Raw genomic sequence first — 72,089 nt, 5'->3', positions numbered from 1 at the left:
GCAGAGTATAACCTCAGAGGAGGTTCCACTTTGGTATTAACAATATAATAACTAATGATACAAAGCACGTTTTTTCAAAATGCCATGTCTAATTTGCTTACAGCGGTATTAAAACTAACATTATTGCAACTTTTGGTTCTCTTAAATGTGTATAACTGGATAGACGTAAACAAGCTTTTATTAATTAGAAAAAATATTTCTGTTTTGTCAATTAGTGTGCTGTTTTTATTAAATATCTTGCTTATTTTCAACTTTTGACTAAAAACAGTTACAATCTAAATTATTGTTAAAAGCGGGAAAACATTAATTTTTTTTCTTAAGTGGATAAAAGGCAATTAAAACACGAATGCAATACGTTTCATCCATCACATCACAATCATATTTGTGGAGTTAGAATTATTGGAATTTAATAAAAAAATATTTGCACTTGATATTTCTTACTAGCACTAGCTTAGCTTAGCCCTATAAGGTCATATGCGGGGCTTGAATTGAGATTCAAATGAAATGACCTTGGCTTGATTTCCAGGTAACCTTATAGGGCTAAGCTATCCGCGAATTCAGGTTCAGCGACCTCAGAACCATACATACTTACAGGTTAACATTCGTGAAAGGCCTTTTCCTTACTTCGACCTTGAAATGACCTTGACTTGACATAAATGTGACCTTGTAGGGCTAAGCTATCCCCAAATTCAGTTCCCCCCAAAAAAACTTATATACGCACTGGTTGAAATTCAATACAAGCCTTTTCTTTAGTTTCATCTTGAAATGACCTTGAATTGACTTGAAGGTGACCTTTAGGGTTACGCTATCTCCAGATTCAGATTCTGCCAGCCCAAAAACCTACACTGGCCAAAATTCAATACGTCTTTTCTTCAGTTTGACCTTGAAACGACCTTTACCTGACCTCCAGGTGACCTTAGATAACCAAGCTATCCAAGAATTCAGGTTCAGCGATCCCAAAAGCATTGTACAAGTTACTTTATTCCACTAGTGGATAAAGTGTGTGTCTTGTGATATGTGGATAAAAGTCCGAATATAAGGTGACTGTGGATAAATATTATTTACCTGGCTTATTTCAACTGTTTTTGCAAATTGAAACAAATAACAATTATTTTCATTGATTTTGAATCGTTATTTGTTAATTTGTAATGTGAAATCTGCCGTTAACTTACTATATATACCTAAGTGTTAAATAAAAAACAATGCACACGACGTATTGAATAACATTCTGGGAAATCTGTAACGGCATTGGTGAGAAAGTGGCAAGGTAAGAACTGCTTCATTTAAAGATACTGCCGAACGGAAGCATTTTCAATGCTCGTGTACGGTGAGAACCTTTTTAAGCTCGGCTTCTACACACCGCCCGTAAAATATCTACAGGAAAAGTAACACCTGCTTTGTAATTCTCCACAGCTAGACATTTACTCAGACTCAACTTTGCAATCCGCGTTACCGTAATCTTTGGAAAAAATTAGCAGCGAACCGAGAGGATTGCGTTTAATTATTGCAGATGATTTGGAATTCCGTGATCACACCGGGAGCATACAGATCGGGCTGGGTTTTCTAGCCAGTAGCGTGCGGGGTCAAGTGTCAAACCGGTCGGTTTCTCGGAAAAAAGGCTTTGAAAATAAACGGTTGTTTGAAATCTTACTTTAGTAGTTAACTTGGGGCCAACTTCCGTATATAAATTTGACCTGTACAGGGCGACTCTGTATTCAAAAGTACGTTTTCTAGTACCCAGAAGAAAATCAGTATTGTATTCCATAAGTGCAACTGTAATCTGTAAAGTATTATATAAAAGTAAAATACTTATAAAATAGTCAATAAATAACATAATTACTTCTTCATGTTTCACTAGAATTCTTGGAAAAGTGACTAATTTATTTTTATCGTTTTCAAAGCATTTTTCCAGAACGAAATAATTATTCATATACAGGGTAATTCAGAACTTATCAAAAAAACTTAATGACAGGGGACTCTTAAAAATACAATTTTGTAAAAAAAGTTAAAAATAGCAGATCGAAAATGATTTAATAATACACTTCTATACGGCTCTAGAAACTGGTTCATTGTAAAACCTGATGAAGGGATAATATCGAACTTTCGAAACCGAAAGAGATGCACTAACCAAATTTAAACAGAGTTTAGCTAATACGAAACATCGCCTTACTGTTAAAAATATTGTCACCTGAAAATTCGAAATATTTGGACTAAACAAATTTGGATAGGACATAGCTAATACAATGCGAAACATCGCCTTACTGTTAAAAATGTTGACACCTCCGTTCTTGGTGATGAAAATTCGAAATGTTTGTAATTATTCGAATTCAACTGCTTTTGCCACTATTATTAATTAATAAAATTAATTTGTGGGTTTAATTTATAAAATAACATACCTGGTGTTAGGACAACTGTTCAAAATTTTGTCCACCGACGAGTAAACACATTTCGGCCCGTCTTACCAGTTTCTACGAACAAACAAAAACGTCTTGCTTCATAAATTGAAAGGGTATCTATCAACTCGAGTTGCTATACACGTATGCCATTTTGTAAACTTGAAAAACTAATGTAAACACTATCGTGTATTGGATTTCAGTATTCGGAATCGTCTGGGGCCACGTGGAGAGAGAGAGCGCATTGCGAAAATTCCCAAATTTTTTTGGATAAGTTGTTAATCACCCTGTATAAAAGATTATTTGAAGAATATCAGGTACGGTTAAAATTGATTTAAAAAAATAATTATTAGCGCCCTACATCCGAAAAGCAGATCCACGAAAAAATCCTTTTATTTTTAGATTTTTTTTTTCATTTTCTAGATCGTCACGATCATTTAAGGCCATTGTTATTTAAAATAACTTAATCTATGTTGCTATAAAATTATGGTGTACTTACAAAATACCGATCGTAAATTAAAAATTTCTCCTATGATTTATTTTCGTTGAAAAATAAACAGTTCCAAAATGAGAATTGAAATTTTTTGTCCACATTATGAGTTTGAACTCTCTTACTTAGTTTCAATTGTTCTTTCTGTTTACATAATGTACAGGAAATATAAAAAAATGCATAATTTTAAAACTAAATAGCTTAACAAGTGAGAAATTACAATAAAAAGAGTTATGGATCACCAGCTACAGTTATATTAATAAATTTGCAAATTGCAATGTCCAATATTTCATGACTTATCATCGCCAATTTTTTTAAGTTTATTTATTATGTAATCTATATTTACCAAAATGTTTAATTTTTTTTTCACAACAAAGGACAGTATTCGTAACTGAAATCGTAATTTGTAATATCCGTTACTTAGATTAAAAACAATTGATGCAAATATAACCGATAATCAACGGTGTTAATAATGTGGTGTGAAATTGTAAACTTCCTTATGGGTTAATTTTTAGTTTCTGCTTCGGTTGTTTACCTTTATTTGTATACTTAATTAATGTGACTAAAGTACGTTGACTGAGATAAAGTTTAAATAAGAGTAACTGTTTTAAGCAGTGTTTTGCTTATGAGTGAGATATAACAGTGACATTTAAGATATGAGTAACAAATTGAAGAACGTTTTAGAAAATTCATTCAAAGAAAAATGTTTCAAATTATCCCTACTTTTAGTTTGAAAAAAAGTGCTACGGCACTGTCTTCATCTAGCAATTCCTCCTATGGCGAAAGAACAGTTATCAAAGGCACTAACTAATGGGCTGGATGCAACCAGTGAGTCTGCGGAACCGGTTACAATCAAAACATTTATAGAATAGTCGTCATCTTAAACATATTGTTACGTATATTACTTTGCATAATGTTACCACAAAGCCTACCATTATTACCATCACTTACCCTCCCGTTAATTTTTAATAATGACCGGGAAACAACTCCAGACGATTTACAATAGTCGTTTGCTGTGTTTCTAGGAAACATCCGTATGTCGCTTAGGTTTAAGACGACGGGGTCGAATTATTGTTATCGTTAAACGCACGCTAGGGGCTTGAGATATTGCGAATGTTGATGACTGCTTCTACGTAAACATTAGCTCGCAGAAGATATTCGGACACTTATTGCGAGAGTTGACGTAATTAAAAAATCGTTGAGGCGTTAGATTTTATTTTAGGCAGGATAGTACCGTTTGTAGAGACAGCTACGTTTCATGCACAAACATGAGATTTGTTTCTTGAACTCTAGGAATGAGAATCAAAAGAATTCAATGGGGATAACTGTGGTGGTGGTTTAGGGTACGTCATCAGTTCAACCAACAACTCTGTTCATTCTAGAAACTCTTTTGTCTTGTTCTCTTGTAAAGATGGAGGAATACCAAAATTGGAAGACTTTAATATAGTAAGTTATATAGAAAACATTTTCTTTTTTTTTAAGTTTTGTATAAAACTACGCCCTTATCCAAACAAAGTTTAATAATGTTGAAACATCCCTTTTTTATTACATTTAACAGACGATGAATAAAACTATAAACCTTTCCTTTACTGTTCGGAACTTATGTTTATTTACGTTTAGCCTTATATGGCGAATGCTATGAGATTCAGACGAAACTCTGTGTATTGGGTCCACTGTGTTGACTGCGTAACATTTCTCCAAACGATGACTCATTGTCTAAAGAACGCAGTCTCGAGGAAGGAATCCGAACACCACCTATTTAAAATATTGAGGTAAAAATGTATGTACCAGGTAGATTTCGCAACAGTATAACAGAATATCGACGCAAAACAATGTTTTTGTTACCATCCAATTTATAATAGTATAGACATACCGATATTAAATATGGGTTTGCGGAATATTCCTATAATAGAAGCAGATTGTTAATAAAAATTTTCAATACACTTTTTATCAATGTGATTCTTTTTATACCTTACAAATTGTGAAGTAACTTTAGTGATCTAATTTTATTGTAAATTTAATTTTATTTAAAATTTTTAGTGATTAAGAAATAACGTTAGGGAAGTTGCAACGTCGTACAGGGTTGGCTGTAGGCCTGGTTCTCTTTTATGTAATTTTATTCAAATAAAAATTAACACAAGCGCTGCCTTCTTGTATATATACAGGGCTGGAAAATCCACATGGTCCATCTGCCTTTACATGAGAGCGACAAAGTAAAGTAAAGAAATCCGTGCGATAGACAAGGATGGCTATAGTGAAGACGTTTCATAATCTGAATAGTCACGGCGCGTTTCGGGTTAGAAGTGGGAGTGACTATTCAGATTATAAATCGTCTTCAATGTAACCATCCTTGTTTATCGTACGGATTTCTATGACTTACTTTATCGCTCTCACGTAACGGCCGATGTACCATGGGGACTTTCCGAACCTGTATATGTAAGTACTTCCATAATAGTATGAAACAAAAGTGGTCAGTGTCTATTTTTCTACATTAAACGATACTTCACATTTTGGTAGTCCCACTATCCGGGACATTGTACAATAACATATACATGTCTGCCTCTGATTCGAAGCTTCGCATCGATCAATTTATTCGATACGTATCTAGCGGCACCCTAATGCCTGCCCTGTCGGCCTAGCGTGCCGATAAACAATCTCGATTTTTTTGCTGAGGGTCGTTGAACGTGCATTTCATTATCGTTTGTGAGTATGTGAGTGAGTTTGACGCTTTGCTAGGACGAGGTGTTTTTTTGTGGCAGTCAATAGCATTGCTATTGTGAGCATAGAGCGGCACGCGGTTGACAACAGATGTAGCCTATGTATTTCTGCTACTACAACGCGTACCTATTGCCGCTTACTAGCATACTATAGATTACTACTATTTATTTATTTGATTGTCGCCACAAAGTTTCCGATGTCTAGTAATAATAAACGCGAAAAATTTTAAAAATAGTCTATAAGATTTTTATCATAAAAATTAAGCTTACAAACTCTTATTTATTTTGTAGAAGCTACAGGTTAATATTTTTACCAATATTTATATAACCGGTAAATTGGTAGATGTGGTTGTTACGGACGTGAACAGTTCGTAAATAAAACTGAATAAATTTAGAAATTCAAATTAATGGAGATTGGGTAAGTGGTTCTGAATCACTCCGAACACAATAAAGTTTCCTAAAACAAAACCAGTCCGAACTATTTCTCTGGTTTATCAAATAAAAAAGTGAAAATCTTTAAAATATTCAAATCGTATTCTAGTGTACGACACACGCCTATTAAATTATGTAAGTCGAAAAATATAATGGAAACTTCTAAAATGCATAATGGGCAAGATTATACCACGAGATATTTTATTGGACTACCTATAAATGTGTATAATGTGAGAATTACGCCTAATAAAAATTTCGTAAAAGTAGATACTTTTATTAAACGCATAAAAATGCCCATGAAATGTGACGCTGGTTAATAAAATTATTGATATTACCACGCACTTTTGTACTATCGTATTTTTTATTATAACTTTCTTCAAAAGTTATAAGTATAAAATTATGCATAATGAATTAAGGATGGGATGATATGAACGCAAACTGGTTTCAAGAATGTCGTTACAGCTTCGAACATACATAGTTGGATGCATCGATTCTGTCTGAATCTTAATTTATTCGTAGGTAAATGTATGGTTCAGAAAATAATTTCCTTCTGGATGCTATGTTACTTTAGACATTATTGTTAATATAAAATAAAACTCTCCCTATAGAGATCAATATTTTCATTTTATGTCGTACACTAATAAAAATTGTGGAAGTTTTCTTTTTGCGATGTATTCTTACCATTTACGTTGTTTTTAAAATTTTAAAATGTATTATCCTTAACCCTTGATGGTTTTTTCTGTACTGATGTAAATATACGTATAAAAGTGTGAATTTGGTGAACATGCCCTTATGGCTCAACCAATCAAATTAATCATGTTAATCACCCGGTGTGGTACTAGTTGTTCAGTATGTAGCATGTTTAGATTCATTTGCTATTGCATGAATAAATCTTCTTAAATTTAATTAATATTGTTTTCTCTTCACTTAAGCTCGTTGTAACCAGTCTTGGAAAATATAAAAAGTACGTGAAAACAGATATTCTTTGTAAGAATATTGCCTAATATTTTTTCTTACAAAATGTGTAAATTTACAAAAAAAAATATGAATGTATCAATGAGAATTTATGATCATTTTTAATTAGCCTGATACTTTTTATGTAATGCAAAAGTACAAGAACTAATATTCAGAAAGATGTTGTGCGGTGATGTTATATGGATTGTATAGAACGTGAAACACCTGTACCCTTTTAACCTCTACATCTAAACCATTTATTCTTGATCTCAGAACAGAAAAACTACATGTATCACACAACAATCTACAACTTGCTACTCTACAATGACCTGAGATCTTTTTATGTAACGCGTCTTAAAACACTGTCGTTTCTTAAATCAGCCGTTCCTAGTGTGGGTATTCGCTGCAAAATTTTAGTCTAGATGACCTTGACAACTACCAAATGCTTCTGTAAAGAAGCGAGTAAACGAATGTCTCCCGTAAGCTGTTTGCAAGTAACCAGAAGCGTTTCGATTTTATACGCACGAAGCTTTAAGTCGTGCTGTTGTTTTTTCATCGGACAGATCAAGAGTTATATTCTAATTCTAGTTCCAGTCAAAGCATGTCACTATCTTAAATTGCGACTAGTTGTGATCATAATCATGACGTACATTAATCTTGATATTAGAACTTTTAGGTTTCAAAGGAACTAAGTACAAAAAAATTAGGAAAATGAGACTTTTCCATATCTACCATATCCATTTTGAACTATTAAACAGTATTTCTGTTGCAAATTTAATCCAGCATTTATCCAAAGAAGTGCAAATTACTGAATTCATCTTAGATTTGAAGAGAGTCAAATTACGATCATGTCACAATCATGTTATTAAGTTAATACCTTTTTGCGAATCATTTTTTATTTCGTTACTTCTAAGGCCAAGCAAATTCTTGAACTAATCTAAGGATATTCATTCATGTTGACAACGAGCCCTAACATTGTTTTTTTTCTTGGAAATAACATCTTTTATGTGAGGACCTGTTTGAAGGTATTAACATTCAAAGGTAATGGTTACTTAATAGTTTCAGGAATTAGGGTCGACAAAGGACTGATAAAGGAGGCGGCTGAAGGTAATCTTAAAGACTATTAATATTAATTTGCGTTACAAGGTGTTAAAGGGACGACAGTCGTGAATATGCGCAAAGATGAAGTAAATAATTACTAACGTCAAGAAAGTTGAGATAATGAGGCATTTAATTTTTTTCATCGAAATATTTTTTTTTTTATGTTCAACTGACTTCGGAAACACTATACCTTGATAACTTTGAGCCCAAAATATACCTTAGTCTATAATTGTATTGAATTTTACAAATATGTATGCAAATATTTCGAAAGATTTTTTTGAACACAGATTGATGAAATTTGAGCAAAACAAAAGTAAAAAATTAACTGATTTTGTATACAATTATATCAACCAGTGACGGAGATTCCAGAAGACACCCTCATTAAGAACGTCTAAATTTTGACGCCACAAAATGTTTCGTAAATTCAATAAGTTCATTTGATACCGAATTGTATTTCAAAGAAAATTTATCTCTGTTCATAAAACGAGCAATTTTCGAGTTACTACTTTTTAGCCTGAAGTAATCTTACTGTACAATTAAATAACAAAAAAATAATTTTAAGACTGTTCGTTTCAAAAAAAAAACGTTTATAGGATTATTTTTCCGGACTTTCTTAATGATTACTTTGCATTTTAAATTGCATTCGTAATAAAAAAAGTGCTGTACATTTTTTTTAAGATTCTAACTAGGAAAAATATAGACTACTTGAAAGTAGGACCTAAAAATAATCTTCATGTGATACAAAAAAAGTATGACTGACATTTAGATAGGCGAGACTACGGCCTATAAGGATATCAAGTTCTTCAGAGTGTAAAAGATACACGCTATTTCAAGAATTTTAAATTATTAAAAGGCAAATTATGATTCTTACACTGAAAGAAATGGGCTTATTAAACTGTTTATCAAGAATAATGTATATAATAAGTAGGGAAGATTTGTTGTATAAAGACCAGTATCCGAATTTGTATATAACAATTGTATTAACAGAATTATTCGTTCTTATACTGAATATGTTTCCGTATTTAACGTGTAAAACGCATCTTATAATGGTTAAGTGATCGTCACCTCTCGGTGCATAATCGGTTATGATCGTTGTTAAGTCATATTCATAGTCTTGTAATAATAATCATAAGTCAGACCCGAGAGCGAAGTGCGCCGACTCAATAAGAAACCTGGCTATTCCAGCCGCTGATTTAGGGTTCGCCGCACGAGCTCATCCCTTCTAAGATTTCAGTAGCATGCTATGCATGAAGCAGAACGGCACTCAACTATTTTATACAGTCCACTTTTATTGTCCATACATGTTCAATCATTGTCAAAATAAACACACAAAACCACAACGTCTTTATTATCTTAAGAAGAGAAAATACAACAATCGTAAAATTTCCGACAGTCCGCTGTGCATCGACTTACATACGTCTAGTTTGATGAAAATGGACAGTATATGCACATGTTTTGTGGTATACATGATCATATCGCGTTGTGTGAAATGGAAAATTATTATGGAAGTATCTAACTGTTTTATGGCTTGTAATTGTTTTGTTTTTGCAAATGTAAATCTTGTCTAAATCTTAAAAATTATTATTTTGTAGGTCCTATTAGAAATCGCTGATGTTAAGTTTTACATAAGATGGAGGAACAGAAGGTTAACCGTGACAAAGAAGAGCATGGGTGTAAAGTCTATCAACCAGAGGAAATAAAATTATATGGAAAGAAGCTCAACCTTTCTGGGGATGCTTCATTCTTAAGGTGGAAGAGTTATAGTGTAAATTCTCATGTAATACAAGAAAATACGGGTGCATCGTTGCTAAGAAAATAAACTGGACAGTTTTGGGAGCGATTTGTCATCATTTTTAATGCTTAAAAATATGTTTTATATATGTTTATATTAGAACAGCTTGTAATTATAGTTATCCATAAAATTTCTGAAAACTTAATGACATATGTTTTTAACTTATACAGCAGTTTAATACATTTATTATTATAAAACTTATAACCAGTACTAGATGTTCTAATAACGATATGGAACACTTTAATAACAGTTATTGCTATTATTTCTATAAAAAACGTTGTATACTAGTTATGCAATAATTTAATAAAGAATAAGGTTTATAGTCACTATACAACTGTGCTAGCAATACGCGTTTTATATCCAATATTCACCTGTTTAACTGTCACATATACTCGTAGTATACAATGGTCTTATAATGGTATATAGAATTCTAATAAATAATAAAACGCATTTCTTTCAGTGTACAACAGCTTTTTCCTCCGTTCAAGTTAAACGTTTCCGATGCCGCTTTTTAATCGCGAGAAAGCAGAAACGCAGAAGATTAAAATTGTTACTTGTAACAGCCCCGTACTTTGTTGCAAATCTGGTGTTTGTCCTTGCAATAGCTAAAACGTTTGGTTCATTTAACTTTGCAACTACGGATGTCTGCTGATCCAATGACGCTGCGAATTCCTCAAGGTCATTAACTAGTTAATAAATACTTGAAACGAACATTCTTCCACTAGAAAATATATTTAACAGTTGTCGTTTTTTTTTTAAATTCCGTACAAAAATAGTACCTAAGGTGCAGCTCGCCTCTAACATTAATCACGATCCAAAACTAATTCTTTGGTTATGGTTTTTACGTAAAATAAACGAATTTTAATTTTTACTGGCTAGCTAAATCCGTGCCAAATGAAGTGCAGTGATACAAATACAACTTTCGTGACGATTGTCAAATCTCTGTCCGGCGACATGCTCTGAAAGGCTGCTGGACGTTTTCAGGATTCTTTTAGATTGCTTCGTTCGTAGTAAAAAGCGACGTTGTCGTTCACACACCTCAGTTTTGTAACAATTTTACTCGACGGTACAATCTTCGAGCATGAATGAAATGTATGGGGACTCTCAAATACGAATATGCAGCTTTGATATATTAAAATAAGTTTCTTAAAAAAAGTTGATTAAAGCATGGAAGACAAACCATGTGAAACAATTTTTATTATTTTCATGTAATATTTTTCCTGTGTATTCTGCAACTAAAAATAAATAAAATATAATTTATGTGAATGTAGTAGAATAAATGCCCTGCGAAGATCAGCATGCGAAATATAACACTGGCATTTGAAATGTACTGTTATGTTAGGGGTCAACAAATAATTAAAAAATTTTTGTTATTGATCTTTCAAATTGGGGGTTGTGGATAAATATTGCTCCAACTTTCTACAATTGTTTGAGTAAAAATTAGATGGATGGTTATTCTTTTAGCTTATTCGATTTTACAAAAAAAATTAAAACTTTTCCAGAAATTTTTAGATTTCAAATTCTAGGACCAAATTCAAAGTTTTGAATAATTGAAATTTTGAATTTTCAAAATATTTCGATAGAAATAGAACGAAGCAATTGATGTTCAATTTATTTGACACGAATATATCAAAACTTTCAAAACTGATTGTGCAAAATAATAATTTATAAGCTGTTGCATTTTTATTTGCAATTATAAATTACGTTGTCCTTTTTTGTTTGTTACAATTTTTGCAATACTGTTGTATCTTCATAATTTTTTACGGTTCACTGATATACAAAATGATTTTTAAGAACGTACACATCTTTTCACTGTAAAATTTCAAAAAATTTCTATTTTTGGATAAAACAGTAGAAAAAAACAGCTAGAGCCTCAGATTGACAGGTTTATTACTGAAATTATTTTTGATCGGTCGCGTCAAATCCAATTTCGTTAGTATCTTGAATAGTTTAGGCAGTAAACTGGAAAAAAATAATAATAGGGGCTTACAATAATAATAGGGGTGCACAATAATAATAGGGGCTCACAATAATAATAATAGGGGCTCACATTGAAGGGGCTGCGACCCTCTCGGGGGAATTTTTGTGCGCCTACGGCTGTATTTTTTCTTCGTATCAATGCGCTGATAATGTACGCTAATTTCGGGACACCCTGTACATTTAAATCCAAAACTGCGAGTTAACTATAAAATAAATTACATGTGCCAGTAGTACTGATAGAAAACTAGTTCTTAGAGGTGGCCAGGTTAAAAATATAATGTCGACCTCGTATAAAATGCTATATCATTCGGCGATACGTTTCTTAATAAGAAACCTAAGTATATAAACTATATAGAACCGTTCACTGTGAATTCAGGTATCGACTAACTAACTACACAATAGGTCTATAAATTATTAGCCATTTCCAAAGTACATAAATAATTGCAACACAACGTGTACAAAATTCCAGATTGCATGCAGAATTGTTATAATTGCACTAAAATAATTTCCATTTGCCTAATACGGAGCATAATGTTCGGTTTTCGATACGGTTTTATTTCAAATCGGATCAGAACGGATTGGTTGCATCACGACACCAATTTTCACCACCAGCTATCTGTCTATGGACAAATGGGAATTGTTTATTTTTGTGTTCAGTTGCACGCAAGGACGAATTTTTTTCAACAGCCTCCGAGTCAAGCCAACTCATTCATTTAAATTAGAAAATTTGCAAACCAGGCGTCAGCGGCTGAAGAAACAAAATAGAAATTCAATAGATGAAAGAATTTTTTTTTAGAAAACTAAATTTAAATTTCTGCACTATTTGTAATCTTATTTGTTTACAATAATATGTTAATGCAATACTAACATTGCTTCCGTCGATGATCCAGTTCTTGAAGAAAATTTAAGTTTTACGACGTTAAGAACTTGCGAATTTTATTGTTTATTAATTTATTTTTTTTGTAAACTGAAGACCTCTTAACACAGCTTATATTTTGAATATTTTTCATAAGGATTATATTTGTTTTTGACTAGGAGGTTACGTAATAAAATTAGGGATTTCTAATGTCCGAAACTGAAAGAATGACAAGGCAAAATGGGAAATTAATAGACGATGCAAAAAAATTTGCTCTTTTAGATAGTATAAGTACGCTGCTACCATGAAACATGATGAGATAAACAATTAGGATCATATTTCAAGTAGATGTTATCTTTTTCTTATTGTTAATTTTTTTTTTTTAGGTATTGCGTTCGACAGTACGTTAATATTTTCTGATTCTTAGATAAGTTTCGGGCACTACAAAATAAATTAATATGTTTTGTTTTAGAGCTTTTCTCGATACATTATTTTGCTATAGCAAATGGGTATTTACTTTATAATACAAAGTTATACAAAATAAAGAGATAAGCGTTTTTCTACTGAGTAAATAGTGTCACTTTCATTCTACGTTTTCATTATGTTCATGATTGGATTCTAAAAATTATACTGAAAGACAACTGAAGAAAAATGATTGGATGTTTTGAGAAAGGCAGTATACAGTTTTTTAATGCCAATAACTTGCCATACTGATACGACGAAAACATTTTTGGAACCACTGACTTCGCTATTAACTCTATTTACGTTGGTTACCACCATGGGCATATCAAGTATACTGTCTTTTCAAGAAAACACAGCTAAAGGTTCTAGAAAAATAAATTACTTTACCTAAAGTTTTGTCCATAGTAATTTTCACAATAAAAGCTTGGCGCTATTTACGGCCAGAACCGTTTATCTCTTTTCGTGTAGGATGTAGGTCGGGGACGATTCCAGAAGTTCTCAATAAGTTTTGACTGGTTCGCCATTTTTTCACATGCCAAATTTTTGTATTTGTACACATACATTTTTATAAGTTTGTCACACACCATATTCAAGTATTGAAAGTAGTAAAAATTCTCTATCGTAATACCGACCGGAGGAAATAATTTCCCATTGAAATGTGTCAAGGATCACGTCGTGCCGGTTCGGGTTATCCGAGGAAAGTAAAAGAAAAGAGTGAATGTGCTTTAAATTAGTTGTCATAAACATCGACTTCTGATATGCAGGCAGTTCGGTGCCTGGAGGTGTAAAACCTCCGCATTTGAAATTGAGCAGCATTCCAGTGCTGGCAAACAAAGTGCTGAATTATTCCGAAAGAATGCATGTTCAATTTTATAATCGTATGTGATAAATTGAGTTGACCTTTTTATGCTAATGTTGTAGATACAGATTTTATACAAATAAGGTCTATTTTTAGAAATCAGTGAAAATGTATCATTGTAATGTCTAAAGCCAGTTCTAATATTTATAATTAGTAATACGATATTTTGTTTTGCCCTTCTCCAAATATTTTGTCATTTTTTTGCTTAATAGCTTCATAAATCATCGACGTTTAGAAGTACCTTCGATTTTTTTACGTTACCATAAGTTACCATTACTTTCTTGTTATGGTACAATTGTTTAAATAATGACGTCTACAGCATTGGACGATGAATGTTTTTCTATTACATTTTTTGCTACTTTTGAGATAGTTCAAGGTCGATTTAATTCCAGTAAAAAATAAACTAACTGACATTTCTGTAGCAAATAGTTATTCATGTACCTTGGCCAAAATTTTTGTGGACGAGCCCAAAAGTCGGCATTCTCGAAGGCCATAGAAATAGGTACTAATTTTGGACGAGATGTATGTGTATTTTATTTTTACATCGACTTTAATAATTTGACTTGATTGTCATTTTTTAGATGTTGTTTTTATAAAGTGAAAATATTTCAGAATTGCAATTTCTTCACATCCGCTTTTACTTCACAGACGCTGTAGTAGACAATAGTCGCTCGTGTTTTCAAGACACATTTGAAATCAATTTTTGAGCACTTGCTGGAAAACGCCTCTAGAAAAGGAAATAATGGTACCCAAAAAACACTCCGACACGGTCGAATCCAGATACCAACTGAATTGCGTATTGATAGTTGCTGGACACCTTAGTACCTCGTGTTAATAAACCGCCGCGCCGTTGTCACATTGTCCGGTATGAATTTTATGGAATTTTAATTTTATTACAACGCTAATTATTTTTTAGAATTAAGCATAAAGAAGTTAAAAAAAGTCATAAACATTGTAGTTTATTGTATTCTAGGCAGCAGTTATGTCAATATTCCTTAATTAATCGAAGTTTTGTATATCAAGTTGGAGATTTTGATAATTTTTTCTTGGAAATGGTCGAGTTAGGACCCATGTCATATAAGGTTTTTTTGTTTATTTTAATATATTCTATCGTCTGTTAAAATTAAGGCAGTGAAACTTCTAATACCCTGTATAGTGGTTTTAAATTAAGTTTATTTACTATAACAAACAAATAATTCTCCTCATTCAGCATATCTATTAAATAATGATTTTTATCTGTGTATTTCCTGGATCATTTTCAAATAATCCGTAATCTAAATTCCTATAAACGATCCAGTTGTCATTGTGAATTTTCCAAAAGACTCCAAGACGATTATTTCACTATTACTTACATTCACGTTTTCAAAAGCATACAGGAAACACAACACGGTCGTTAAACCATTGTTAAGGGTAAGCCCCCCATAAATATCGTCTTTTATTACAAACAACGACGACGTGCTGTTCCTCGGTCTTTTCATAAGTTATTAGTCGTATATTATATAAAAATAATTCCTATGTCCCGACCTACATGTTAGAAGAGTAATATTTTAAAGTTAGTTGTTATACACTTAGGTGGGGGCTTTTTTAGTACTTTCTATCTTTCATAGACCTACAAAGGCACCAAATTACATTTTTTGTAGACAAAGTAAACGTAATACCTGAGCAATATCTTAAAAAGACAGCGTATTTGATTGATAATAAATTCTTACAATTTTTTTTGCACATGCAAAACCTGCAATTAAAATAAACCATTAGGTCTCACAGACTTGATGTAATGCGAGATGGCACCGAATCCTTCAACTTATACCGGACAGGCATTCCGAGAGAATTCTGCCACTACTCTGGCAAACCAATGAGTACATTATTTTAGGCCTTAACAGGCACGGTGGGTGGCGTCCGTCCTCTGTAGCTAAGGGATATATCGACTCGTGGAAAATTAAAATCAATTTTCAAACAGTTTTGCATGGAAATTCTCGAGGAAATTCTATGGTGACGGAAAGTGATATCGTAGCCCAGAACGTTATTACAAGATGTGCAGATGTTGTAAAATTGTAATTTTAATTTTGTCTTTAACAAAAATTGATTTTTAAAATTCTAAATTTATTCGTTTGCCAATCGCTAATTTGTAAACGTCACTTACAAATGTCTCAACAAATTCAGTAAAGGGGTCAAATTACCTGAGCGTGCAAAAATGTATATTATACACTGGAAAAAAGTACGATAAACGACTCGTGTTAGAATCCATTTCTATTAAGTAACTAATTCTGCAACGTAGTGATAAATTAAAGAATTTTTAGTTGATATGTAAAATTTCATGTGCATAGCGGAACATTAATTCAACGTTCTTAATCTCCGCGCTTGTCTCACCTGCAGTGGTTCCGTTTAACAGCATCTAACTACATGGCGATTTCTATTTTTGCGAGACCGAACGAAGCAAAAACGACATAATGCAATTTTACACTTTAAAATGTCATAGAACGACTTTTACTTTCGCGTTATTTAACATTTTCGTTCTGCCACCAAATATATAGCAGGATGAAATACGACAACAAAAACGACAAGAAAATTTCAGAGATCAGATCGACAATCTGTGCAATTGCATCAGAGAACTGCATCAGAGAACGTGACAGGTATACGCTTAAGAGATTTTGTCCCGAGCAATTTTAAGAACGAAAAATAATATCCTTTCTGCCGTATTGTTTTTCTCACGGAAGTTTTTTGGATGTGACGTTATTACCAGTAGCGTAGAATACATATGGTATCGATTAAATTTAAATAGGTAATACATAAATCTAGAGCGTCAGTAAAATCGATTCTACATAATAAAAGCAAGAATTGTCTATTGTAATAAATTTCACTTTTGCACCTGTAAAAAGTAAATTTAATGTTTATTAGATTGTGTCCTCTGTTTTCTAATATGTCTATAGTCGGAAAGTAGATATAGAGACGGAAAACAAAAACTTTACTTTCACCTAATTTTGACGATCCACGCTGCGTATCTATTATTGTCTTCTTGCAACAAACTGAATTCATAGTTGCAATAGTTTTCATTCATATAATAATATATTATAACGGAATAGTTGAATAAAAATGATTGTCATGAAACAAGTCCTGTAACTACAGATCTCTGGAAAATAAAAATAAGTGTCTGGTACTCAGTTTCAATAACCATTTCTTAAATTTTCTTCCTTGGACTTGCTGAAGGAATAAGGAAATTCAATTTTGTATTTGTATAATAACTTAAAAGCGGTTTATCATATTTATTTTTAGTTCTCTACTTTAAAATTCTGATATCCAAACAATAGTCTAAAATAGTAGGTGTACTTAAATAAATAGAATGCTTTTAATACGTGTCGGGAAATGTAACTTAGTAATTGAAATGTCAATTAGTTCTAATAGTGATAATTAAATGGTTTTGGAATTTTTTATTTAACATTAATTGTTCAAGACTGGCATACTATTTAATTCATAATTATAATATATAGTTTGTGACTATATTAGAACAGATGACAGTAGGATCTTCACCGCAAGGTGGACAAAGCCTGGATGGTGTACTTTAGGAGCAATGGGAACGTTGAGCCCGAAAAATTTTTTTGAGTGTGCATTTTTCGTGAAATTTATCGATTATTTAGCATGTACTAACAATAAATGAAAGTAAGTAACAGTATGCGCATAATTCAACGCATGAAATAATAATCGACACTGGTTATTGAACTGCATGGTCCCCGAGCTGACGTTCGTACACACATGAGGTTGGTTCCGCCGTGTCAAATTCGGGAAATGTGGATTTTGTGCAAATATTGCATAACATTTAAATTAAATGTTATTTATCAGAAAAAGCTGCCATTGGAATCTGTTATAGCTATTACAGAGACTTGTATTAATTGCAAAGTTCACATATTTAGAAAAAAAAATAGTACCGTATTACATACATATACTTTTAGAGCAAATGCTACGTCCGAACTGAAATATGGGTAATTATAATTTTATTAGACAACTTATTAATGCAATGTTGCATTTCTAAATACCGCTCCTGCTATAAAACGATCTTTTTAAAGTCAATACTTGAAAATTATTTACGGCATTTAAATCGGCTCCATAAATATTAACGGCACACATTCCTGTTACAGATTAAATATTCAAGTGGTGCATTTAAATGCGATTTAATTTAAAAACTAGTCCTTGATCGAATAGAATGTGAGAGCATGCACCAGAAAAATGTTGCATGCTGGGGTATTAAATTTCTAGTTTTTTTTTTCGGAACGATCTGGCTTCCATTGTCTCATGCAAAAATCTATCATCCCATCTGTTAAATATGTAAAGGAAGTCCTATATAAGGACTATGTATGTATCAGTACTACGAAATAAACAGTGTTTTTTTTATGTTCCTTAAATGGGTATCGAGTAGAGGGAGTCGAGAAATTTGTAGAGATTAAAATAATTAATATACAGTACGCTTAAATAAAAAGAGTATATAAACTAATATAAAAAGATATGATTCAAGAATGAGGGGAGTAAAATTATTTTAATTTATTTCACAGAAACAAAATTTATAGAAAACTAAGAGAAGTAATAGAAAATCGCACAATCTGGATGATGAAGACGTTGATTCCTTGAAAGATTTCAATATATCGAGGTCATAAATCTGTACAAACAGGAGCTGTTTCAGGAGGACCTCAAGACTCTACCCTTAACCCCTTATTATTTAATAGATAGAATTATAAATCACAGATTCAATAATTTACTAATAAATTTGTTGTTATATGCAAATAATGTGTTAAAAGCTTACCTTTTAATATATGTTCCTCTAGCAAATACAGTTACAGTAGTACTGTAACACCTAAAAAAATAAAATATATTAGACTGATGTGACTATTTTACCAAGAATTATAACAAGTTTAAAGTCAAAAATAAATCAATCTTTCATTAAAACATTGAATGCAAAGTTCATTTACTGGTTACAAGAAACCACAGCACATTGCTTGCTGAAGTATGAAATTTACTCGCCAGAAACTTGCGCGCCAGTAAGAAAAAAAAATTGTACCATATTTTAATGAAGATATTACTGTGAGAAAATGAAGCTAATGGAGCGCACCAAGTATCCTGAAATAGGGATCTCCCAGGGAAATTAGTGTAACGTATTCCAATCAACAATTTAAATAAATGCAGTTTAAATTATGTAAGATATGCTTGAGTATCCCGGCACCTCGGTTACTACCAAACGATTTCCTTTTACATAAATTACAATTAATAACATTCATTACTGAATACAATGTTACAGATTAAGTTGTGGTTGAGTTCAAGCTCGCACATGAACAAGGTTGCACAAATTTCAAAGAAAACTTGATTTTATTTTGCAAATTAGCCTCACTTTTGAATGGGATTGGCTTTCTGAATAATAATATACCGCAACCGCTTCCGTATAAACTTATTTAAAGGCTTTAGATGGTTTTGAAGTTTAGAAAAATACTGCATTTATTCTAAGAATTTAATTGAAGAAAAAAATCACGCAGTTCGCGTACAAATATGTCAAACAGTAGCGGAGACATTTTAAATTTATTCAACTGTGTGAAGTCCTTAATTTATTACGTACGTAAGTACTTAGAAAATACTATGTGGATTCAAACAAAACCGTTTGTACGTGTTCTTTTTGCAATTATATTTTACCTTAAACTATTTACTTAGCGTAGAGTTCTGTTACATGCAGAAATATGTTGTTTTGATTATGAAAACAAAAACAAAACAACGACCACATCACTTAACCTCACGCAGAGGCTTACGAGATTCTCAGAGATAAAGACGAACACGAAGAAATCTAGACGAAAAGTATAACAATGTGAATTTATTTGTACGTACAATATTTGTAAACAAACCTTGATAAGGATCGTACTCAAGGAATTCGCTGCATGTATGAATAAAAGTATAACTGTAATTTTTAAGGTTGCACATTTTTATTCCCATGAAATACTTCGTATTTAAAAAATATGTAGTATTTGTTATTCTGAGATCGCATTGTTAGAAGTGGAATGGCTATAAATACACAATATATCCTGTTCTAACTGTAAATGTATATGTAAGTTTGGATGTATTTATGACACAATTTTTCTATACTAAATTATTTTATGAAATATTATATTTTACTGATATTTCTCATAAACATATTGTTTTTTTCTCTTAAATTTATTCAAGTTTATATTTTTCAACAGGTCGTAAAACCTCATAAATGTAATTAATGTAATCCATTCCAATGATTGCATAAAAAAAATTTATAAAAATGTTTATTTGATTAAACATGCACAATGTTGGCTGACGTTGTTCTACTATTCTACATTCCAAAAAAAACTGTGTCAAATTGCTCTTCACATTATGAAAAACTATGTGGGGTTCTATATTATCACGCTTCTCTTCTACATTCGCCTGGATCTAAACCGGAAATTAATAACTTAGCAACAAAGTATCATTTACTTGTACGAGAAATTAGCTTAAAATTTCTTCCGTATCTGATTGCGCGTCGGTGTTTCTGAAGATCTATTAAATTTCAATCGATTAATTTGTTTGTATTTAGGTCCCGGTTTAAGTCCGCACAATGGCACAGTGTGAAGAATGAGCGTTACTCAACAGCGATATTAAATCTAATTTCTGAGAACTTATAACTGAGTTAACGTATCATATTAGTCGCACACTTAACAAAAACTTTAATTTATATCATCCCACACAACGCTTGCAGTTAAATCAAAAAGTCTGTACATTGGCATGACCTTCAAACGCACAAGAATTGCGTGGTACAACGAAATAATATTAAGCTTCCTTGTACAACTGCTTTACCGAGATGAACTTCATTTTTCATGTCGAAAGTCGATGGTATCTGATCTGCGGTTAAGTGCTTAATATTATATCGTTTACAATGTTGTTTCCTTAGTGGTGTACACCTCGAAGGTCATTATTTATGAGGTAACGCGGTTTGCTTATGTTCATTACTTTTCATAAGCTGCCAGTGCAGTAATGATAATAAAAAAAACGGGTAATTTTCGGTCATTTGCCGCGAGTCGATGCTAATTTAATTTGGCGCATTTTTTATAGCAAGTAACTGCGGAATAATGGCACAAACAAAATATTATGACGCTAGGTTCCGAGAATTGCTCTTTTACAATTTAATCACGGAAAAACTTATTTAATAATGTATTCTCGAGTCGTTTAAGCTTATTACAAGAACACTAGGAGCACTGCTGACTTTTAATAAAATAATTTGTTTCCATGACATGGTATGGTTTTCTATGACTGTTGAGCGGAACCAAACAAAAAATGCACTACTGGTAAAAATTAAAGGAACAACAAATGTTCATGAATTTTTTAGTGATTTTCGAATGGTCGTAATATATCGAGACAAAAAAAGAAGCATTTTAAAGCTTTTAAATTTCTAGTTTCAAGATCTTTAGACAAAAAATTTGGTTCTGGTCCTTTTGGTCCTACGAGATTGAATAACTGCCTTAGACCTTTCATATTCTTTGCCGGATAACTTGCCTGAACTACTTAATGATCTGTCATTAAATACATGGTGTAAAGAAAAATACAGATAAGCAAAATAATCGGAATTTGTGCGACAATGGTGTTTATGGTCTAAATACAAATTTAATCGATTCGACAGGTCTAAATTTGATTTAAAAAAAAAGCGTATGGTACTTTTTAACTCAATGTTCAAGGTTGATCTCCATATGCACCTCATCGACCTGATGGTAGCGCAAATCGAGTTTCTTATAGATTTCTTATATACCCATCCATAAAAATTAGGCTACTAAATCGTATCTCAACCGACGCAGTGAAAGTGTGCAACTAATCGAGAGGAAAAAAAATCGATTCCGTCGCGGGAACATGTAGAGAGACGTGAAAAAGCAATGTAACCGTTAATGAACTAATCTGCAAAAACATTGGTTAATTACGAGGATGACTCGCTGGATCGGCGCCGCTCCACGCAACGCAAAGTTCATACAAATAAAGAAAAGTTTAATTACACAAAGTAGTCATGCCCTGCGCTGTACCATTTTTGTCGAACAAGATTTCCTTCGGAGTCTCTAATTATTCGTTTGGCATTGTCTCTGGTTGGCGTGTGGAAAAAACTAGGCTCGGCCGGATGATGTGTCCGTTTCTAATGTTAGATTTGTTAAATGGCCGGTTGAATAATAATTGATGATTTACAAATTCGTGATACGTACACTGGGAGATAGACCAGATGGGATCTGTTTCAAAACACCCATGTATGGTTGTTTTATATAGTATCGCTAATTTTTGCTTTAATGACTCTAAAATGATATAACAAAACATAATTTCACTATGCGCGCGCTTCAAAACGTGTGCTAAAGTTATTATTAAACAAATAGTAAAAAAATTGGAAAAAATTCAATTTTTTTTTTTTCAACACAGTTCGAAAACTATTCATTTTAGAGAAAAATTGAAGAGGAAAAAAAGATTCGTAATTAAATTTTACACATAATATAAGTAATTACCTATTTTCAAATAAAAAAATACAACATAATTATTGCAAATATAGCAAAAACAACAAAAAAAGTGAAAAAAATTATAATATTTCTGCGATTTTTTTAAAAGTAGGTACTTATATTATAGGTAGGCCATTATACTTGGCCAAAAAAATCTTTTTGATATAATAAAACATCACACCAATTTTAACGAAAATTGGTGCTATAGTTTTCGAGTAGGTAATAATTTTGCAATCCAGATTATTGAAAAAATTGAAATTTTTGCAAACTGAGACTAAATTAAGACTTCTAGATACTTGAAAATTTTATCACATAATAAAGGGCACTCAAACTTTAAAATACGCCCAGAAAAATTGAAATCCATTAATTAGGAGAGCCGAGCCGTGGTAATTCTTTAAAGATATGCGTAATTTTTGCGCTTATAAACAAATAGAATAACTTTATAAATTCATTATAATTATTTTTTTTTTAATTATGTTTTTAAAGTACTCGGAAAGATGCTTCTTTAAAAAAAAAACGTGGTGATTCGTTAATTGGTTCCAGAGTTATAGTCGATCCGAGTTGACCGACATTTGTGGCGTAACTAGGAGGTCTGGAGGGCTGTTTTTTAAACAAATACTTTTGTCATACCGAGTACTTTCCGGGAGTGAATTTGCAAAACTTGCGCCCTTGTGCAACCCATATAAAACGTCGATTAAAACTGTTGGACCGAGCATGAAATTCACGAAAAATGTATAGGAGGTAGTGTGGTGGAGGATCGAGAGCTCGGCTACTCCGGCCGACTCGAAATTGAAATCGCGCGTTCAAAATACCGTCGCGCTTAAACATTTTGATTATCTCGGCTTGTAGTGGTCCTATTTTGATGTTTTTTTATTAAATCGATGTCTCGCGAGCTGAAAATATGTATATCATGTGTATAATTTAATTACGAATATTTTTTTCCTCTTCAATTTTTCTCTAAAATTAATATTTTTTTAACTGTGTTGAAAAAAAGAGAAAAAAATGGAATTTTTCCAATTTTTGCACTATTTGTTTAATAATAAGTTTAGCACACGTTTTGAAGTGCGTGCATAGTGAAATTATGTTTTGTTATATCATTTTGGAGCCATTAAAGCAAAAATTAGCGATACTATATAAAACATCTACACCAGAACAGATCCCGCCTGGTCTAAGAAGCAAGTAAGGACTTGTCGAAACTATATTTCTCTTGGTGGGTACCTAAATCATATAAAGATAGCTTTTATCCTTCTGAAAACATATCTTTGCTTTTACTTGGTATCGGAAATTTTATTCGAAGGCATAAACTGTTTACACGTGTAGTATACGCCGAATAAATATAAATTTTATTCGCTTTCCTGACACAGTTAATTTATTAAGCCTTTTACGGAAAGCCGCAAAAAAACGGCCCCATCCAACAATTAGTCGAAATTATTCTTTTATTGCCAAGGCCTACAATTTCATTATCATAATAATTTATTGCCGTGTCCTTCCATTTTACGAACCGATTTATCCTTCCCGTTATAAATACATATTATTTCGGAGGAGTACCTCGGCCAGATTACATATCTCGCGGCCCACGAACGAATTCTTTTGATTCAATTAATTCCCAGGTTCCTCATTTCATTTCGTAAATTAATAGTCTCGCATGCCTCCAACAAATAGTAAATCGGACTAATTTCGATCGTCAGAGGTGTGTCAATGTAAATTATTGGCGCTTATGTAAGAGGTTTTCAATTTTTTTAAGTCTATATCAGTTCCGGGAATAGCAGAAAAAAGTTCTGTAACAGAGACATCAGTTCATAAATTTTGTGTATTTTTTGGTAATTTTTTAGTAAAACGCTAAAATATCCCCTAAAATAGGGTGAAGTAATGAAGGTAAGTAAGGTATAGTCTGTTTAGAAATGAAAGAGAGTAATAAAAGCTTATTATATATGCAAATCGTAAATAAATGTAGTACTGGTGCTTATATTCAATATTTTTATATTATGTATTATCGGTATAGGATGAGGTGTACTTTTAAAAACTTTGTGCGATCGGACTGTACTAAATTGTAGCAGGTAGCTAAAATTTAATCCCCGACAATCCGTCTTTTTCTATGCCGCTTCAATTTCTCGGTCCATTTCTCTTATAAGTAAACAATATAAAAACAGCATTTCAAAACATGACGCTACTTTAAGTATCATAACCAGGTTAAGAGGGTTTTTAGTAATCAAATAAAATTATTCAATATTATTATCAAAATATTTATTTAAATTTAATGAATAGACTTTTATTCCACACAAAAATATATGTATTTTTAAAATTCAAATTATGGTGAGTAAATGTAGTGTTGTATAAATGTACAATAAAGAAAATAAAAAAGTAGGTATATTAAAATTCATCCTCTGAATATTCTGATGAATTATCTTCGTCTCCTAGATTGATAACGATAGGTTCCACAGTAACGTCAATTAAATTATCGAGTTCCCACATTTTCTCCTCTTCTTTTTGTACATGATGTATACATCTTTGCGAGTTATCTGCAGTTACTCGTTCCAAGTAATTTTTTAACAAAATTTTCACGTCACTTAATTTAAACGTCGTATTATTTCGCGCTACATCTCCTTTTACCTGCGCCCAGACTAATTCGATTGGGTTAAGTTCACAGTGATAAGGTGGTAACCGTAGTACCGTTATTTGGCGATTTGTTGCCATTTCATCGATAACATATTTTTTCTGATCTTTATTAAGATTGACAAGTGTCAAAAGTTCCTTTTTCACCATATTTGTTTCAAAAGAAATGTTTTTTCCGGATAACCATTGAATTATATCGGCTTTCCTCCAAGCAGTCGTAGGCGTCCGCTCGGTCTGCCGTGAATGCATTATCCATGACAATTACAGACCCCGGAGGAATATGATCCTACATCTGTGTAAAATACTCTTCGAAAACATCTGCGTTCAGTCTTCGTGATAGTCACCTGTATTTTTAGATTCAAATAAAAGTAAACCGCCATCTACAAAACCACTGGCACTACCTATATGTGTCACTATTAATCTTCGCCCTTTCCCTCGTTGACCCAAGTTGCGTCTAGATAATAAATATTCCTCCCTTCGTCACGGAATTTTCTAAATGATCTTAAGTAGGATCTTCGCCAACAAATAATTTCATCTTTATCGATAAGAACTGACTTTCTGTTCTGCTTTTCCCAGCAAAAATTCAACTCTCTTAAGACGACCCATAATTTGCTTCTACTGATTTTTGGCAAATCGTTGTCCTCTAAAAGTTCACTTAAAATTTTGTTTAGCGTTGGTATTTCTTTTTTAAAATAAAATGAGTGTACTTTTCTGCGAATGATATTTTTGAAGAAATCATCTATAACGACTTTTGACCTCCCTGTAGATGACTTTGTGTTGATTTACAGTATCTTGTTCATTTTTTGTTTCCTTTAAAAGTCTGTATATAGTCGATTTTCCAATCCCTGTCATTTTTGTTAGCATTAGTGTTACCCGCTAATTACCTGAAACGAAATATTACCACGCCCATGGCCGGTTCTTATCTCGGGGTTTTATTACTTTCTTTCATTTCCAAACAGACTATAAACTCAACAAATTTTACATAATAGTTGACATATGTGTTTGACATTTCGAAAATCGTTACATGAAGTTATACAAAATATTAATTTTAATTCCACTTAGTAAAGGTAGGATAAACTTTAGTTTTAGTTTTAGTTTATTGCATGAATTAAATTTATAAGTGTTATTCCTTCTTTCTCCGTGGATCAACTTGTCAAAAATTCTAACATTTTCAAATTTCCTTAAACGTATGCTCCAATATGACATATGACTTTACAAAAGTGTACTTTATTGTACTTTCTAACTTTTCTATGTTATATTGGTGCATTTTCCGATCTATTTAGTTAAAAACAAAATTCTTTGCATTATTTTGGCAGATTGATTTATTTCATTTAACGATTTTGTCTTATTATGCTGTAAACTTATTCTATATCTGAATTTTATCCTTCATTTTCATATTCTCATCCTAAATAAGAGCTAACTGTATCAAACTATAGGATGCGCATATTATCAAAAGTATCCATCAAAATTTAACGAATTTGTTAAATTCTTTGGCGAACAGTTACTCCCATCCGCGTGAGAACTGTTTCAAGGTGTGGGCAGCAACAAATACGGAAAATTTATTTTGAAATTAAAACAAATAACTTCAAGTGTTAGCATCAATAAATATTTTTATATTCTAACAGCACTCGTTTTGTGTTGCTCACCGAATAAGGTTTTTATTTAGTCTTACATTATCGGACGCTCCCAAAAGAAGGAATGGACCTGGACAACAATAATTATCACTTCGACTAGTTTTTTAAACGTGTTACGTTTCAAGAACAAATACAGCGGTACCAGTTTCTGGTGCAGTATTTCACACATTGTTTCATTAGTCATTAAGCTGTCATCTGTTAAGATTAACTTAAGTTGGGCCACGATACATGAACTCGTATATTTCTGCATTTTCAGTGGCAATTTATAGCTAGAAACAAAGAGAGGAGTTTTTTTTGGGGGGTTCTAAGATATAAGTAATGCTATGCTACTAAAGAAAGCAGCTGGATAAAAAATGACCACAATTTTGTTGTGTCGTTTTTTGACCATGTTTAAATGCATTGTGGAGACCTTCGGTTTTTTTTAAGATCTGGGAAAAGTAAGTGAACTTGAAACTACTTATATTTACGTTGTAGAAAATCAAGTTTGAAGTCAGTTATGTCACATTAAAGCATTAAAAAACGTCACAAGGTAAACATACTTCTGTATAAACTATTTTGTTCGTCAAACGAGTTTAAGTGAATCCGGGTACGAAAATAGGATACTACTTACGAAATATGGCTCCGGTGATGTATATAAAATACAGAGGAAATGACAAGTTACATTTAAGAGAGTTCCGGGAGAAAGCAAAACAGAAATACACATTTAGGAAATCAAGTTCAAGGCAGGATCACTGCACTTTAATAATTAATCGTGAACCTACTATTGTACTAGATATATTTCAAAATATTGTGGATGGAGAAAATGGTAAATTATTAATTGCCTATTGTGTTGCATTTTATTTCACCGCCTATAGATTTAATATTCAGTACATTCCGTACACTTTATATTGTGCTTCACGTTAAGAGAAACTGTTCGCTTTGAGGGAATATTATTGTCTGATTAATTATTTCTGAAACGGTATGGAATTCTTGGAGATGAAGCTAATCTTTACTCGAGTATAGTTTTGATTCATTTTTATAAAATATAGTTCCAAAATCATACCATGAATATTTACCTCACTTTCAACATTATCGTGGCTTTTTCTACATTTACTTTGTTTCGTAAAATAATCTACCTAATTTATTTTAGCAACGTTTTGGTAAAACTGAAATAAAAAAGATGAAATTCGGCAATTCAGCAAAAAAGTGTTTCAGATAAATACAAAACCGCAGTATAAAATTAAAAACGCACAAAGTATATCGTGATTTTTGTTTAGATCTTCTTCGCCGATTTTGCCGAACTATACTATAGTTGATGAATTAATACAAAAATTACAATTTTTAATTGTGTTTTGGGGAAACCTTTATAAAATAATGCTGTCGTGATTGCATATACATTGGTCACAGTTGTAGACATTTGAACCAAGGTATATCAAATTGTACCTTTCCATAAAAACGTCATAAGATATTTCGTGCGAAATAGATTTACATAAAATAAAACAAATAAAATAAAATAATCATTGTCTCCAGTAAAATTTTCAGTTATGACGTACCTACACAAAAGAAATTTTCTGAACTCTACGTTTTTCCCGGAGAATATTTTGAAACAAATTTATTCATGCTTATATAACGATTAAACATTTATAGCAAAGACTTTCGGTAATGTAATATATCAAATATATATTTGATCTGATCAAATCTGATCCTAAAATGAAACGAACAACGCGATAAACAAAACGGTACGCTTTCAAATTTATGCCAATCATTTCGATCGATCTTGACGATGGAAGAAGTATACTCCGATTATCTAATTTTTATATTTGTCGAGTTCAATAGCAGATCCAGACGTGAATTCGATTCTACCTAACATTTGTTAGGCAATCATGCTAATTCCAAACGATTTTCATTGTTCGAGAGGCAGCATCTCGTCGTAAAGTGGGCGAAAGGCTCGAACAACGGTAATGTAGGCATTATTTACAGTGTGTAATCCAAATTAGTTTACGCGTTATTGGCTTTTACGACCGCTGCGAGTTATATGGCTTCGACTTTCATAATAGGAACAAAGAACTCGATAAAGGGAAGATGAGTAGTAAAATATTGGTATGACGAACGAAACTGCGGCTCGCTGAAGGCACATCACATATCGACACAGTACATGCTTTGTTCGGTGGAAAAGCTTTGATTAGTGAAATGGAGAAGAATCAAATCTAGTAATTTTTATTTGAATCCAGTTAAGTTCCACATCAAAGTTGCCCAAAAAAATTTTGCATGGAAAACTATTCATGATTCAGGGCAAAATATCTTAGCAAGCGTCACTCCCAATTTCATTTTTAATGTTACCAATAGAAAAAGCATGTTTTTTGTACAAGAATTATCTGTATTAACATTGGGATTCCAGGACGAACATAAGGCTCTAAATATTACGGCATGCTGTCTATTTCAGAACTAGACAGTTTCCAAAAGGCTGATGTAACCATTATTAGTATAATCCTTGCTTTAGTCTGGCAGTAGCAGTAGCAAGTTATAAACAAATTGTTCTATGGTTAGGCAAAAGCCACTAGGGAATTCGCTCTTTTTGCATGAAATAGAGCTTATTTTTACGGTAATTTAAAAAAAGACGCGTCTTTGTTCCCAATATACGTTTTTTTATAACGTTAATTGTTAGTTAACTATTGGACGTAACGGTCCAAGATTATAGAGACAATTAAAGAAAGGGTTAAACATTTATTTTTAGAAAGTTTTACATTGATAGTTCATGTAATAAACGCTCTAGCAGCAGTAAAAATTAACATTAATGAACGCCGGTCTGCACGCGGGAAAGTAGCGGCGGGCTCGCGCATGGTCGTGAACGCCGCTCTCGGACGCGCGAGATTTTTGACTTAAAATACGGTAAAAAAGGTGAAGAAACATATAAGTTTGCCACATACCTATTTGCAATTTGCCAACTTGCTGCATTCCCTTCCCATCATATTCGATTGAAGTATCTTGCCTTATAGTCCAAGCATTCTGTCACGGATTAATGTTAAATTTGCAGAAATTATTACCTGGACAAAAAAAATATGACCGTATAGAAAATTAAATTTTAAATTGAGTTTCTTGTTCTTTAAACTCGATCCAATATGGCGAATATGGTTAAAAAAAATCGCAAAGTTGAAAAAATCGTTTTTTCTAAAATAACTAAAAAATATAGCACGGATTGAAAAATTTTAAATGAGAAAGTTGTAGGTTTTAAAAAGATCTATCGACTGATTTTTTGAAAGTATCGATTGCTTTGTTACTTTTCGAGATATATCGAAAAAACCGTTAAAAATCTTCTCTTTTCTCTTCTTCTATAACTCGTTTACATTTACGTGCCCATATTTGCTATTTACTGCAAGCATAGCCCGCGGCAAGCCAAAAAAGTACATTTTTGAAAAATTTAAAAATATTAATTATTTTTCGAGATATATCGATTTTTTGAAAAAAAGGCGCTCTCGAAAATTGGCTAGATCTTCTCAGCGGATAGCCCTACAGTAACGATTTTCGGTTTATTTTCTTCGTAAAGAGTTATATTATCATGCTGTTAAAAAATGTTGACGATTTTATTAATTTTAAGGATCAAAAAATGACTTTGAATAAGTTGCACTTTTTTGGGTATGTTTTTTTCAAATTACTATTTCAATTTTTATTTTATGAAAATGACTTTTAAAGAAAGAAAACTAAACATTTACGGGTCTATTTTGCTTCTAAGGCGAAAATGCTATAATATTCGTGTTTAGCTACCCCAGATTAAGTACAAAAAAATAATAAAAATTGAAATAGTTATTTGAAAAAAACATACCCAAAAAAAGTGCAACTTTTTCAGTCATTTTTTGATCCTTAAAATTAATAAAATCGTCAACATTTTTTAACAGCATGATAATATAACTCTTTACGAAGAAAATAAACCGAAAATCGTTACTGTAGGGCTATCCGCTGAGAAGATCTAGCCAATTTTCGAGAGCGCCTTTTTTTCAAAAAATCGATATATCTCGAAAAATAATTAATATTTTTAAATTTTTCAAAAATGTACTTTTTTGGCTTGCCGCGGGCTATGCTTGCAGTAAATAGCAAATATGGGCACGTAAATGTAAACGAGTTATAGAAGAAGAGAAAAGAGAAGATTTTTAACGGTTTTTTCGATATATCTCGAAAAGTAACAAAGCAATCGATACTTTCAAAAAATCAGTCGATAGATCTTTTTAAAACCTACAACTTTCTCATTTAAAATTTTTCAATCCGTGCTATATTTTTTTAGTTATTTTAGAAAAACCGTTTTTTTCAACTTTGCGATTTTTTTTAACCATGTTCGCCATATTGGATCGAGTTTAAAGAACAAGAAACTCAATTTAAAATTTAATTTTCTATACGGTCATATTTTTTTTGTCCGGGTATTAATTTCTGTAAGCATTTCTCTATAATGCTTGGACTATTAAAGGCGAGTGGAATAATTTGCTTATTGTAAATTGAGCAAAAAATTTAAGTAAATCACAAATATTTTACTAATTCAAAACTGAGTTAAAAATTGCTCATAACAAATGTACAGTGCTCCCGCAGCACTCGTAGCTCATATCGTCCAGAAATTTCTGAGTCTACGACGAAGGTTCTAAAGCTAATAGGTATTCCAGAAGACCACACAAACACATGCCCAATTAATTATTAATTATTTTGAGGAAGAAATCTGTTTTTTGCGCTTTAGCTAACACGATTAACGATTGGCTTAACTATGAACTTATTTTTTATATTTGTTTGGTCGTAATTTTTTTTTTAAATAACTTCAATTGAAATGTACTTGTTCTCTTAAAGAACAAATTTCGAACTAAATTTGCTAAAGAAAACGTTAAAATAGGAGTGACTGACCTTAAGATCTCGAAAAGGATTGTAAATATACAGGGTGCTCACTTTTAATGTTCACTTTAGAATCTCCTGAACTAAAAGATTTACAGGGTTGGCAAAATTACAACAAAGTTGCAGGTCTTCATGCCATTCCGGATTTTGAAAGAAATGTAAATTGCAGCGTTCCTGAAATAATCTGAAAACTTGACTTTTCTCGTTTCTTCCATAACTTTTTTAATATTGAAAGGAGAGTAACGAAAATCGGTATGTATACATACAAAATTTTGACATTTCTGTTTAAAAGTAAACAATCTAACATCTACTGCCGTGCTTTGATCATTTATTTAATATGTAAGTTTGAAAAATGAGATGTTATTATCAAATAAAAATTAGTTGATTATGAACAAAATATTTTGTGTCGGTCACTCCTATTTTAATTTTTTATTTGGCAAATTCTGTAGATTTTTTATTTTTTTTTTCAAATTTCTCTATATGCGCTTAGAAGTAACCCCCTAAAAAGTAATAGTGATAAAAAATGTAACCACTTTTATTTTCACGAGCTGTCACTGATTTAATTCGAGAAAAGAGTAAAAAGAAAACAAATTACAAAAAATAATGCCAATATGTACTTAAAAAACATAAATCAAGATTTTTAACGAAATAGTTTAAGAGGGCTCTATAGCAAATAGGCAACCAGTAATACATTTTATAGATTTTGTTACACAGTTTGTCTAAATATGAATTAATGCACAAATAACAGACTTTCCCCCATTTTTACACAGATTTTCTATAAAATGGAGTTAGTTTGAAACTCAAAATATTTTTTGGTGTAAAGAAATTTGTAATTTACAATGCCATTTTTTACCACTAACTTCTTTTATGTCTTTTGTCGTGATACGCCTATGCTAGAGGAACACCCTGTACATCTACCGTATCTCGATGCATTAATATCCGCATAAAAGGATAACAACCTTAGTTCACATGTCTTCTGCTACGGGACAATACGCCGCAATCGATGAAAACCATAATGTACGACGCGGAGCAGTCGTTAAAGCTAGCTGATTTCAAATTGGTCATGGAATATAAGGTATTCGATAACGATGAATATATAGGAACGTTTCCGGGAATTCGCGTTGCCGTGCTGTACTCGCCAGCGATCGTCTCGCGGCCGTAAAAATCGCCGTGTATTCGCGGCGATCTGTAATGGGTATTTGCCAATCCTTCACATTGAAGGAAAGGCGTAATTTCGTTTTTGTCTTGTACAAAATATAATAAGCATGTTGTGTATTTTCCTCTCTTGCCAGTCACTGTAATAGCGTTAGCGGTGCCAGCGCAGCATCGACAAGAAAGGTTGACGAGCTAGTGGGAATAATGATTGGGTTGTTTGTATCGCATCAAATATAATACATTTTTTTCAAAAGATAATACTGGGTGTAACGTGAAAATAGAAGAAATAACAATAACTCACGTATGCAGCGTGGCCCATTGAGGACCAGGAAATTCCTCAACATTTTTTAGGCACGCTTGTTTGGAATGAATTATTATTATTTTGTCAAGATGTTTTTCATCTTGTCCAAAGAAAAATGAACACAAATACCATAATGTAAAAATTAAATCAAAAAGGACACGAAAATTATTTGCAAAATACAAAAACTATGCAGAAAAAGAAAACAAAGGAAATAATGAGTGACAAATAAAGAGAATTTTATCACATTTATCACATTTTAACCAATTCTATTATTAGTCCAGTCGATATCTGTTATGGGATGGAATTATGTATTTTCTTAATTAACAATTCAATTGTGCGAAATCTACCCGGCCGATTTCGATGAAAAAATTTCTGCATACTACCATATCAAGTACTCAGAACCATACTTTTTATATTTCTGCTCTAAAGTCAAGGTCCGAAATAAATTCATGAAAAAACGATATTTTTTCACGAAGTTTTTTCGGTCTATACTGTTTTGCAGCAACAATAATGCACATGAAAGTTTATTTTGAAGAGAATATCGAATATAATATAACGAAACTTTTTTTCCTTTGACTATTTTCTCTAATGTCAATATTCTCCGAGTTATACATGAAAAAAAAGAGAAAAAACCGCCTTTTAAAATTTTGTTTTCACATTTTCTTGCGTTAACAATTATGCACAACTTTTTCAGCGGGTGCATATCGCAATTATCGTTCTACATAATATTTAGAACTATTTCCAACAAAAATTATGAAACATCCTTACAACCTACTTTTAAAACATACCGACTGGACTATATTGCTTTCATTATAGTTATTATTACATAATTTATTGTTAAATTTAAACTGCAAATGGTAATTAGTATTTTAATCAAGAGAAAATTAGTCGTTACGTGCTGTTGAAAATTTATTCATCGACTCGTAAACATCTTTGATCCAGTTTTACGAACAAATGTCCTTTCTTTTCACTGGTCTGGTCGTAAATTATCCGCAGCAGCTGTAATACGTTCATGTAAATCATCAATAGTTACGAAAAAGTCGATTCCAGTTCTCCTCGACCAATCCAACGTGCTTCTTGAACGTCATTAAGGCAATTTTAAAAATTTTGTCGAAAATGGTGGTGCAAGAATCTTCAAGAAGTCCAGGATCATTTGGAGGATATAGGATATTCAAAGTATCGAAAATCATCCACTTCACTTTGTCCAAATCAAAGAAGGATATTGCTGGAAGTAATTCCATTGAAATTGGGGATTTTGGGCATTCTGTTGTAACAACAGAATTTGGATAGGACATAGGTAATACAATGCGAAACATCGCCTTAATGTTAATAATGCTGTCACTGCCGTTCTTGGTGGTGAAAATTCGAAATATTTGAAATTATTCAATTTTATAAAATGTCACTTGTAATCGATAATACTTAGGATAAAGTAGAAAACTCTAGGTATTCAGAAAAAATATGCATTTGTCAAATATATTTTAATAAATACACTACAACCATCTATCTAGCTACTATACTGCTTGTAAATGTAGCTTTTATCTCGAAATCTGTTAATAGTTTATAATATGATTCACTGCTGCTATATTCATTCTTCAAGAATATTATTTTTCACATTATTTATTATTCTTTTGGTAGTTTTACTCTTACGTAATTTCCAAATATGTATATATTTATAAAAATAATTTTCATTTCAAATATACATACGTTAATAAAATTTGCATAATAAAACGATTTAAGAATGTCTAGTACAATATTTGGTCATATAATTTACAATATAACGACCATATAAATAATCAACATTGAAACTCAATTTGATATTTTACAGAATATTTGTCGAAAAGATACGCGACTTACGCGCTTACTTAAAAATATTTAAATGCGATAGAAAAATGTTGTGGACAGGTTAGGTCGAGTTCGTCGTGAGTGGGCTTAGTAGTGGGCTACCTGCTTCTTATGTCCAGGGATAGTCTAATCTTTTATAATCATTTATTGAAAATATTAGAAGTCTCTTAGGGGTCGTTAAATAATAATAATTAATCATTAAATTTGGCACGCAAAAGATTAAGGTTCCGTTTGGTCGGTATGAGGAGTGGCAGACCACCAGATACAGGTTGTGTTATCTGTCGCACTAAATGACGTCACAGTGCTCTCTTGATCACGTGACAAAATTTAAATGTTTACATAATATTGAACATTTATAATTAATTTGTAGCGTTAAAGAAATTATTATAAAAAATTATATTTTTTTTACCACTACTGTGGTCTGTTATAGACAAATTGTCTGTTCTTCTCTGTGCCTTTTTGGGTCTATTGTGACTTCTTATCTTTGTCTAATAACTCAACTACCTCAATTTCAATAAGTGTTTGATCATCGGTATATGTCTGATGGTTCTATTGATAATTTCTATGCTTGCTTTGGCCTCTAAAACAAAACATATTGCTAAATTGACCTACCATTTCTATAAAATATATTTTCAGGCTCCTAATACAACAACCACAACTTTTTACGAGTGTAAAAATGTATGTTATCAATAAACAGAGCTTGGTGGCTGTAACTTCTGTGGGAAAGGAATCGCCCCGATTACGAAATGGTTGTTTTCGCCGTACAGCACGCGGCAATAACGATATAATGCGGTAATTACCATAAACTTTGGGTGCTCTGCCATTTTACGTGTGGCCAGATGCCACTGAGGCATTAAGTGTTGCGTTGGCAGAATATAGAGGCTGGGATTTCACTTAGTGGCTTATTGTTGCTAACTGACTAATCTATATTACTGAGCTGGCAATAACCATTAGGAATTTTTTTCATGATCTAAACGGCTTTCCTTATCGCGCCTTTAAATCTATTAATTAATCTGACTCCCCTTCCGGCGTTGTTCATCAAAATAATTAGTAATTAGTCTAAGTAATTACGACGATGACACAGGCATTTCGGGTCCTGAAATATAAAATTTACTTTGAAGAGATTTGACTATTTTATCTGGCTCTAATATGCAACTGTCTCTGATACAACTGCGTTTTTGGTATTTGGACAAAATTTAATTTTCAAAATTTCAAATACTTCGTTTAGCTGTGAAATTAAATACTTCGGACAAAAAACTGATAGGTTGATGGGTTTTTACATAGAAGAGAAAGATCGACGAAATAGACCATCTACTAGAAAGCTTTCGGTGTCTTTTTTACTCAGCACCAGTTATTCTGTCAAAAGTTAATCAGTGTTTCACATTTTAATTGTTGTTTAGTACTGTCACAAAAACCATTATTTTAATTTATATGTAATTAAAAGCATTTTCGTGGTTGATTCTGTTTTAAAGTATTTAGCTTTCGAAGTGTATTATGTTTCTTGAAGTCATTTTGATATACTTACAAGATCTTTATTATCTGTTAAGATTATTATTAAAGTATTTCTCTGAATTACTGCACACTACATTATTAAATTTAGTTAAAAAATTATAATTAAGATTAGTTAGAAACTGACAAATATTGAATTTGTAACTGACAAATTCAATTAAAGAAGAAAACATTATAAAACAAATACCTACATTAACATTATAACAAATATCAGTAATTTAGAATTAAACGATGCAGTAACTTAGATTATTAGTAGACAGTTATCTGCGAGTAGGTAAAAGCAATGTCTTGTTCTAGTAGGCGCTGAGTCGTGATGACATTTACTTTATAGGTTATATCTCACCTACACTCAAAACATGTCGGTAGATAAACTTACAAATTGGTAGAAACCTGTCTATGTCTGGTGGTTCTGTTAATGAATAATCTATAAACTAGAAAACAGTTCATTAGATATTGCGGGTGTAATTCAATCCTGGTCAGGACATATAGCTCGCAGAGTAGTTGTTTCCCATGCTATCATTAGTTACAATGTGTTGATTTAAAGGTGATAAAGATTTTATGCTTCTTCAAAAGCTTCAACAGTCTTGGATCTCAAAATTGAAAGCTACCAGGGCACATGTTTATATGAAAAAATATTCTTAGATTTGGTAGAGGGAAATACTTCTTAATTTTTGACACGTTGTAATGATACAAAATATATATTTCGCGACTTCATTGGCATTTTTCGGAATGTTGCACATTGGACATACAGGGTGATTCACAAATGGTGACCAAAAATGAAACCTCGTATTCTTTGGTGAATTTTTTCTTTGTTAAAAAGATACAGGGTGCTAAACTTCAAAAAATATTTTTAATTTTTTTAAAAAATTTAAAAACTATTAAGTGAAACAATTTGAAATTGGTACATGTATTCATATAAACATTGTCCAAAACTGAGAGCTTTTCATAAAATTTACGTGCTCCAGTGACGGAAATACAGGGTATCGGTTGCATATTTTTCTAAATAAAATAGTACGCCACTGCTTTACGGTAACAACTATGATATTTTCGGATTCGTCTTTTCAATTTTCTATAAATTACTCCTCTCTTAGGTTTTTCAAAAAAGCCTGATTTTCGAGTAAAATTTAAAAGACGAACTGAAAACACTTCGATATTCGAATAAAATGCGGTTTAAAATTATACAGGGTGTTTCTTAATAACTTGCCAATATTTAAGGAGGTTATTCTTGGGTCCATTTTAAGAAAAAAACTTTATATGAACATTTGTCCTAAAAGTCTTAACTTTTGAACTACAGTGTACTAAAGTTTTATGAAAAAACATTTTTTATGATAACTTTGGTGTTACCCTAGATATTTTTTCAAATTTGGTACACGCCTTCTATTCATCGAGATTCATTTTCTGATGTACAAACAATTTTATTATTTTTGCCAGTGGCGTCTGTACAGGTTTTGTATACATGTTTTGTATTGAATTGTATTGTATTCACAGTAGACTGCGATCGCAAATTTGACATTCTGAGCAGTTAGAAGAAAGAATAAATAATGTTTTTCATCAGATTCAAGCAACAATAAATTTCGAACAAATTGCATTTTCGTAACTGCAAAGATGTCGGGCCTGTGTTTGTGGAAATGGATTTATTTTTGAGCATTTAGGCTTTTTAGTTACAACTTCCCCAAGGTTCCTCATCTGAAAAAAAGCCATTACTCACATAAAAACATTGAAGCAAGTGATTATAAATGCTCGAGGAATGGGTACGTTAACCAGTTTTGTGAGACCGTGACTCTACACATTGCAATCCAAAACTTGTAGTTAAACAGAATGAGTCAGAAAGCACATTTGACACCCACCTGTAACGTCTTAAGAAAATAAACAAAAAACTATGAATTTAAATTTTCCTGGTTTTTAAATGAATTGCTTTGTATTGAAAAAGAAAATATAAGTATTAATAAACAGTTAAATTCACAAATATATGTAAATGATTAGATTTATAAGACTAAAAAATGTACCAGACCGCCGTCCATCGATAGAACCAGATCAAAATGGAAAACTAATCGACACCAACGCGTTAGCATTATGTAAATCGTGACATAACACAATGGCGTCTATCTGCGTTAAACAAAAATTAAGGTGATATACGGGTACAAGAAATGTAGGTTAAACTGGTGCTTTACATTTATATTCACAGAGAGACGAGATTTTCTTGCACCCAAATGACACACTTTATTGTGTTATTACTTTTACTGTATACCTTAACAAGAATTTAGACATTAATATTGATGTATCTTCAGCCAAAAATGGTTGTTCCAATTTTGGTGCAATGAAATTTGTAACAGAAATGTCTAGAAGTGACTTACAACCTGCGCATCGTTGCCACCAAGAAAGCGTTGACAGTCGAAACGAAAATTTTCGTCATATGAAATAGTTCAGAGACTTCGTATAAATGAATATGACCGTAACTGAATTTTGTTGGTTAAAAATATCAGGCGACAGTTTGACATAAAACTTTATACATACCAAGAAGGATAATAAAGGCATTTGCATACCGCAATTTTTCCCTTTCAGTCGTAAAAATGCTCGTGTAGCAGAGTTGAGTAACATTTTCCGTAATAAATTCCGCTTTGCATATGCAAGGCCGTCGGCATAAATTCAATAATTATGCATTGAAATATAAACAGCAAATCGAATAAAATCATTCTTACTAGAATGTATGCGTATTTCTGATAAAAATCGAAATATGAGATGTGGAATTTATAAAAGCGGAATGAATGCGTGCTTGAGATGTGGAAATAATACGAATAAGTAGAATTTTCAACCAGATATACATAGAATTGAATATAAACGAGAATTGAATTCTTTTAAAATCAAGGGAAACCGCAGGGGAGCTCTGCGGTTTTGAGAGGACAAGTACGGGTAAAAATAGACTTAGTTAATGCTCTTGTAGAAAAATTGTATCAGTAACTCCGTCTGCTGAAAAATGCATTAACTGACAAGGTTAGTCTTTCGATGTAACTTCAAGCGCAGTTCTAGAAAACTACCCTGTATTAGCATTTTGTTTATGAAAAGCATAAATAATCTTTAAAAACAAGTTATAAGTCAAAACCATCAATGCTAATTAAATAAAAAAATATTAAAAATATTAAAATCACCCGAGTGTGGTATCGTATTCCAAGTCCCGACTTTCTAATTTCACCAATAAAGCCATTTGCAGTCTTTACATGCTTAAAATCCATCCAAAAATATTTGTTGATGCTCAAGGGCATCAAACCGACCATCCTTTCGAAGCAGAGCGAAATTTTCACCTATGTTTCGAATCCAACCGGTGAAATTCTCCATAGAGCCACAAACACTCCAAGCCGTAGCAGACGATATTGAATCTGCCACGTTATTTACGCACATTTGCTAGCATTTCAGGGTCCATACATATTTGCATATTCCTCAGAGCGGTGGTTTCGCCTCGACTTTTCTACATGACACCAGGATCTGAACGTGGGCTGTTGCGATGACGGAGAAAGTGATAACAGAAACGTAATTGACTTAATGGTTATAGGTCCCGGATTTTCATGCGTTGGTCCGCATCCGTAAGTATCCCGGACTCTGAAAATTGGTCGAATTTATAACATTATAGCTCAATTTTTCCTTATCAATTAAAAAAAAATCATTATTCAGTGAAAAATTCAACTGACAGTATTTTATGATATTAAATTTTGTACAGAATGTCTGTTCCTAGAAAGAACGACAATTACGTGTTTTTGTGATAAAACAATTTTATTTAAATGTCCACATGTAACAGTTGACGTTGAACTCGATATTCTAAAGGCGTTGAAACTATGCGATTTAGCTTTTCGAGATGGATATCTTTCCAATCTATTAAGCAACCAATATCCAGAACTTTTCGAAACGCATGAGTGCCACTTTTCTCGTTTTTATACCTAGAGAGAGATAACCTTGAAAGCTTTTAAATTGTGGAAAACATTTTTCTTTAACTAACTGATTGATTGATCGCGATTGAAACGGATTATTGCTTCTAAAGCATTAGCCGACAAAGTTCCTGATTTTTGGTTTATAGTGGTCATAAATAGAAAAATGTATCAATAACTAGAAAAATAATTAATTTGTTGTATTTTATATATTTATTTTTACAAACACTACCAAATTATGTTCCAAGTTTTGATTGTATAAGGAATACTTAAATTTAATACTAAAGAACACAAGTGTAGTTGATTTTTATTGGATCTGAAGTTACAGACCTATACAGGGTGGTCCGAATTTTATGCAGGAAACTTCGAGGGCATATAGATCTCTTTAAAATAATAGGTGTTTGCCTTATAAACATAGGTCTGGAACGGCCTCGTTTTAGAGATACAGGGTGTTGAAGTTGTTAAAAAAATTTGATTTTTTGTTTATATCTCCGGAATCTATTAACCGATCTTAATAAAATTTGGTATAGATAATGTATGACAGTAAGCCTTACATTTCCTAAAATATGAGCTCTAAAGGTTCAACCAGTGGTGTACAACTGGACAGGGGCCGCCCTCTTTTTATAAAAAAAACTACGCCACTGTATTTTTTGCAAGTTATTGTAACGGATTTATATTCTAATGCACTAAATACGTAAAAAAGGTAACTTGAAATTTTTCCCTAAGATTCACCGTTCTCAAGTTATTCATACAAATACAAACCCCTTGTGGCAGACACTTCAAACCATAATATTACAAGAATATTTATGTTTATACTTAAAAGGAAGTGCAATTTGTAAGCAGATCAACAAAATTATTTCCACATCACCTGTGAGGTAGTGTTCCTAGTGTATTTTAGTTTCTCCTGGAGGCTTAATCCACTATCTTTACAAATAAGGACAATTTAAATGAAAATAATAATAAAAATACATTTACCAAGCAACGACAATTAAACAAGAAATGAAATTAACGTTACGTATTTGCAGCAATTGTTCAAAATGCGAACCATCCACATCGATACATTTCTGACAATTTCTATTAATGATTAATGGAATTACCTAACTAATATCATGTGGTGGTTTTCTTTTAATTCATTACACCCCTCTTCTATTCGCTGCAGTAGTTGTGGTGGAGTAGAGTAAACTTTACTTTTCAGATAGGTAACCCCAAACGTAGAAGTCCAGGGGGTTTAGATCTGGCGATTTGGCTGGCCAAGAGACTGGATTCTCTGCACCATTATGGTTGACATTGGCATTTGGTCTTCAACCTATCCATCGCCCCATATAATTTTTAAGCCATTATTGTATTATTCTCCTAAAATGCGCAGGAGCACCATCCATTTGTATCCAGCTATTTTGTGGTATATTTAATGGAACATCCTCTAATAATTCAAATAGATGGTTTTCTAGAAAGTTTAGAAATGCTGGGAATTTAGATGGGGTGACAAGAAATAAAGTCCGAATTATTCCGAGCCAGAAAATTCGTTGAAAAGATCTTATCCGAATTTCATGAGGATTTTCTTGTGACCAAATATTGTGAAAATTCACTACCCCTCGCCTTGTGAACGTAGCCTCATCGGTCCAAAGTATTTCTAGTAAGAATTCTGGATTATGTTGTGACTTTAAAACAACCACTAACAAAAATTCAGGTGTGTCTACATCTCCCGGAAGTAAATTTTGCACAGGTTGTAAATAGTACGGATTTCTACCATCCTTATGTAGAACTTTTCAAATTTTCGATTTACTCACCCCAATGTTCTTAAAATTTCATTTCTGTGTCTTTCATTGAGCCGTCGTGATTTTCCAAATATCGTTTTAATCCAAAAGATGAAAGCGACGAGTGTAAAGAATTTTGTTGATGTGCTTACAAATTGCACTTACTTTTAAGCATAAACATAAATATTCTTGTAATATTATGGTTAGAAGTATCCGCCACAAGGAGATTGTATTCGTATGAATAACTTGAGAACGGTGAACTTTAGGGAAAAAATTCACGTTACCTTTTTTACGTATTTTGTACATTAGAATATAAATCCGTTACAATAGATTGTAAAAAATACAGTGGCGTAGGTTTTTTTTATAAAAAAAGGGTGACCCTGTCCAGTTGTACACCACTGGTAGATCCTTTAGAGCTCATATTTTAGAGAATGCAAGGCCTACTGTCATCCATTATCTGTACCAAATTTTGTTCAGATCGGTTAATAGATTCCGGAGATATAAACAAAAAATTAATTTTTTTTAACAACTTCAACACCCTGTATCTCTAAAACGAGACCGTTCCAGACCTATGTTTATAAGGCAAACACCTATTATTTTAAAGAGATCTATCAGCCCTGGAAGTTTCCTGCATAAAATTCGGACCACCCTGTATAATTATGAAATGGAAATAAACAGATTTAAATTCGTAGGCTAAATAAAAACTTATTGTAGGTTTTTTTGAGGAGCTGTTGCTTGCCCACGAAGATCACCCGACCATACTCTAAATTTTTATTTTTGTAGTACCTACATGAGTCTGTGTATGAGCACAAGCTGGTATTCAGTAAAAGGGGAAGGTATTATTAAAATATTGTTAATGTACTACCACTCCGAATAGGTGGAAAATAGGATGATTAGTGCAAAATAACAGTTACATTAACTGGGAAATAACGCTGTGGAAATTTAAAAAAACATTACCATGGAAGTAAATCAATTTAATAGAAGTTATCAAATATCACAGCAGCTCCTTAAATAAAAATCAAATTAAAAAATGGACTAGTAGATAATTTAACATTACGGGTGTTAAAGGATAATAATGTCCTCAGTTGACGTATATCTATTGGGTCAGAGGTCATTGGGATATAGACTGTAGATTTTAGCTCATTATTACTATTTAACACCATGGAACAACACAACTTCCATAATTAAACGTTTATGAAATTTTTTTTCTGTCGTTTTATATTTCATAATTATATAGACCTGTAACTTCAGATGAAATTGATTGATCTACCCCTTTTGTATTACTTAGTCTTACAATTAATTATATTTAACGCTACTGTTATTTAATACATCATTACAGTAATAAAAGTAAGTAGTGCAACCCGCTTTCATATATTGGGATTCTGTAACACTCATTTACGATCTGACATTTGAATTTGTTTCAAAACTGTTAAAACTAACGATAATTTTACCGCTTGGGAGTAATTAACCTTGGCATTATTTCTAATCATCTCATTTTTCATTTCATTATAATAGATATAACAGTGACAGTAATATTAGCGTGGCCTCCTATAAACAAATGTTGTGATTTATAGCCCCTATTTAATCAAGGCATAACAAAAGTCGTGTCACAATTGTGACTGATTTCGTAAATCCAGCATATTTATTGGATTCTTAATATCCTATGACTTTTATCTGATTTTTTTTATATAGGATCTCATCCTGTAAAGTTATCGAAGGGTTCGCGATTATATATTATTTCATTTGTTCAGAGATCATTTACAGATATAATTTATTTATTACAAGCTTTTTTTTGAGTGAAAATGTACTCAATAATTTCACTCAATGAATTCACTATGAACCTTTATTGCTTTCACTCACACCGATTTTTTTACAGTGTACACGTATAGTTTGGACGACAATGCATGGTTAGCTGAGTGACGTCATTCTAAATCCAATACGGCGGTATCCCAAAGATGGCGGACTAATTATTTTTTATGCACACCCATGATATGGGTATCAAATGAAAGGGTTTGTTGAAAAGAATACGAAAATAAAATAACGTCACTAGAAGCTTGTTAAAAAAAATTATACATAATCTTATTAAAATACTAGGAACATCTGGGAGCTACTTTCGTTCGTTTTAAATAACCTATGTAACATATGTAACATCCTGTATAAAATTTCACTTACGAAATTAACACTATTACAGATATTGCACCAAAATGTATAATTTATCGAATATCTTTTAGAGGGCGTTTGGCCTGGCAAGATTAATGGCATGCGGTCGATAGCTGTGCAAACTGAGCAGTGTAATTTGATATTTTTAAGGAATTCACCAGTTTAAATGTCGCGTAACGTGACCATTTTTGCGACACACTAACCATGACTTGGGCTTGTTCGAGTATGGCCTAGGAAATGTCGCCGTGAAGTGAATGTTACTCTCATTATAGTCCAATTAACTAAGCCTTTAAATCGAAATTTTGTCAACTTGGCTGAATTTTTGATATGAGTTAGTTTAAGGTATATTATAACAATAAGTGAGAGTAATTTTTTGTTCAACCCCCGGCCAAGGGTGGAAAAAGATAAAACAAAGGGCTTTTTCAAGATAACTCAAAAAGGGTAAGAGCTAGAAAAAAAAGTTTTTCATGAAAGTTGTAAAGCAGACAATTCTACATAAAAATGGCCTCTTAACTTTTTCTTGTACTATTACAATTAACAGAGTTAGGGAGGCTAGAAGTTAAGGGAAGATTTCAGAAATTTAATTTTGTTAAATCATTAAAATTAACGATTAAAAATTTGATTTTTTGTTATAACTTTCTTATTAAAAATTAAAAAATATATCTATTTCTCTGAAAAGAAAAGTTACATATTTTAGAGCAGATTGAAAAAAAAAATTACAAAATTCAATCATTTTTCTGTTTGTTATGATTTTTTTTAAATTTCTGAAATCTTCCCTTAACTTCTAGCCTCCCTAACTCTGTTAATTGTAATAGTACAAGAAAAAGTTAAGAGGCCATTTTTATGTAGAATTGTCTGCTTTACAACTTTCATGAAAAACTTTTTTTTCTAGCTCTTACCCTTTTTGAGTTATCTTGAAAAAGCCCTTTGTTTTATCTTTTTCCACCCTTGGCCGGGGGTTGAACAAAAAATTACTCTCACTTATTGTTATAATATACCTTAAACTAACTCATATCAAAAATTCAGCCAAGTTGGCAAAATTTCGATTTAAAGGCTTAGTTAATTGGACTATTAACTTATGTGTAATGTTTGACGTGTCGTTGAAATATTTAAAGATTGTACAGGGGTGAATTTTTAAGCTAAAATATTGGGGAATGAGAGAAATGGAATAGATAATCTATTTTGATTTAACAAGTTTCATTCCGTGCCTTATCAGACCACGTTTGTAGGGTTAAAATGTCTTATGGGTTATTTCCGATAAAAACTGAGATAACGAGAAGTATCTTACCGAAATTATTAAAATATTGACTTGTTGATAATATGAGATAAAATAATTATTAAAATTATACACATTTATCATAAAAACGTAGAAAACATTGTTATATGTTTTCTATGGATTCCATAAGTTTTGTGGTAAAAATTCCGAATACGCCGCACACATTTTTTAAGTTCTTTAACCGTATTCATTATTTTATATTTTCGATACGATCTCTTACGCAACTAAATAAAAAGGCCATACAAATATTTGTTGAGTTCTAATCAACACGTTAAAAGGAAAAATGTACATACAACTTTTATAATTATTGTAAACTTTTATTACGGTAAGGTATTTAGTTATTTATACACAATTACATCCTATAGAAATGTAGGAGTGCCCCTATATAGACAAGTTACATAGCCATAAAGTAAATTCGGATTTCTTGGTAGATAAGCCTGTGTGTAATAAATTAGTTATTACACCTACTACGTTGCTTCACTAATGAAAAAAGCTCAAAGTTCTGTTATTTTACGCTTATCTCATATTTTGATAAGATTAGTTTCTTTTTGTATCTAGCAGTAAGTCAAGATTCATATTTTAAATGATTTCTCTAAATTGTCTCTGAGAGGTTATTCATTGAATGGTTTTTTGATGTCATACCGGTATCATACATATTACGGCAATATTAATTTTTTTTTTAATAGTAGATGACACTACAATAATAAATCTCCGAAGAGTAAAATCGAGGTGCAGCAATGCAATTGGTAGAAAATCTTTTGGTAAATAGGATAACTTACTGACTTACCACATTGATATGACGAAAACTTTTTGGAATCGCTGACCACACCGATAATTCTGCGTCCGTTTACAAGTGTTGATGCACGCCTATTTGGAAATCATTTGTACACTCAATATGTGCAGTTACTTGCAGTCTTCATCAGCTTTTCTACTGCGTCTACATCACTATGTCCATTAAATTAATTGTCACTGTATTGATGATTGACAAAGAAACACGCCAGTTCACAAATGTTTGCCTCTCTTTTGTAGTACGTAACTCGTAGCCGTTTCCAGCGGTTGTCAATAAGTTTGAACAACTTTGATTATAGTCAGCGTCGTTTTGCAGGTTTGACGATCTTGATTATTCTATCCTCTTATCCTCTTATCCTCCTCTTATCATCTTCAAGTTTGTAAAGGTCCTGTATAGACATCAGTCATTAACGTCATAATATTAACCGAGTTGATAAAATCTGCCGGAAGTTGGACCACTGCTAGCAGAAAAATAAAATATTGAACCGACCAACGACATAAATCCACGACACGAGTTTTCGCATTTACATATAATTCTTAACTGATAAATGGCCCACACTCTCCTGTAAGCGTTATGTATCATTTGTGTATAACGGAGGTGTCACCCCAAGTTCATGTAAAATTATGTAAATTTATAATTTGCTGTAAGAGCGCGCTGCGCGAATATTCATTTTGCAAATTCATGCCGTACGAACGATTAAGTATTTGGAAACTTTCTAGAAGCGTTATCTATGGGACGGTCATGTCTTAGATCTTTACTTTCGTAAAAATTGCTATTTCGTAAATATCTTAATATACCCTTTACCCCAATTTTGTTGTAATTTGACAGTGGTATATGTACTGTTAAGGGGCAAATTTAACCCTAACTTGAATAGATGGAAGTCCAGTGACGTCCCCGAGTGGTACCATAACGAATATTTTTAATAATGTTTCTTGTGCCGTCCAGGGATATGCAATTAAGTGGATTTCATTTTTTTCTCCATTAATCAATATACGAAAAACATTTAAAAAAAAATATATAAAAATTACAAACAAGTCAGTGGCGTACATTTTTTTTGTCAAAAATATTCGTCAAGGTACCGCTTGGGACGCCACTGGATTTAACAAATGTAATCAAGTAGGGGTTAAATTAGCCTCTTAACACTACAAGTAACACTGCCAAATTACAACAAAATTGGGTAAAGGGTATTTAAGATATTTACGAAATAGCAATTTTTTGCTAAAGTTTAACACCCTGTATCTTGAAAACGAAGCATCTGCGGACCAATGTTTGTATGAACTTTTTTTCTTAAAATCACTGAAATAATCGTCTGTTGAATTTACTCTACATACAATTAACACCCTGTATATAAAAAAAAATACTGAGCAATTTTTTTTTTCAGATTTTAATAGGTTCGAGAGGTTCTCCCTTGGCTCTAAGGTCTAGAGACGTGATAAAGTTTTAAAAAATATCACATTTATTAAAAAAAATTCGAAATGAATGAATTAATTAGTTGAAGGTATATTCATTGATTTGGTTTCAACCAACAATTAGAAAATCCAGAATTTCAACGGGAAAATCGATAACTGAATTTAATTAATTCTTGTCGATATTTAAAAAAAATATATATAATATTTGATATCATGAAAAACGACGACGCGACGTATTTTTAAATTTTTATTATTTTTATTTTAACAATCGAATAAATCAAACAATTTCATAATTACTTATTTGTTTCATACAAAAGTTTTTTTCCAAATATAAATACATCGTATCTAGTTGCCAAAAGTCAAAACCGTTGGTATAAATATTTAAAATGTTTTAGGAACAACTTTTTATATACAGGGTGGCCCAATTAAAATAGTCCCCCTGAAATTCAATGCAACAGGTTTTTTCGGAAAACCTCGAAACATATCGATTTTACTTTCAAGTGGGACATTTTTGATCATAAATTCATGGATGTCGGAACACGAGGGGTTAGGTATTACAAACATGCTGAAATTTTTTTGTTCTGCCGTAAAATTAATGTAAAAAACCTGTCGGAAGTGTCGGTGAAATAAATTTATTTGGTCTACAATAATCCAAAGAGCAGCTTCTCGAATGGATTTGGGAAACATCCTGTACATTCTTACAGGAAGAGTAACCAATAGAAAATAATGAATAAGCAAGATTTCTCAAATAAATCTTCAAGGTGGTCTTAAGAACCCCATATTCTTTAAATAGTGTTTTCCGCAAAGACAAATAATTTCAAACATTTAATAACTGAATAATCTAAAGCTTATCAAATAATAGGAATGTTATGTCATCCCACCTGAGTATTTTCAAAGACGCCGCAGTAAAACGAATAAACAGGTGCAAAAAACGATCAAACCATCAAGGTTTTAGGTACTGAAATCTACGAAAATACTAACTATTTTATATATAATTCCACATGTAAATATTCTTATAACATTTACTTGCTTAGTCCTACATATAAAATTGTTTACTTTTATTTATAAGTACGTGAAAATGATTCTTAAAATGTGGGGTTAGAATAACAGCAAACGCATGTTCTACAAACGCTTTTTTTAGTTATTATTTTATTTGAGTAAATTTAAATGGTAACAATGAATAAACAAAACATCAAGGATTTTATTTTTGTGCTTACTTTTGTTCTACACGTTTTACTTTTAAAGATTTCAGTACCAAAAACGCCAGAAATTTCTCTATTTCTCGGCCAGGAATATGGCCACCTTAATGGTTTTCATATGTTTCAACTTAGTTTTTGTCTTGTAATTCTTTAACGATTTTTCCGTTTTATCAAGAATTACCTTATGTTTCTCTTTCCTTTCTTTGTATACATCGGTTTTTACTAAAATTTTTACTAAAAGCAGTAAAGAATAACGGTGACTAGATACATCGTAGGTGATCTTGTAATTAATTTGAACTACTTGCTATGTTCTAGTTGTGCTTAAGAAAATGAAATAAACAAATACACATTAACAAACGAATCAAGCTGAAAGCGGTAAAAAATGTGTAGAAATTTACAGTAACTGTTCGGCTCTAATATACCGCAATCTGTATTTAATTTCATTTCGAGATTTACATCTCGGAAAAAAGAAATTGTACGTTCGGTAAAAATGCGTCGGAGATATTGTACTATCACATTCTTGCGTGTAAGTAACTGGAGCACGGGATGTTTTACGGCAAAATATCAATTTGTATACAAACAAGCCGTAGCGGCTATTTTTAGAGGCCTATAGTTATACTCCTCCTCATGCATTGTATTTGATCTTCCCATGTAATTAAATCTCCTTCGCCACAACAACAAAATAATAAAAGGAACCCGTGTAAGGCAGATAGCAATTTAACGTAATGATACATTAAAGGTATCACCTTGTTATTTCTTCCGCCTCTAATGTAAATAGAAATCAAAGTCATGAAATTGTTGCAGGAACATCTAATTTCTGCAATATCTACATTTAAATCTTTATTTCAAGTAGAAAATTGCAGCTTCTGGTTTTATGCCGCAGCCGCTGTTGGAGAAAACGAGTATAAGGGAATTTGCATACGTTCGCGGAGATTCACGAAAGATTGCGAACAATTTTATTTCTAGCCTCTAATTAGGATTTTTGTTTGGCGGAGGCAAAAGTGAAATTATAAAAATCGGAGTCACGCAGGTTTTAGAAAATTAATTCGAATACCTCGCAGTGTAGAATGAGGAAACTATGTAACTATTTTATACAAAACACTGAATCACGAATAGTGCTCCTAACAAGGAAATCTTCTGAATCTTGAACCGTGAACACAGACTTATTCCTCAAAAGCTTTACAACTTTTACTGAATTACAAAATCTGTCACGAAAAATGTGAATTATAACAATTATAACAGAAATAATGTAAGTATTCCTATACAGGGTGTCCTAATACTACCGGGATATCCTGTAGATGCTCGCCCCTACATCAGCTAAAGAGTGCTTTGGAAAAAGGCCCTCTAATTTTTTTTTTACATTAGACACTAATTGTCGAAATCTTATAAGTGAAATAAGTTAATTTCTTCAACAGCTGTAGTTTTGTAGGTGTTTTATAAGTTGGTTTTTGATGGGTAAAATCAAATTTCAATCTCTAGTAAGAGATAACTATGAGTTTTTTAGAAATGTCACTTACAAAGTGTACATTCATTGATTATTCATTAGTTCTTCTGAATATATGATCAAATCAGGTTACAAATAGTGAAAACTAGACAAGTTCAATTCAACCTATACACACGACATGGGCCAAATAAATATCAAACATCGGCTGTCTCATTTCTCGGTCATCATTTCATACACGCCAATAATGGCAGATGTATCACAAATCAACGTTTTATCGCGATTCGCGATTTGATTGAAATGAAAAAGAAACTGATCGATAAACTAATGTAAACTATTGTAAGTCGAGTGCTACACTATTCAAATTGACAATATACCACTGGTGATTGGTATACGTGGTTATCTGGATCAGATGTATGTCAATAGTAATCCAAAACATGATTTAACTGACCTGAATTTAACGAACACATATGCTCAATAGGCACGTGGGTGTCATTCCATGAATCACAACTTATAGGGTGTTTAAAATATTAGTTTATTTTAACCTTAATTTTTAATAGAAATAAATTTTCAAAATAAAGATCAAGGTTTTTCTCTCGCGTTTTGCTTAGAGCTCGTATTTTCTATTAATTTTTAATTTTTTGACTAACAAAAAGACGTGAATTACGCCCATTCTTGCATGTTAACTCTAACACGAAACCATATACAATCCTATTATGAAACGTTAGGTGAAAAGCGACTTAAACTATATATGCAGACAAACTGTCCTACATCTGTCAGTATTCCGACAATAAAAATATTATTGTTTACAATACGGCCGTCGCGAAATTTTGCAACTACTGTATCAGCCGTAAGGAGTTGTAAGGTTATTAGTGTCAATGCTAAATCGTGCAATACTTTGGTCTTATTCGGTGCAAACCTAAATTTTTATATCAATTCGTGACAAGTTTTTCAAACAGGCTTCGGTTCATTAGATAAATGTTCCAGACACGTAAAAACATATGTCAAATTAAAAAAAAAAACTCAGCGGTGGTAGTACTGAAATCTCAAATATAGCCAATTTAAATATGTATCGCAATTATGTTTGAAAGGACAACCAATAAATACCATATCGATGTAGATGTCATGGATTATAAATACTAAACCATCTTCAGGGCAGTTTAAAAATACGTTTTCTTTTAAATAAAAGTAAAATGTGAATACAATTTTCATAAGAATAAGTACGTACGTAGACGAGTACAATTATTACGAAAATTATAAATTTATCAAAATATTTATCTATTAATCTTAATCTTGTATTCGTTTAGCAAATCTATTTAAAAGGAAATATATGTTTTCCGCATTTGGTGATAATATGGGCGTAGCTACTCACTTGTATTAAGTATTTTTTTTTAGAATCGCTTTCTAAATATCAAAAAACAAATGATGGTATTAAAAGATTACATTTAATTTAATTTACATGGTTCAAAAATGGTTCCAGTTTGTTGAAGACAATAAAGGTGACATTAAATATTTCTTACACGGTTAGTCCATTAAAGAATTTTATTAACACAACCCTGAAAGTAAATTTTCTAATAGTGTTAAATATTCTCATAATTAATTTTTGTAATGTCTGGTTACGAATAGTCACGAATAGTATTAGTATTCTAGATAAAAACAGTAAAGTCTAAATAAAAAAGTCTTCATAATAATTTAAGTATATTTTTAAAATCTCTTTAACTTTCTAATTAAGTGCTTTTTGATTATTGAAAATGTAATTTGCTTCTGAGTAGGTCGCAATTTCTGAAATGATTTTAGATCACTTGATGTATTTGGTCAACTAGGCCAGGAAAAAGAACTGGGAAATCACCATTTCGCGACTTTTTGTTTCGGCAAGCTGAATTTATCACTATAGTTGCTAAATATTATATACAATAACATAGTAGTTTCCACAGTCATCAAAATGGGGGGAAGATTGTTTACAGGCTGGTTAATTGCATAATTTTTACGTAAATCCAACTTTTTTCCGTTCATTTCCACTAGAAAACAGTACCTAAAGTACTTTTTTTTCGCCTTCAAAAGACCTACAAAACTAGACTGTCAAAGTTGACGGCCTATTGTTAAACAAATTAGGTTGGTAGCGGCAAAAAAAATACTGTCATAACCAGCAACCCGAGTACTTTCCCATATAAAAATATTTTATTTGTGGAAGTATGTTAAGGGCATAAGAAATATTGTCAAAAGTCAGTGAGTTGCTTGCTTGCGAGCCTTGGAGTGGCGGAAGGGTGGGGGAAGCGAACGACAGAGTCCGAAGAAAATTACGATAATATCCATGGTTCTGCCGTTAAAAAAGCGAAATTCGCTTGAAAATAATATATTTGACAGTCTGTAACTCCGTTGTTTTTCAACAAGTTTTGATGATTTTATTTTAACTTAAAGCTCTTTTCATAAGCTTTATGAATATGTAATAATATATAACTATACCACTCGCGTGCGTCGTATATTTCATTTTGCAACCAAGGCTAAAAAGTAAAAAAAACTTTTCTGGTTGCAAATTTGAAATTTAAAAAAAAAATGATAGATTTCAATGTATTATTATGAAATCTACCATGAAAAAAATCAGTGCGATTGTGGAAGATGCTCGGGATCGTCGAGACTAATAATTAGTTAATTTGTTTATAAGGCCATAACTTGTAAACTATTCAACTTACCTATTCCAGATTTCGTGTGAGTTATTAGACATGTTTGTTATTTTATTTTATTTATAAACACCAGAATATTATATTAATGAAACGCCATATCTCTGGTTACTCACTTCGATATTAGTTTGTACAATTCATTAGCTCGTACGCAGGAAAACACATTAATAACATTTCAAATAATTAGCAATTACGCGCGGTGACAAGTATGTGAGGTATGCACAAATACATTAAAATGTAAAGGCAATTTACCGAACGGAAAGCATGGGGAGGAATGTCGTGCACACATCTTCCGGGACAAATATAGACAGATTATCTAGCTATCTAGCGTGTAACCGAAGGTAAGTAATCATACGGAGGACGCATCATCAACGGCACTACATTACCAGACATCCAACTAAGAACCGTACCGTATGATTACGCCTAAATAATTGCATGTGATCGAGCTCACGACACTACTTACGGCTATTCATTAGATTCCTGCTTAATTCGTGTGTTTCGCTAATTTTAATATTTAGAATGAGGTTTGTTGCGCTTATGCTCCTGAAATACCTGGAGTTTTGCAAGAGTTTTGAACTGTGCGAACTCCTTCTACTCCAAAACTGCACGACCTGCGATTTTTGGCCAAGCCACAGGCCACGATGGGAACTGTATTGTTTAGTGGAATCACAGACAATATAGCTTCGCCTCAGACCGCTACTGAAATAGGCCAGAAGTTTTAGATTTCCGAATTGCCTATATAGTACACCACCAGCAGAATTTTAGGAAGAATCAAATGCAGCAGACCGCATTCCTACGCGTATCCTAGCAACATATAAACAACACTTTAGCAATGTTGCCAGGCGTACTTACGGATTTATTTTGTACACTTTTTTTATCAATATCTGTTTTTTGCGTTACTGTATTTACTTAAATGTATGTTGTAGGTATTGATAAAAATGTTTTAAAGAATCAACGAATATCTATGTAGTTTCATATGATGTTCTGCAGCATTATTTAATCATAATTTCGTTAATTAGCTACTATTTTCATTTTTTGGTATTGATATACTGCAGAAAATATATTTCCAAATAAATAAAATTTTTAACGTTGTTTAAACAACTTGTAATATAATTTTTTTAATATTTGATGATGATGAATTTATTTAATATATAAGGTGGGTTATTAGTACGTCGCAGAATGTGGTTACATGTTTTTTTTTTTTGTATTTTGAAATCCACAGGTTTAATAATTAAATGTAGAAAAACTTTAAATACAAATGTACGACTTTTCCTTTATTTCTTTTGACATCAAAATTTGCTGGCATAAAATGTATGTTTAAAATTAAAAAAATCATTAAAATTCATTCTTATTGAAATAACAAACAACGATTTTTATAACTAACCTTTACAACAACATAAGGAGAATACCTAAAAACGAAATAACATTAAAATACCTACAAGTTTTACAAATTTTCTACATGCAAGCAATTGTGATGATACAGTTGAAAATATGCTTTAATTTACTATTTATTGCTTTAAAAACAAATTCAGAATTATCAAACATTTCGTCCTGTATTTTTTTTCAATACTTGTAAATTTTGAGGTCTTTACTAATATATTTTGTTTTAGTGTCCCTACAAAAATATGTCTAAAGGACTGAGATCGGGGCTGTTATCTGGCCACCTAAGGTTTCTAATAATATTTTTTACAGTGTTCGTTGATGGGATTCGTCCTCCAAAAAAAATTTGCCGATGTTCCTGAAAAACTTTTGCACATTATTGTTATTTGAATAATGCAGTTTAATTATGTTTTATTGTTTGTCATCAAAAAAACCCATTTTAATTTTTTTTAATTTTTGAAATTAAAATGTGTTGTTCTGATAATGATAAATCCCATGTATTTTTAAAGGAAGGTTCGTTTCTATCATTTTTGTCTCATTGTGTGCGAGAGAGATAGAGTTATAGTGTGCGATAGAGATAGAGTGACTTTGTCCTCATAGAGGGTTTTTCTCTCTCTGTTTCTGTCTTTGCTGTCTTCAGGAGTCTGTCTGGGGCATCCCCAGCATCTTCAGGACACCTAGGGAGGGAGCGTCGGGTAGAGCGAGATATAGATATACAAATTTCCCCATTTTTCTGAGTAGAGCACTCGGTGGGTGAGGCAGAGCGGGATGTCACAATATATGAAAGAAAAAAAAAACAGTATTTGCTTGTACCTCGAAATTGACTCGAAATATCAAGAAATTTCCCATGGTTCTGATTGATGATCGAGTGAAAAACGTCATGTCGAAAAAAAATAGGAAACAACGGTGTGTGCCATCATAGAATAAAAAAGTGTTTATGTCTCGGAAACGGTGCGTTGAATCGAAAAAATAAGAATCTACCATATAACTTTTTTTTAAATTGACAAATACCACTCTTGAAACTTAAAAAGCAGCGGATACTCCGCATTTATCAGCAGCACACTTAGTGTGAGTTTAAAGAGAAAAGTTTGGGAACTTCCCTCCCGATGAGAATATCTCTAATGCAGTAAAAATTTAACACAAAAAGTAGACAATCACTTACTTGCCCACATAGTAATAATTAATATGTTCTGCTGTCTCTCAATAAACAATAGACCAGCGAAGGTAACTGTTATAGCGCGATAATAGGTCAAATAGGGACACCTACGTAAAAGATCGAAAATTTTCGATTAATTCTAGTTTCATGACGATAACGAAATTATTTGCATCACAATTTTTAATGATATTTGATAAGTCCAAGCTTTTCTAATAAAATTGTATAGCTACATGGTAATTAACGAGTCATGTGTAAAATTATCTAACTCTTATAAAAAAACGCAGCATTTCACTCCACAGAAATAGACAGAATGGACAGTTTTTAAAGCAATATTTAATTAAAATGTCTACGTTGAAAGATTAAGACGCGTGTGAAGGAACTGAAGGAAGAACTGACCTGGAAAATATTCCGCTAATTGCAAAAAATAACGTTATAAAAATTTATAATAAATCGTTAGATTGCGCAGAGATACACGGAGTCATTAATATGCATGTCTTAATAAATGAATTATGAATTTTTATATAACGTTTAAAGGTAATGTTAGTCCAGACGTATGCAATAAAAAATGAACTGTGTTATTAACAAAACCATACCTTCTAACTTGTTCGTTTGTTTTTTTACATTCGACCTTGTACTAATTCAGTTACCTAAGTTTTTTCTTGTAGTTTAATTTTATGAAATTATAATGTGTTAATCATGATCCAATGAAACGCAAAGTGCAACTTTATGCCCATTTAAGTCATGCCCAATGCTGAAATATAAGTAACTATACGAGATTAATTAATTTATTTCCATATTTCAGTGTCAGGTCTAATTACAAATAGGAAATTCCTATCAAATTTAAAATTCTAGAATGTAATTCGATGTTTCCCTTCTACAGGTTGAAACTGATTTATTTCATTTTGATAAAGTGGTAATAATTATAGTTGATCTGCATAGGTAATGCATAATTTACTGGAAAATATGTCACCTAAGGCACTTGGACGACGGCGACGTGAAGAATCTCTTGATGTTGCAAAGTTACTTCCAATGTTAAAAAATGATGACAATTAGAAATTGAAGGCTTTTTCTTCAGTTTATTTGAAAAAATAGCAGATATATTTGCAATGAATAGACATACAAAAATATTAAATTTTTAAACTTTTGTTGTTGAACTGGAAAAATTTTAAGATCACCTCAAAAAAATGAGCTTATGTTCTTAAGAATCGGCATAATTTTCCGATTTTTGTAAAATCAATTGTTTCGGTTACTCCTATCTAAAAACGGATATCTTTACAATAGGCACAGTCATTGACAGTAAACCTTGAGTAAGGGAATAAGACAAGACATAATTGACAATCTTATATGTAATTTGAGGTTCGTATCTTTGCATTTTAGTACAGAATTTTAATAATAATTAATCATTCCCGAATTCTGTGAATTCTTAATGACTATGTTATGTACTTAATTTACGTTTCTATAATGTTTTGTATAGAATTTAACTTATAGAAACAACCTTGTTAACCTATTTAGCGCTTTCAAGTTTTTCAATGCTATGCAGTATTAGTCAGCAAGCCTCGAAATAGGCAAATGACCTGAGAAACATTAGAAAGAAGCTACTGTACGGGATTACCTTCAGAAACTATTTTTTATTAAAATCTTAATTTGTAAGAACAGTTGGCAGTCGATGCTATAATATTTGTTATTGTGCAAACAGAATATTTGTGCAGCAATATTTAATTTTGACACTCGTATATCTGTAGACGTAATTATAAATACAGTATAACGTTAAATAATACTTCTGTATACAGTCATAAGAATTTCCTCAAAAGTACCTAATATTTATTACAATGCAATTTATGCAGGAATCCTTGTTTTGGTGTATTTTCATTAAGAATTTGAATTTGGTGAGGTATTATGTTAAAAAATTTAATAATTAGTACCGACCCGCGTTTTACTAAGTCTTAGAAATTTATTACATAAGTATGTGCTCTTTCGGGTATTATAAGAGTGAGTCTCACTTCTGATTTCAAAGTTATGTATATGTTTTTATATTTATACTACATATAAAATATACGTACCTATACTTAGCGTCTTATTAAAAAAATATATCGCTAATGTTATTATAGGTCTGTCAAACATGCTTCAAAAAATTGAAAATACTGCAGAAAAGTGGTAATTTCTATTTACTAATTGACATGTTTCAGCGACTAGAAAAAAATATGAATTTTGTTCCATCATTTTGGAACACTGTGTTTATTTTCCCTGACATTCACGATAAGATTTGCATTCTTATGTTTACGAAATGCTTTCAAAAATACTTATTAACTAGCTCATACACATACCAAAGCCCAATTTTCTATAATGCACCGGCTTGGTATCGAATTTCCTTGCAGAGGTCACAAAGTAGGAGGTCGATGTAAGTTCGACGATAAAACTCTTGGCATAAAGCCTATCGCGTATTAAATAACCCAATGTCGGAGTCAATTTTAAGGGAACATTAACAGTTCCATAAGGCTTCGCATAAGCAGCGAGCACAGCTGCAATCTAGACGATCTGATATTTCGCGCATTATGAGTACTTAGATATCTGCCAATATCTGCCAGTCAAGTGCTGTATGTAACATAATAGTTCAGACAGAGAGGGACTGGGTACTCGGTAGAATTAAGGTCAATGACAGTTGCAACTTTGGTAAGGCGTGCAAGTTTTAGAGCACCGACAGCCGTTTGTTAATAAGAACAATTGTAATTTACTTTTAATCACCTGAAGTTTGTCACCTATACTGAAATTTCTGGTCAGTCTGTCCCACAAATAGCTGACCGGCAATTTGAACAGCGTTTGTAAATCAACTTCCCTTCATTGTTATGGGGATTAACGAATAATTTACGACTGAAATAAGGTAAATAAACTGAATATGCGAACGGTTCTTTAAACGGGATACCTACTCTAGTATCCGGATTAGTTTACCAAAGTCGAACTGGTCACTGCCATTTAATTCTTATATTTTTATGCATAATAGCGATAAAGATAGAATTTAGATTGCGAACCAGTCAGGGAATCTGTTAACTGGAACTTCGATTCACAAAAAAATCTATATTATTGCGTAGAAATTGCTAATATTAAGTTAACAGAATGGGTTTTTAACGTATTATATATTTTTAGTTCATCGATACAGGAACAAATACGCTTATAAATACACCGGAATCGCCGCAGTAACGGTGAAACGTTAGCAGCGGGTACATGTGGACAAAAATAACATTTTGTCGTTCCCCACAATGCCCTTTGTTACAAAATCCTCAGAGTGGTCTTTACGCCAGCCCTGACCACACGAAACAATGTCACCCGAGTATGGTAATGCGGGGGTACGGTGTGGGTCATACGGACAGAAATTGAAAGCACTCCAAGAGGTGCACAAGACCACCCAGAAAGATGTCGCCGCATACATTGCGACCACGGTGGCCTTTGTCTTTTTGCAAATGCGATTCAAACGGCATAGACCTGTTTCTATCTTAAATAGACTCATTTAGTGGTTTTTAATGTGTTTTGAATATTATTTTAAAGCTAAGGGATTTTTTAAGGAAATCTTGCGGTTTCCTTCCAATTGCCTTGCCTAATGTCTTTTGTTTTGATTTGGTTATCGAACTGCATTTTTGTATATAATGAATATAAAAATACATTGCATCTCCCAATTAATTAAGAAAAAATATATATTTTGCAAATATACAGGGTAGCTGATATTTATGGAAAAATCATAAGACACAAACATTTAGATTTTTTTTCAAAATCTATTATAATATAACAAAATTAAGTATACAGGACCAGCCAAAAAAATCACGACGAAATATGATTTTTCTTTAACGGAACATCCTGTATATTCGTATAGCACATCATGTACCTAATTTAACCGTTTTCGAGATACCGAACTTTGAAAGTCATTTTCTTATAAATTATACGAAAATATTTTAGTCCATTAAGTTTATAGTCCATCAAGTTACCTTTGAAAGTAGCTCCATAACAACGCATCTTTCGAACGTATTTCTAAATGAACCATTTCAAAAACATTGCAGCGTTTTCGTGAAATTGGAGGTGTTACAGATTGATGAAAAGGTGCAAAGCCATAAGCATTACAAATGAAGAAAATTCTTCGATTGTCGTGTTAGATGTGGTAGAAAATCCAATAAATTCGACACAACAGGGGGTTTTAAATTATAACAAGTGTCGATATTCCCTTCAAAAGTTTTCATACGGCAAAAATTACATCCATATAAAATTAATTTGCTACAAGAATCGAGTGACGATGATTATAATCGTAGAATCGAGTTCTGCGAAGTTATTATGGATAAATTAATAGTCCAGCCACTGAAGCATTTTGGCTACCAATTTTTTCGGATGGAATGAATTGACGTGAAATTTGAACTAGGTATAGTAGGAAATAGTCCAAGAAACAAAAGTTACATAGTACCGATGTGTGCTTTTACCCTTCTGGAGGGTGTTTTTTTTTTATTAAAAATAACGATTCGATAAAGGGACGAATTCTAAGCAAAAAATGTTCTATACGGATTTTTTGTACAGTCAATACTTTTTGAGTTATTTGCACCTAAACATGTTCGATTTTAGCCCAAAAAATGCATGTTTTTGAGCCATTTTTCGAGAATATCTCAAAAACTACAAGTTTTATCAAAAAAATTATTATAAGCAAAAATTAAGATAATTAAATAGCAAAGACATTGCTTTTTTTTGTAGGTGGTATAGAACACGAGTTATAACTCCCAGAAGTTGAAGTCAATTTCGAAGATAGCTATATTCGAAACGTTCAACGTCTTGTAGCGGAAAAATTAAAGGTTTTTCGAGCAAAACTTATTGAAGTCCTTGAAAATACGTTAAATTGAGTGGTGGTAAAAGTCATTAGCTTGAAAACTAATGAAGTTACAATAAAAATAAAATGAATGTCTTGATTTTTGAGAAAAAAAATCGGTATTACAATTAATGACTTGACGGAAAAAAAATTAAACGTACCTATTCCTTCTGCAATTTACTTTATTTATGTATTAACAGTAGATTCTGGGGATTTGAACGATTTTAGAAGCCTAAATTTAAAAAAAATATTTTTCAATTTTTTAAAACATCGCCTTTTTTCAAAATATTTCAAAAACTAATAAAGTTATAAATAAAATTATAGAATAAAAATAGAGTTATGACCGTTAAAAGCTCAAAACTAAGCTTCAAGACTGCCTTTCCTGAGCCCTTTTAGCTTCCAAATCTAAAAAACGAAGGCCTCAAAAAAACTGCAAATCACAGAACTTAAAGTGCTTTAAATTCTCTACAAAACGGTTTTTTGAATAAATTTATAACTTGAAAAAAATTAATTATATGATCATACGCACATATAAGTTTTAGGAAATTTTTCTATAAGTGGCAGGGTTTTTTTATGAAGAGTAGGTCTTCTATAAGGGTTTTTTGGGTGGCTGAAAAATTGCAATATGTCATGGTTTTTAAGGGTTACAACTTTGTAATGAATCGTAAGCTTTCTAATGAATAACAAAAGAAATGCAATACAGTGTGAATGCACCAAAGGAATAGTTTAAACTGTTAAAAATTTTTTTTCTATTTTTATGGCCATGGAAAGGTAGTTTTTAAGGATTTTTAAGGGTTGAAAAGTAATTAAATTTCATAAATTATATTAAAAAACCTAAAAGGAACTTAACCCAACATGTTTGAACATGAATTCAATCTTTAAAATACGTAAATCTGCGATTTTCGCATTTTTTTCGTACAAGGGTAAATTTCACCCCCAAATAGAAAAAAGCACAGGAAAATCCATGCTATCCGAAAAAATTGGGAGCTTTTACCTTATTTTCGCCTTCAGTGACTGGACTATAAACGAAACTGTCAACTTTGTCATCCACATATTGTTTTCTGACGAATCTACAATTTGTATAAACGGGCATGTAAACCGATACCACTGTAGACCAAAATCCACATGGATGGAGGAAGTTCATACACAACGATCACAGAAAGTAAATGTTTAGTGTTATTGGTGGACACATCATAGGACCCTATTTTATAAACGGAAATTTGACCTCTGAATGATATTTATTGAATTTGCAAGAACATATTATTTTAGAGCTTAGACGATTATTCCCGAACAATACCAACCCCAATCTACCGGTAGAAAAAATATGGTTTCAATATGATGGGGCTACTGCACATTTTGGACGTGTGGTACGGGCATATATTTTTCTGATAAAATGGATTGGACGCAGAGGGGCAATTGAATGGCCAGCTAAGTCTCCCGATATGACCCCGCTTGACATTCTGTGGGTCACATAAAAAATGTTGAATTTTTTTATGGCTATAGTTTATGGGTTAGAAATCATACATCATTCATAAATCATGAAAAGTAATGTGGGTCCCACGTTTCTTTTAGAAAATATAACCACTTTAATTTTCGCGGGCTATCGCTACTTAGATTACTACTTGATCTCTACTGCTTTGTGTTCTAGTTCTCTATCTTTAATTATTGTCGCACCAGTTTTTTTGTCTCATTTTCTCACTCGATAGACTATACTATTCATTCCTCTAAATGTTATATAAATGATAAATGTAAGCTTTATTTCAATACATGAATATTAATGTAACGAACGTATTCATAAAAATTTAATTAATACAATCAAAAAAAGTAATTAAAGATTCAATCAATCTCAGCCTCTTGAATATTTAAGAGTATAAGCATGTAAGGATAATTATATAATTACGGGAGTCGATAACATTCCACGATATGATACCTACATTTGATTTACCTATTTAGCCGTCCCCCTTAATATGTATATGTCTGATTTTCGGTCGAGTTAATTTTCCCAGCATAATAATGGGACGGACGAGCGCTCTGTTAAATTGTCCGACTCATTTTGTATAAAAAGGACAAGAAGATTTAATTAGCGACTTTAACCAACAACGGTTCTCTGTCAAACCTGTTATTCAACACACCCTGCTTTCGACGGGAGATAATGGTTTTTCGACTGATGGATTACTGGATGCCATTAGAAATTTAACACCTTCATGTGTTCGACTGTTAAGCATCTCTTTTTTTCTCTCTCTCTCGGAACGTTTTAAAATTCCCCGTTTGACACGTTCATTAATTTTTTTCCTAGCAGACTGCATGAGATCTTTTCGCGAGTCTCCGCTTTAGGCCATTAAGTTTAATGGGTCAGAACAGAGCTTTATGACGATTATACGCGTTCTAAAGCTCGGGCCACACTGATCCGGGCGAAATCAGGTAGGCCAGCTGGACGCTGGTTGTATTATGGTGTGCTGCTTGTCTTCAAGCTGGATGGAGCGCCGTTAATTTAAGAGAAATATAGACTTGAATCTTTAATTTAAGAACGCATGCCACACAAAAAAAAGGAAATTTGTTACCTAAATTGTTATCTTTGTTTAAGTACCCCTAAACTAATTTTTATAGAATAAAAACCCTCTAACCCCACATGCAGTGATAGGCAAATCTGATAAGATTGCCGAGAAAATATGATTGAAAAACTACTATTACGCTGTAATTTTTGCTACATGCGATGCACCGAGAAAGAAATATAGGACACCGCATCACGTAACAGTTAATCGAAAATCATTAAGGCAATCGAGGTTCCAAATTTTGACATATACAAAGCAGCAGATAGGAACCGTAACGCTTAATCTTGTCAGATCAGTGAAATGGCTCTTTTCATGTAGGATGCTCGAGCAGAATCGGCTTTATTTCATAAGTAGAACAGTGGAACTTTCCACCGCTGGTCTGGCTGACCACGAATCGAATTGAGATTGTCAAATTTGGACACAGCTCGTGACAATAGGTTATAATAACGTACATTATTTACCCATCAAATGTGAATCAATTTTACAACTTTCGTTTTAATACGACAAAACACTGTGACAAGAAAATTAATTAGAAAATTATTTATTCATATCCTTGGTAGGACAATTTTGACTATGTATGGAGTGTGATAACTAAAATTCTTGGTCGAGCTTGTGTCGGATTTTACTTTACAAATTAATAATAAAAAGTTTCTATAACTAAAGTGCAAATAAATGAGTTTCCACTTTCTGGCCTTACTGTTAAAAATGTAGTCACCTCCGTTCTTGGTGGTGAAAATTCAAAATATTTGGAATTATTCAATTTTCATGGCTTAAAAATACATAGGTATCGAATTTTCGAAACCGAGAGAGTTGCACTAACCAACTTTGGACAGGACATAGCTACTACAATGCGAAACATCGTCTTACTGTTAAAAAAGTTGTCACCGACGTTCTTGGTGGTGAAAATTAGAAATATTTGAAATTATTCAAATTCAACTGCTTTTGCCGCTATTATTATACTCGATAAATGACACCCTTTAGAAAGATACACCGTGTCATGTATCTTCTGGCATTGTTTCATAATAAAAAGAATTACAGGGTCGGAAAGTCTCCACAAATAAGAAGTGGATCTTATTTGTGGAAGGGCGAATTGGGCGGTGACTATCAGACGCCTTCATTATAGCCATCTTTCTCTATCGCACGGATTTCTATGACTTTCTTTATCGCTCTCACGTAACGGCCGATGAACCATGGGGACTTTCCGACCCTGTATATTTAAATGGCTAAGCAGAAGAAACGTCGCTAGACAGTTGTAACAAATAACGTGGAAGAAAAAAAAAAGACAGTTAGTAGTATAATTTATATGAGCGAATAGTGTATTGAAATTAGTTCAATCATTAATTAACATAGTAACGAAAAAACATAATAAATTTATGTACAAAAAGAAGCTGTTTAAAACTATAAAGAGACTTGTTTAATGAACTTCTATTACCTTTAATTAATATAACGACGAAATTAATGGATCAAATGGTAAAAATATTCTTAGCAATGGAGAAACGCTTTGAATAATAATATATTACATATTATATAATACTGTTGTTAATAATGTAAAATAAAACATCAACGCAAGTTGCATAGACTTCTTTCAAGTATTATGAATTGGAGGCAATTATTTTCTCACAAAAACTTTCGTTATTAGTGAATCATTATTGATACAGGATGACATATTTCAATATGAGCTGTTCGTTAGCTCTATTATAATTAATTTAAAAAATGACATACAAAAGCTGTATCGTGTTTGATAGTGTATCTCTCAAAAATATATGTTTTGAGTATCTCATTCAGACTTTGCAATTAGTAGTTCTGCAATAATCTATCTACGTAACCCTAATATGGAATAAAAATTTCTCTCATCAATGCGCTAAGACAATTTAGCATTTGCCTAGGTACTAAATACAATTTTTTGCTATAAACGTATTTGGTTGAAAGATGGCTTCACTTTGGTATTGGATTTACTGATATTGGATAGTTATAATAAGATTTGAATCCACCTGTTTTATAGGAGCGGTCGTATATATAATATGCCCAAATTCGTTTGATTACGCTATAAACAATTGTGCCCACACAATAGGTCTGACAAGACATTCGATGTTCAATAAACGCCCATAAATTTTCAATAAAAACATAAAATGTCTTCATTTATTTATCAATTTTTAGTCATTTACAATTCGATTGCCACAACGTTTACGTCACTTTCATGCGACACCAAATACTTGGAATTCTGTCGTAAGTAAACAGCAAATATCTTATACATATGTTGGGTATGCAAAAATTATGCAAAGTAACTAGAAATGTAGGGTAATCTCCAAATATGTACCTGTTTCTGTAATAAAGTTAATATTTTATGATTTCTCTCCAATTTTATTCTATACAAATAATTTTAAGCAAACTATCACAGAGCTTGAAGTATACTATAAAGAAGTACTCGTATATGGTAATAATTTCAATTTTAAATTCACAAAAAAAATATTTTCGTTCCCAAAATGTCTCGTTTTGGGAACGGCTGCGTTGAATTTTCTCTAACCCAAAAACGCCTTCATGCATGCACTGCTTTGTGGATATTTTTCTTGCAATGTGACACCTACACAATGCAGTTCAGGTTTCACGTTTACTTTCACAGATAAACGCAGAGATCTGTATTTGGTGGTTGTCAATATTAATAGCTTACTAATAGTAATACCAGTTACACCTAACGAATAGCCGATCAAGTACGCAATAATTAGAAGTGGTAATTTTTAGACAGACCTGACAACCACGTTTAAAATGAATGGATATGGGTAGGTGCCCAGCAATATATGTAGTGTTTTAATACACTGGAAAATAAAGAAATAATACTACTATTTTCCGAGAAGCCGAAGTTCAAAGCTTTATATCACATTAATTCAAATTAACACCCAAAACTGTTAAAACTTGCAAGGTTTACTTTTGCTATTTCATTGTGGACCATTCATATAAACCATCCTGTATACAGTAAACTTGGAACTTTTATTATCTTGTTGCGTGGGGAGCTGTAGCTTTCAAAAATAAACTCATAAACTGAGGCTTCAACCTTTCTAACAGCAAACAATAATATTTACATATTAAACATATGTCTTTTATTTATTGTTTTTGTAAATATCACGCTTTATAAATACATTTCAGATCTAGTTCTTTGCGTTTACGTTATATAAAATGTTATCACACAGGACGAAACAAAGGCTTGGGTTGGTAACGCAACAGGTACGTGATTTTGACAGTTTTTGGTTTATCAGTTGCGACAGGGTGGTAAGTGACGGATGGGATATAGGCTATTGATAGGAACTATGACGTTCAAGATATTTTATTATGAATCGTTCAAATGGTCATTTTAGATGAAAAAACCGCGGAGTGCTATTAAATTAGAGGGTGGAAATTGGAGATAGGGGTGAAAATGCACCCCTTTCAGTTTTTTAATTGTAGCTCGAAAACGAAGCAAAATTTCGCTATAGTTCATAGGAAAAATGGTTCAGAGAAATAAATTTCCCATCGAAATGGCTTATTTAAAAGGGAAATTTTATGCAAAATATCGTTAATAAACAATTTTAAAAAAAGCAAAAGATTTTTTTTTGCTTTTTTACTTTTTTGACTAATTTGTGGAAATCTTTATTTATTATTGACAAATAAAATATTTGAAATAATTTTTTATTAAGTAAAGAATCAATTTGTTGTAAAAATTATGTTAAAAAACGACGAAAATCTAAAAAAATATTGAAGATTAACCGGTTATAACTCAGTCAATATTAGTCCAAAAACATCTGAAAATGCATCATTTTGGGGGGAATCTTGTCTAGTTTTTTTGTACAACAATTTTCTTTGCCTACTTCTACTAACAAAAAATAGAGTCAAAAAAGTCAAAAAAAAAAAATCTTATTTTTTTACTTTTTTTAAAATTGTTTATTAACGATTTTTTGCATAATTTTTTTCTTTTAAATTTTTTAAATAAGCCATTTCGATGGGAAATTCAATTCTGTACAAAATTTTTCCTATTTACTATACCGAAATTTTTCTGCGTTTTCGTTCTATATTTAAAAAACAGCAAAAGTGCATTTTCACCCCTATCTTCAATTTCAACCCTCTAATTTAATAGAACAACCCTCGGTTTTTTCATTTTTAATGGCCTTTCGAATAATTCATGTGATGAAAATCATTGAACGACTTCCTTTTTTGAAAAAAACGAGAATTAAAACGTATAACGCGACGAAAATCGAAAAATTGGAAAGTTTGAGCAGCTAAATATCAGTCAATTTTCTTCCAAAAATACTTTACAACCTCTTATTTTGAAGGAAATTTTATCTACTTTTTTTCTATGAAGCAATGCCTATACTTATCTTTACTCAAAAAAAAACTAGAGGCAAAAAAGTAAAAGAAATTAAAAATACGATTTTTTGTATAAAATTTTCCTTTTAAATTTAAAAAAAATGCCATTTCGATGGGAAATTCAATTCTCTAAATAATTTTTCCCATGAACTATAGCGAAATTTTGCTTCGTTTTCGAGCTATAATTAAAAAATTGGAAGGGGTGCATTTTCATTCCTATTTCCAATTTCCACCCTCTAATTTAATAGCACTCCGCGGCTTTTTCATCTAAAATGACCCTTTGAACGATTCATGCAATAATATTGCTTGATCAATAGCCTAATAGCTAGATTTAAGTTTATGGCAAACTTTGCTATTGAGGATAAAGAAATTATGATACATAATCTCAAAAAATATTTTCAATTTCTCATTTGAACATCATAACAGAGTATATGCTCTTTTGATCCATAGAGGTAATTATTTAATTAAAGGGCAAGTTTTTAAAGTCATCGGGAAAAACGACCAATTAATGCACTAAAAAATTACAAAAAGATTTTTTCTCTTTAAAACAGAATCGTGAATTTTATAAAACGTGATTATTTAATAGCATTTACGCACCTTCTTGATTTAATTTGGAATATTTTTAACGCAGTGTCCGACTGTTTTTTGTTTTGAAACATTATTTAAAAATTCAGAAACACATTTAGAATATTTGCATTTTAATTTTTGTTATTATAGAAGTAATATGTGAAACAACCCTACAGTCAAAATACATATAATAAATAATTGACACAAATTAATGACTCTAATTTCTCGCAATCTGCGACAGATCAAGAATGCAAATTTGAAATTCGACAAACCGAACTGAATCGTGATACACAGAGTCGATCTGAGCGGTTATAACTGGTTCACAAATTAAACTTATAGTTATCTAACAACGCTTTTAGTACCTCACCGTTATCTGCACTCGACTTGGGACGGATATATGGCTTCATAAAAACTCACCTGGAACAAAAAAAAGGTATTATTAGCATACTCTAGGAGGCGGAGATTTACCAGTGTTAAAACTTCATCTATCAGTGCTTTCTTTATGACCGATCAGATGGAGAGTTAGATAAATTAACAAAAATTTAAGTGTTTGTAACCCGAGAACAGCAACAAAAGGATAAAAAAGTTTGTTCACCCGACACCTTGCCTTAAATAAAAAAAATTGTTGGCAATGTGCTAAATGCATAAAGGATACACCTGGAACTAGTTTATGTTTACCTCCATGGCTGAAAGACAATAAATAGTGTGTTATGCTTTTGTAATTATAAGAAAATTAATTAATAATAAAGAACATTTTTTATTTAGGGCTTACTTTCAATGTTACAGGGTAAAATATGTCAAAAAACGGGTCCTTATTTTAGTTCTTTTTATATTTTTGTTGTTCCCCTCAATTAGTAATGGTTTTTGGGGAATAGGCATACTCGGATTCTTATTCTACATAATATTTGGAATGTTTCTGTGTACAACAAAATGGATGACTTCAAACACAAACGCCAAAGCCTACTTTTATTGCTCTACCATCCGGACTAAAATGGAACATTATCCTGCGAAGACGATATTTGGAGATGTTGTTTTGCTTAACAGCCACTCAAACATTTCACTGACTGTTGTCAAAAGATGTAGAAAGTGATCATATCTCTGTCGAATTATCTCAAAACGGGACTGGTTTTTAAATATAAAAAACAGTTATCGACAAAACCGCTTCAATACTTTTACAATAATTATTGTTACGCCTTAGCTACAATCCGCGTTCTCATTTGACTGGTGTTTATCGCTCGTTTGATCCCCGTGATGTTCATTGTGTCTAAAATAATAAACGATGGTTATTCGATCATTAAAAACCAAGTCACTTTCCCATACATTGTCCGATTTCAGGTAAATTACAATAAACTCAGCAGTAATGTGCTTGTTAACGGTGTAAATCACGTTTTAAGTAGTAAATCTGAATGTAAACAAGATCGGAGCTGGCAGATAAACTGAAATGACGCTATGGTTGAGGCATTTTGAAATATCTCTTTCTCTCCTGAAAGTAACAGTTCAAGACAAGGTTGTAATATGAATCATCGTGTTAGTTTTGTGTGTTTATTTTTCTAGTCGCCGGTCGGTTTATCTTCTCTCGGCAATCTGTCGTGGAATCAACCTATCTGACCCACAAAACGTATTAATTACATATGACTGAACAGGTACATTAGTTATAATCTCGTACAATTTCAAAATATTTGGAAATTTAAAAATTAAACACATTTTTTGGAATACATTATGAACATTATCTATAAAGTGCCATCAGGATTTTTCTGAAATTAAAATAGTTTTAATAAGTGATGATGTTCAAAACTGGAATAGTTTGAAGTCAGATGTCATGTCCTTAAGGATCAAAAACACTTGTACAACCACTTGTTACAGTGACTTTTCAAACCACTGCTACTACTACTAATAATATGTGTAATCAGCATCAGCAGGCAGACATTCTGCACCAGCTTAATGCCCTAGAACATCATTCCTACAAGGATATTTTAAGTGACATCTAAAGTTTGTCAACAAAAGTTTGCATTTATTTTTTTGTCAGGGATACTTCAACCAAACCAAAAGAATGTACGTCTTATCCAAGAAAATGGTACCCAGTTGACTGTATAACAAGACATTCATTGTAATTTAGAAAGCGATCTATAAGAATTTCTTCGCGTCGATATCTTAGTAATGGTATGTTCTTGATTGTGAACATTAAATCGACTTCCTTTGAACATAGCTAATAAATGTTCCAAGATTTTGCTAACTGGGTTAACAACTAGTCCTTCATTGAAATCGTGTGGTCTATTATAAGCTCAACCTCTTCGACTAAGCCCAGCTTGTATAAGTGATATTTTAAATGGCTGGTTTGTCCTTTTCAATTCTGGGTATGTTGCAAATACTTTCGAGTGAACTAATCTTCTATTTCTCTATTTCCTCCGTTGATATTAATGCTATAACTATGCCAAGGGCTGGTTCTGGTCTGGTGAAATTTGAAGTAGTACTCGCTCTGGCTAGAAAATCGCTACTTCTTTCGTAGACCTGAAGTGTAGGTCTCCAGACTACAGTTGGTTTGTATTATTTTTTTGATCACCTCAGATCCTACTGACAGTTTTATACCATCTTTGAGTTTCACCGGTAATATTCAAGAGCTTTGTTAGCTGCTTGGCTGTTCGGACACAATTTTATTGATTTGTGGGTTTGCATAAGACAAGGATTTACTGATGGCTTTGTCTTCGCATTGCAAAGCTGTATTTGGTTTCAACAACTTCCAGAATTTTGGAACTATGTGTATCAGGAGATGGGTTCTATTCTTACCCCCTTCTACTCTCTAAGGGATGAGAATGCTGAAAGACAGTTTCGTGTTGACTTGTGCAAGCATAAGATAAAGAGTTAAAAGGGAATTTGATTTACTTAAGAATGGAACAGATCTAAAGAAGACTTAAGAACTGTATAATGTATAGTATACCAGTTTGATGACACATACTGTATATTAATTTAGAAAATATACAAGTTAACAGTGTTCCACAGAAGGTCATGACATTACCAGCTGCCATATGGTGCAAACGCCTATTTCTCAAATCTAAACCGCCAGTTTGTTTCTGAAGTCAGATCTCAATGTCAAAGGGTGATCTAATCCTAAGCCGAGCGACACATGCCATCAACTAGACAATTATTTATTCAAGTTATTAATTGACGTACCAGATCTTCCCTCAGATAGCTCACAGTAATTTATTGATAATTTCGTTGTTTCTTATTTTTGCCCGCGACGTAAGTGAAACGTTAATGTCAGACTTGTCGCTGCGTATGGAAAGGTTTTTTTCCAATTAATCGAAACAATGAATTCGCCCGGCTTCCATATCTGCAAGTCATTAATTATTATTGAGTAATTATAATCGTGCGTTAATATGTAGCAATTAGTAGGCTATTAAGTACATCTAAATCGTTGTTACAATATTGATTACGTTTTTTATCTATTATTATCGTCAGTTACGTTAAAAAATCACAAATGGACCACACCTGAATTTGTTACATAAATAGTGTAAACGGATAGGAAAATTAGGGTCGTTTACCATTTTTTTTAATAATATTTTTTATGGCATTTGCTTTCACTAGACGATTCAATCACCTACTAAATGTTTATCAAACCTAAATAAATGCCGCATCATGTGCATGCTGCAAATCGGTACAATCTACTACTCCAGTTTATTATTAGAGAGATATATTTAAACTTAGCCTATTAGCTGGTATCATTGGCCATTGTTAGCACTGCCGTTTATACTGCGGTGTAATACACTACAAATTATTTTTAATGTATTTAATTCAATGAAAAACAATATATATGTAACATGAATTGTTGAAAAGTGTTCTTTGGTAGGTAATAAAAAAAAATATACGTTAAGGGAGTTTAAACTAAATTTTAAGGAATTTCAAAGCAATAATTGGAAAAACTTTGAAGCTTACTTTTCGCAATTACAAATTAAAGGAATCGGTAGTGCAACACTAAATGTTAGGAAAATATGTAGAATTTAACAGTACAGATATATAAGGGGTATAAACTTTCCAATGTCAACTAATGTTCAGTTACGACGCTGGGCGCGGGGATAACCCGATCGGAGTGATTTTGGCGTCGTTGTGTAGGCTGACTGGTTGGTCAAGATTATTTTACTAAGTTGTAAGTTAAGTTGTCGTATGTGAGTGTCAACTCATTTATATACCAGTGATGACAGACGTTTGCTTGTTGGCTA

This window comes from Anoplophora glabripennis, unplaced genomic scaffold (assembly GCF_000390285.2).
Source record: "Anoplophora glabripennis isolate ALB-LARVAE unplaced genomic scaffold, Agla_2.0 scaffold28, whole genome shotgun sequence".
NCBI lineage: Eukaryota > Metazoa > Arthropoda > Insecta > Coleoptera > Cerambycidae > Anoplophora > Anoplophora glabripennis.
Note: the sequence above shows the minus strand (reverse complement) of the source record.